The sequence below is a fragment of the Dendropsophus ebraccatus genome, chromosome 9 (assembly GCF_027789765.1).
Source record: "Dendropsophus ebraccatus isolate aDenEbr1 chromosome 9, aDenEbr1.pat, whole genome shotgun sequence".
Lineage (NCBI taxonomy): Eukaryota > Metazoa > Chordata > Amphibia > Anura > Hylidae > Dendropsophus > Dendropsophus ebraccatus.
In genome coordinates this window covers 92,315,130-92,387,218 of record NC_091462.1, presented here as the reverse complement: position 1 = coordinate 92,387,218, position 72,089 = coordinate 92,315,130, and the positions used below count along the sequence as shown (strand labels likewise).

At 42.6% G+C, this 72,089-nt stretch overlaps 1 protein-coding gene across 1 annotated transcript; it reads left to right on the top strand.

Moving 5' to 3' along the window:
• The first annotated feature begins 35,612 nt into the window (after positions 1-35,612).
• NPTX2 (neuronal pentraxin 2) lies at positions 35,613-60,349 on the top strand. The gene is made up of 5 exons (XM_069982014.1): positions 35,613-36,257; positions 42,910-43,126; positions 52,146-52,390; positions 55,445-55,624; positions 57,531-60,349. Exons 1-5 carry the CDS (start codon positions 35,823-35,825, stop codon positions 57,756-57,758), a joined length of 1,305 nt encoding a protein of 434 aa, XP_069838115.1. The 5' UTR covers positions 35,613-35,822; the 3' UTR covers positions 57,759-60,349.
• The last annotated feature ends 11,740 nt before the right edge of the window (positions 60,350-72,089 follow it).

The window sequence follows — 72,089 nt, the reverse complement described above, 5'->3', positions numbered from 1 at the left end:
TAGGACTTCATCCAACTTCCCAGGGCTGCTTCCAACTTGTTCAGACAAAGGTAGGTAAACGCAGAATGATTGGACTCAAGTATGCTTGATTTGCACCCATCTCTATCAGGCATCCCTGTTATAGATTTTGCATTGAGGTGGGAGCTTCTGGGGCTCAAAATGCAAAAACAATATCATTTTTATGAATATAACCTGCTGATAGTCCCCTATTGCGTATGGGGCACCTACCTATCATAAGAGCCCCTACTCCCATACCCAATTTGCCCAAAATGAATCCCCCCCTCCACTCCCCAAAAAATAATTAAGAATTGGATGAATTTTGGGGAAATTGGAAGCAAATTTGTACATTGAATGGCAACTGAGTACACTGTAAGCCTCGACACCCCGTGCCACCTGGTGGTAAGTGACAGGGCTTCCAACACTCACTAGTACATCGGTTGGGCTGAGCACAGTGGATGCGTATCAGCTGCCAAATTTGAATCAAATCCAATGGCCGAATTAAGTGAATGTACTGAAAACCCTCTTCCCTGAGGAAACAAGGTGGCTCGGCTACTCAGCCAATGTGACTACTGGGAAACTACAGGTCCTAAAAGTACCTTGCACTAAACCCGAGCTTCAAGCACCTCTTTCTCCTTAGTGCCATGTTTGCTAAATTTGTGAAAAATATTCGTCTGGTCACGCTTAGCATAGTTGAGGATGGTGAAACTGTGCATGGGTGGAGTGGCTACACGGGAGAAGCTAGCCATGCAGAACATGGAAACAGGGAGGATATGTGCATGCTAAAAAACTACAAGTATCAAATACATGACATGAATCATCACTTAGATAAATAGCCACTAATAGGAATACCCCTTTAATTAAAAAAAAAAAAAAATTCTCAGTGCTGGTAATTCTGTATCTAGCAAGATGATATTGAATAAAGCATTTACATAATGTGTGTGTTTACACGACTCTGACCACATTTTTTAGCGTAACATACAGGATGCTTCTTTTTTTAACCTGTTAAAAGATGACTATTTATCCTTCCATAGGATCAATGAATAATTCCAGTTATCCATGGGGAGCAAATATGATTTCCTGTATATAGGATCATGTAACACAAGAAAGTATGAAACAATGGCCGGGTAATGGGAATAAATGTGATTACTTGGGTTAAAATAGAGAATGAAATCTGCTTAAAGAGCACTTTACCTTTAAGCCAGGATGTGATCGTATGTGGTTGTCTATATTAAGATTCAATTCTGTTTGCTCATCTAGATGTGGTGTCTCAGTATAGTCATTACTGTGTATTACTGCACCAATTGTAACATGTGCGACACAAATATAGAAATGTAGATTATTTATATACAGTTAGTAACAATCTGTGCGGAGCTTAGAGGAAGGATACATTGATCATGTAAAACACTCAGGATACACTGCTTTCCCAGGAGCCTGAACAGAAAGTTTATGGAGGGCACCAGGGAGTCTCATTGCATGCTGGGATCTGTTGGGTTTCAGGCTGGGCATAGTCATCTCCATAGCTGCAAGAGCTGTACCTCCAGGTCTGCATGAGAAGGGATCCCTTAGGGTCCTATTACAGGGGCCAATGACGGCTGGATCTATATTGTAAAGGAGGACTGATCTGCTAGATTGGCACTCGTTTACTGGGCCTCTTACACGGCCCAATAATCGTTTAGCAACGGCTGACCGGACATTGTTAGTGATGTTTGTGCAGCCTTTGCCCAAACAGTTTACATTACCTGTCCACGTTCCTGGTGTTCTCCTGTGCTCTACTTCATCCCGCCCGCTGCAGCTTCAGAGCGGCCTGTCTGAGCTGACAGGCCACTCAGCCAGCGATCCATCAACAGCGATCCCGGCCAGTGATTGGCAAATCGGCCTGTCAGCTTAGACAGGCTGCTCTGAAGCTGCAGCGTGCGGGATCGGGAAGGAAGCAGAGTGCAGGAAAACACCGGGAACATGGACGGGTAATGTAAACCGTTTGCTTAATCGTTGGCCATGCATTGCTGTTACACATAGCGATGCACAGCCTAAAGAAACGATAAGCCGATGACCGTTTCATCTCTGATTGTTGTCTCTATTACACAGAGAGATAATTGGCCAGATCAGGCCAATTTGGCTGATTATTGCTCTGTGTAATAGGGCCCTTAGTCTTGAAGGGAGTAGTAACCTTTCATCATGTCACCATCATGTGCTGGGAGTAGAGGTTCCTCTGATCCCGGCCATAGTTAGGCTACTCTAAAGATTGGAGTTGTAACCTTTGACAGCTTTTACTTAGCACAGGAACACCACTGTAGACCGAGGACCTGAACTGCTTACTGGGTTACGGTTGGGATTTTGCTTAGAATTTTTGATGCCATATTGCTTGCACAATAACAACTGAAGGCAGATTGCATAGAAGTCAATGTATTCCTTTGGACTACAACTGTAGTTCAATAAATAAAATCAACCAGTATGACTACAAAAGTCAAAGATTGGCTCTAGCCCTGGCCTGACAACTATCAGCAAGCAGAAGCCCATTATTTGTACAATGACCACAGCTTTGCTGGAAGCACAGGTCGATGGAGCCAAATGTAGGAAGTTTTTTTTAATTACATCTGGGCAACCATCTGTCCTCATTAATGTTCTGAACTGTTATGTGGCTACTGAAACAACATCATTGGCAAATGTAATTAAAGACAGGGCAATCTGTCAAGCCTAAAAAGCTTGAAAAGCAGAAACCACCTTGTGCATACTCAATGCACCTAAAGGCTGGGTTCACACTATGTATATTTGAGGCTGTATTTGTGAGGCTGTATAGCAACCAAAACCAGGAGTGGATTGAAAACACAGAAAGGCTCTGTTCACATAATGTTGTAATTGAGTGGATGGCCATCATTTAATGGCAAATATTTGCTGTTATTTTAAAACAACGGCTGTGGTATTGAAATAATGGCCGTTATTTACTGTTATATGGCGGCCATCCACTCAATTTCAACATTGTGTGAACAGATCCTTTCTGTGTTTTCAATCCACTCCTGGTTTTGGTTGCTATGAGGACCTGACATGAGGACCAAATACTGCCTGAAATATACATAGTGTGAACCCAGCCAAAGGCTGGAAAAACACACTCGGAAATGTTTTTGGAAAACTGACACTGCAGTTTTTTTTGCCAAAATCAGAAGAAGATCCAACAGAAAAGAGTAATACAAGTCACCCCCGATTACCACGCACAGATCTATTCCCGAACAACAGCCTGACATAAAGCACTGGAGGCAGGCCTGTTGGTCCCGTGTGACGATGCCCCCTCCCCTCTGTAACGCTGCTCTATTAGAGTCGATTGAGCCTCGTCACAGAGGGGAGGGGACAGTCATATTTTTTTTAAGAAACATGAAGGCTGTCACCTTGACCACAAGGGTCTATTCACATTACCCATCATTCAATACTCATTACAATACAACATTATTCGTTCATTCCTTATAACTTAGACCAACAGTAAAAAAGCAATATTGGACAAACAGATTCTACAGACTTCACATAGTCTAAGACTTATGTTCACACTTATGTTCCCACACAGTGAAATAAAAGAACAATATGGTTGTAGGTTTGGAGTAAAAATGAGGTTGTGTTTACACATAGTATTTCTGTCAGTCTTTTGGTCAGTATAAATCAGGGGTGGAATTGACAGGGCAAAATTATAATGGAAAGATGTAAACCAAAAATATTCAACCAAATTTCTTGCTCTAACAAGGCCAACCCTCTGATCCCACGATTGGCAAACCCAAATTTAGAAATTTTTCATTGTGAAAAACAGTTAATATTTTTTTTATTGTGTAAATGCTTCTAAAATAAAAGCAGATTCTCATAATCTCCTTCCTATGTGTCTCCATGGTAACAGACTGCAAACAAAACCTGTGTAGTCTGATCCTTCATCATACTATATGTTTCCAACTTTTTTGTCCTCGGTTTTATGTTAACAAGAGGTAGGGGGAAGAAAGTTGGGTTCTACCTGAGATCAGAGGGATCTACGTCCTTTTACCATTTAGTGGCTTCGATGGGTGATGAAAAAGTCCTCCTTATAATATTATAAAATGGGTAAATTACTCTATACTAGACAGCTATAGCTTATAAAACTTATACCGCTATAAGTTTTTTTTTTTTTTTAATCTGCCCAGACTGTGTTATAACTAGTGATATTGGAAGATGTTTTAGCATAGTTGTGAAGCTTTCTTATTAAAACTGTGTTTTAGTGTACGGTAAGGTTGAATATGTTCTATGATTCACTACAGCAGTGAGACTCCACACTAACAATGGCAGAACATTTCATAACAAGATCTCATGAATTTATGAATGTTGAACAGGTATAGATGGACTTTTATGTTGTAAGTGGGAATGTTATTCTACCAGAGTGAGTCAGACGTCTCCCATTTTCCCCATATAAGCATTGTAATGTTTTGTACTCAGTCTATATGGGAAATCTCAGTGATGTTTTATGAGACCTGCTTTGACCTTTTATAGTAAATTTTTTTTGCTATTGTGTAAAAGAGAAAAAGTACAATATACGTAAATGGAGTCTATTCAATTTCTTAGCACTCCAGTATGAGGAGATGTCTGTTGAATGATCAATGGCGAAGTAGGTAGGGATCCTTTTAACAATTTTACACTGGAGCCCAGGATATCCGTGTTGAAGCTACAAAAAACAAATCCTCATAAGACTGCATTAATAAAAAAGAAAAATGGCTCTAATAGACAAAACAGCATAAAAGGACAAAACATTAAAAACGTGTCCTGAAGCCCAATATGCGCTGAATCTGATATGGTGAAACCGATAAAGGTATACAGATGATTTACATATACCATACACCGCATTCAACCTGCTATAAAGCTCCTTTTCTGAATTCTCATTAACAACCAGGCATATCTGTTCCTGTTTCATAATGAATTTGCGCTTTCTGTTTTATTATGCAATGAGTTTATAACCTCTACATAAATTGTGTAAAGCAAGGTTTTATATGGTTTTCTTTCTTCACAAAATTAGTAAACGCTAATCTAGTTATATGGTCTTATAAAACATAAGGAGCAGAAATATCATAGATAAGTATATGGCATATTTAAGGTTAGTATTTTGCAGAATCTTTGCGAAATTTATGTTGGCATTTTTAATGGATTTAAAAAAAAAAAAAAAAACTAAATCAGGCTATATTCCCATTACATAAAAATGATGGCCATCTTTCTGGACAGCTGTCATTTTAGCACCAAATCACGTTCGCCATGGACATTATTTGCGGCCATCATTACCGATAGATGGATGTAATTTGGTGTTAAAAAGTTATACAAATAATACAAATATATTTTTAAAGAGATAAGGCTGGCTTAAAAAAATAAAGTCCAGTGCCCCATCACTGCTCTAATGTTCTTCAGTAGTGCCCGACCCAAGATAGAGACCAACAAATGGAGAATAAAGGGGATCCAGGCATTGCTGAAATGACAACTCCTTGAGTAACCCTTGAGTGACGCCAGTCTGACCACTTATATTACTACTAACTGCACATGCCGATGAATTTTGATCAATATACTGAGCACCTAAAGTTCAGTGACCCTCCTCTGCTATTTCTGCGATCCTGGAAAGGGTTTTGGAGCAAATAACTGTTTCCTACCCCCAGAGTGGAGTAAGTCCATATTCAGCATACTATTTATCTTTATTTTGACATATAAAGTAGACCCTTGAGCGTTGGCTGGTTATTTTTATTTTTCTCTCTGCATGATTATATAATGATCTATACATTACCAGGTCCATGCTCCGGCTTGCTTCAGGGGCTCTGGATGTCCGGACAGCGAACACGGTAATGTATGCACCAGGCCGCGCAGGGTTAAGTGGGCTGGCTCTTACATACAGCCGGATGGCATTACCCGGGACATACCTAGCACCCTCCATACCAATGTATATCCATAATTGAGTGGATTAACTTTTACTATTTGGCTTCTCTCGTGGCTACTGGTGGTGTAGGTGATTGACTGCCGCCCACTATCACTGGGTGAGTAGTCTTTATTTACATCTACCCGAATTGAATAAGCGCTACCCCATCTTCTATTTGTATAAATAATTCCTTTAAAGGGGTTATCCAGCACTACAAAAACATTCTTCCAGAGACAGCATCAATCTTGTCTTCAGTTCAGGTGGGGTTTGCAATTATGCTTCATTCACAATTAAACTGAGTTGCAAAACGTGACCTGCTGTCTCTTTAAAAAAAGAGGCCATGTTTTTGGAGCGCTGGAGAACCCCTTTAAGATTGTAATAATAATAATAATATTTATTTGTATAGCACCAACAGATTCCACAGCGCTTAATTGTATAGTTAAAGCTGCAGTCATTGGACTTTTGTAACCATAATATGTCCTTCATATCTGATTTATCTCCTTGTGAGTGTGTAACTTGTCTAATCCAATTTCATATCAGTAGAAGAAATAGAATGAGGGCACTCACTAGCTGTATCGCGTGCATGTGCGCTTCATCAGACTGACCAGCCTGATGAAGCGCGCATGCATGCGATACAGCTGTGACTGCAATCACTGAACAAATGTTTGGCGTCCGTGCCCGACATGAAATTTTTTACCTGCTGTGATATAACTTTTCACCCAAGATAAAATAAAGACAGTGCACATTGAAGTGGTGAGTGCCCTCATTTTATTTCTTCTACTGATATGAAATATGTTCTACTTCGGTGAACATTTTACGAGGAGCACCTCCTCATAGCACGTATTCACACAAAGTGTCCTGCACGCGTTAAGGTTGCCATTGTATCAGGTAGTGCCGGTGAACTTTCTCTCTACAAGTTGTCTAATCCAATGATGCATACATGGATACAGCCATGGGACTATGTGTCCACTTTGAGGCAAAGGCGCTCGTCTTGCTATATAGATGGTTGCTAATTAAGGTCATGATCATTATAAGCAGCCATCTATATAACGAGATGACCCCCTCCCCCGCTATGTTCCCAAGCCATAGGCTCCATTCATGTTTTCCTAGACTCCCTACTTCCAACTTCTCCAGCCACTGGTATTTAATTGCCGAACGATCAATCAGGCTCCAGTTGCGATTACCTCTAGGAAACTTAGTAGGAAACGTAACAAAATTTTGATCTATTATCCTATGACCCAAGTTACTAATTGCCCTTGCACCCACCATTCATGCCAGCCCTCTGCTGACCCTGTAACCCTACATGACTGTTGTATGTTCCCATCCAGCATAAGCTCGGATGAAGAGCAGGCATGCCACAGAACACACTGTCCAGTGACTTGGTTAGCAGTGCAGTTTGTGTATCATATATTGTCATCTACATCCGGTATATTAATTATTCGGCTTCACAAACTCCCAAATAGCTCTTGAATTATGAAGCAAATGAAGAACAGCTGTCACATTCCTGCAACCAAAGTATTAATTGCTGCTAATTGCTAAATTTTTCACTGTCTCATTTGGCAGTTCGGCGTATTCTCATTCCCAGCATTCGGTGGCTGTGCTTCTCGGCAATAATTAAAAGAGAATTGACACCTCCAAATGTAGAGGGGTCAGATCATTTACATATTGTGCATCCGCCAAAACTCTGCTACGAAAATTATTAAAAGAAAATATATCCCTGATGTGAAATACTGTCGTCATGAGCGCAGGCATGGAGAGAAATCTATAGCTATGTACTCATGTCATATGGCGCAGAATACACCCCGAAATCTGTAAGGTACTCTTGGACCTCAGCTGAGTATTTGACTCTTTTTTGCAGTTTAGTGCTTTATACATGTATAAAACTATGCACTGCAGTAAAATACAGTGTATATATCCATTAAAAGAATTTAGTGGAAACATAACTATAGTTCAGGTACAGCCTGCAATTAGGGGTAGTCACAAGAACGGAAGCAAAAGCAATGTGTGGGTGGCACTATTTCTTGACGTTAAATAACATGTCATCAGTTTCCCTGCTGCAGGGCTTATCAATAATGGTCACTTACTCCTGCTCCCCTGTATCTCTGTAGTACACCATAAGAAGCAGCAGCAGCATGGAGGACATCGTAGATGAGTATGTGAATCAAGCTCTATAGATCTTGTGTAGTGTCTTTGCCGTCTTGTTGGCTCTCTCCAATCACTCCCCACACCCATCACGCTTCTTGCTCCTCTTTTTTCACTGTGGTGTGGTGTCCAAGCCCTAGGCCTGTGCTGCCTCTCCGCCCTCCTCTTATGTGATGCCTCCTGGGCAGATTCATCTGCACGCACTTGTGCCGAAGATGATGATCCTGCCCAGGGGGTGTAGCTTTAGAGAAGGAGGGTGGGGAGGAAGACGGTTAGGATGGATGCTCTAGGCCCCGCCTCTTTGACACAAGATAAAATATATTTTTTATGAAGACACAGGCATCAGCAGGCAAACAGGACATGGGACAGGACTGGGATTGAACGTGGCTTTCAAATGGTACCAGTGGGTTGGGATTGCCGCATCGGAGTAAAGACTCGCTTTAAATGGGTTGCAGTACTACATACAACCTGTGTACATGGGCAGCGCTTTTTGGTCAGAGGGCACTAAGTTTGTCTAATCTTGTATCACTTTTTTCATTGTTACATAACAATCTTTTTGTGGGGTGATAATAAAAGGGATTTGATATGGAGCTCCCTGCAGAGAACAATAGACAGAGAAAAGGGCAGGTGTGATGGCGGTCTCATTATTCTCACAGATGTCAGGCCAGGGAACAGGATCTGCCTATTAATTGACATTTGTATTATTAGGAAGTGCACACCTGACAGTGTTAATCCATGATGGGCTCTGGTCCCACGTAATCCCGTCGTATGTGCCGCTGAACAAACTGGAATACTAGCACATCCAGAAATATCATTTCCTTTGAAAACAGGAAATGTTGCCAATTTGTAAAAAAAGATGAAACATGTATTCTGTGGACTCAGGGAAGGCGGCTGAATAGTGAAACAGGCCTGGGGGTCAGGCACAGCCATAGCGGCATGGTGGATACCTCAAGCTGTCACAATGACTTCTCTATGGAGTTCAGCAGTTTACCACACAGGCAGTAATAGAACTACAAGCACCAGTTTTATTTGGCCAACTAATTCATCACAGTGTGCCTGTGAGCCAGGGCTTGGTGTGTTCTGCGCTCCTGTAATAATACATCTTTCTCCAACAGTTTACAAGTGATAAATGGTGTGTGTCTGCAACGCCGTAAAAACAATGGCATATTAATGCTGGGAAGCCTGTAGGGTGCTGCTAAACCTGGAATAAAACTGAGCAGGCAGAGTACATGGCATGTAGAAGAGGAAGAAAAGTTTTACAGCCTGAGGCAATGTTCTTACACAGTAAAAAAAAAAAAAGATAAATACAGCCGTAATATTGAGTGAAAATAAATGTGTGAACAGATGGAAAAAAAATTGCAAAAGTTGGTGGTAAATAATAAGGATGTTCATTATTTGGACGGTCGTTAACAATTACATTTATAATTTTTTAAAATACAGCTGTATTTTTACCTCAACATGACGGTTGTATTTTATGGTGTGTGAACATAATCTTATGGGTGGTCAGTAAGTTATTGATGAGTGTAATGCTGCATTTACACGGAACGATTATCGTTCGAATTTTCGTAATAACGATCACATTTGAGAGATAATCGTTCCGTGTAAACACAGCAAACGATCAAGCGACGAGCGAGAAAACGTTTGTTAAAAATTCGCAGATCGCTTTGTGTAAACAGTCTTTCAAAGATTCACCCTATGTGATCGCAATAACAATTACGAATTTTCTAACAATTTTTCTAACAATTTATTCGTCTAAACGCTGATCGTTATAAAAACTAAATCGTTGCTTCGAAATTGTTAAACTATCAATTGGGCGAATTATTGTTTCGTGTAAACGCAGCATGATACAGATGAATTAGATCCTTTTGATCCTTTCAGTTCAGTTTATTAGACTCATTCTTGGGTCAGGACTTTCTTCCTTAAAGGGGTTATCCAGCGCTACAAGAACATGGCCACTTTATTCCAGAGACAACATGACTCTGACAGATTTATCTGACAGATTTTTGAAGCCAAAGCCAGGAAAGGACATGAGAAAAGGAGAAATCTCAGTCTATCCTTTATGGTCTGTTCCCTGTTTATAGTCTGTTCCTGGCTTTGGCTTGCAAAATCTCACAGATAAATCTGTCTGTGTAAACCCACCATAAGTTGCAAAACCCCACCCAAACTGGAGACAAAAGTGGTGCTGTCTCTGAAAGAAAGTGGCCATGTTTTTGTAGCTCTGGATAACCCCTTTAATACTAGACTTCTTATAGACTTCTCACATCTGAACCTGGCCAGAAAGAGAACCCATCATGTTGGAAATGTAATGTGTTTTGTTGGCAGTATGTTATTGTAATGCCATCCGTAATCTGATACTGTTATCCGCCTGTACCCAGATTGCTTACCTAGAAATTGAGCTATTCCTCTTGCCTACTGTATCTTTGACTCCATCTTTGCCTAACTCCTGGGTAATGTGCTAACTCTCCAGTCCTTGATCCAGACCACCGACTATGCTCTTTTGCGACATCTCCTTGGTGCCACCTTCTGGTCTATTGGGCCAGCCATTATCTACACCCAGATCATGCTTGGAACACAGACTGATGTCCTTTAACAGCAGAGATCCAGCTTCTGCATCTTGGAGTAGGATAAAGAGTGAAAACAAGTAGGTACTAGACTCCACCCCTGAGAGCGGCCCAAAGCCAAACGGGTTTGCTAGCACAGTGGGTCCAAACTCTTCTTACAAATAGAGAGGGGAGTAGAGTGATGTATATGTATACTTTTGTGGAAAAATATTCTACATAATTTGTAATTTATTGATGTAAATCCTTGTTTATTCTGGGCTTAGGAGTCCAGTGGGTCTTCCTACTCAGTGACTGACATCCCCAGGCCCACCCACTGGACTCCTGAGGCCCAAAGGAGCAGAGTCACATAAATTAATGACAAGTCATATTGAAAATTTTTCCACAAAACTATAAACTATCAGTCTGCTCAGCTCCTTCTGCTCTATAACATGATGCCTGCAGAAAGCAATGTATTTTTTAAAGCGACAGGTGTCAAACGCACCATGCTCTAGTTATGGAGTGAAGTTTTTTCCCCTATATACTTTTTTTTGTTTTTTCCTATTTAAAAATACAGGTATAATTGTGTATTGATTTTCTCTTTCTGTTTTTTTTTTTATGGAATTGTAACATTGCAAGATTGCAAGGACTCACTTAGCCGCATGATCTATGAATCACAATATGATATAGGAAAAAAAAGAAAAACTAAAAAAATGATCACTAAAGCACGAGGTGCCAAAATCACGGAGATATTCCCTTTAAATACTTATTATCTCCATCTTCTATACTTTATACAAAGGTTTCTTATTGGTGAAGACTTTTCAGAGATGTCTTTGTCTTCTTCCCGGCTCCTGGCTGTGATGTGTAATAACAGGAAGGCTCATAGGTCGAAAAACCATTTGATGGATCTGGAGGACTCCATCCCTGTATTATTGCATGGTTGTTCCTGGAGGCTAAACTACATGGGGGCTTCTTAACCTCTTACTCATCTCTAACAAGTAACAAAACCCATGAAAATTGCATAAACTCTCGGCACTTTAGGACATTCATTTCTCAATCATTGCTCCCCAGCGAATAAATGCTCATCCTGTACATTGAGTGAAACAGATTAATGGCTCGGAGCTCACGCTATGTAACTAATGTGTGGAGTTAAAAAGACGTGATGAGTGTGGTTAAAAAACGCTGGGACAGCACAAATGATGTGAATTTGGTTATTGATGGCCGTGAATTTGATTTCCTTATGATCTGCTATTGGATTCCTGCCACTTGTGAACAGATTGATTCTGATAATCGAAGTATAATAGGCAGTTGCCATATATAAGTCTGTAATACATAATGTAATTTACTGATCTGAGCTGTAAGAGCTACAATTCTAGATTATAAAGTGTATAATAACTTATAGAACAAGGGCTTATGGGGAAAATTACCCTTACTGTCCATTACCTGTTTTTAGGCAAATTTTGTCTCTAGTAATAGACAATTTAAAATCAGGTTCGGCACTCTGTGGGTGATGCTTGTAGATTACAACAAATCCTGAAAAATATATTCATAGAATTCTCGTCACTCACCAATTCAGTTTGAATAACACAATAAACACTTCAAACTGAATTAGTGAGTGTTGAGAATTCTATGAATCTAGTAATAGGCAGACCAGGATGGAACACAGGAACTGGGACAGGACTTAGCTATTACAATATATAAATGAGGGGGGAAGAGCAAGCCTGAGCTGTTAGCTGCAGTCTGTGAGTTTTGTTTATCCTCACTGTTCCTGACTGTTCCTTCTCTCATCTCAGTAGCAGTAGTTTTATTCACTTTGGCTCATATAAAACTTCACAAAGTCACTGCATCAGTAACCCTTTATAACGCCAAGTCATCTATAGTAGTCTACCTACCCCCCAGTGTAGAACCAGCCTATACAGCACTGTTGACCAGTACTACTGTGTAAGGACATAGTATTAAGGACTAGGTGCTGTTCTGTGATTGGACAGAGGTGTAAGGGAAAGGAAGTCTATGCGTGTGTGTGTAGTACTGACAAACTGCCCAGCTCTGATTCCACCCAGCTATGCTTTATGCTCCACTATTCTAAAGCATGCTCAACTGTGTAAGCCAGTTAAGTTATGGCCCCAATAAGTCAGAACCTAAGGGAAGGCCTATGTGACTGGGGTTTTAAAGGGGAAAATCCACATAGTGGTATAATAATGCTTTTATAATAATGCTTTTATTTGTATACCGCACACAGATTCCGCAGCACTTTACATAGTTTTTTGGCCAGTTATTAGATATTAGATATAAAGCACATTAGTTTTAGGCTTAGTGATAAGAAAAGAGGGGGAAAAGTTGGAGTGTGTGCACTTAGGGGACATAGCATTGGTATTAGCAGATGACTGGCTGGCTGGGTGGGGGAGCTGGGGGCTAGTGCAGACATTTTATGTGTACCATCCTACTTGGAACTTTAAATGCCCATAAGTCCAGTAATGGATTCTGTGAAAGGGATATCCTTTGGGTTGGGTTTAAGTTGGCGTAGCTTGTCGGAGGATGTGTTTGTCACAGCAGGTGGGGATGTGAAGGGAGGAAACCAAGGTTAAGGTTCCAAACTCCCTAGCTACTAATTTATGAGACACAGGTCACGATCTTGGGTGGCTCTAAAGCTTTGTGGATCGACTGGAGGCCAAACCTGTGAGTGGATCAAATGACTGATGAGATAATTTTTGGGGCTTCAAGGACCTTCTCCATTATATTTGGCCTTACTTTAGTTGGGGATATTGGGAAGCTCATAGGGTTTAGGTCATGGTTTATAAGTGGGTATATATTTTGTAATGTTTTATAATGTTTAATAAAAGTGGCTGCTGTGGATGATTGAAACCCACACTTTAGTCATTGTTTTTATTTAAAGTAAAAGGGCGGAGAAGAAAGACTCCAGGATACCCAGTCAGCTAGGGTAAGATACAGGTTATTAAGTCCACTATGTTAGAACATGAAGGACAAGTCCTTAGCAAACATTTAGTCCTTCGGTATGCTGTCCTATTGATTCTATTTATGGCAGCCAAAGTACTTGCATTTATTCTGTGTACTGTTTGGTGATTGTGCAGAAAAGAACCACTTTTTACAAGCTTCAGCCGCTCTTTTCTTTGTACTCTGAAAGAGCCAACGTCGTCAAAGTTTCAGAAATATCTTAGAAAAGTTTCAGACTTTAAGTATGCACACGACTCTCTATTGCCACTTAGACCTTGGAAAGTTACCAACTAGAAATGGAGTTATTCATGAATACCACAATGTGTGTCTCTTCATGATGAATAATCCCCGATGAGCTGTATGTGGAAAGTAATTGTCCCTCTATGAGAATTATCTTCATAGCAGATGCAATTAATGGCTGAAATGTAAGAAATGAGTCACTGCCTGCATATGTGTCTCCGTATGTGTCCACCACCAAGAAGAAGGAGTCTGTGCTACACTGCTCGCTGCAGTAATCCCATAGCTGCTTCCCAATGAGATGCAGGTAATAGGAAGAGTTACTGAAGCGAATGGTGTAGCGACATGCTGGAGACCTTGTGGTCACTGCCATGAACATACCTGACAGTAGTGGGGATGTAAATGGTCCCTTAATCCACAGAATGAAATCATAGAAGTTTCATATAAGTTTATACTTTTAAGACTTTTAATTATATTAGAACTTACTGTTTGCGTTACAGTACAGTGCATCTCTATTTTATAATCCTCCTAGTGTTTAAAGGGGTTCGCTGGGTGAAACATACAGATGAGCTACACACAGGATTGGTCAAAAGTTACTGATTGGTGGGGTGCCGAATCCTGCCTTCTATCTGTTTGAATGGGAGGGCTCACATGCCTCCGCTCTCCATGCCTCTCCACTCCTCTCCACTCAAAGAATTGACGTGTCAATTCTTTGAGTGGAGAGGAGTGGAGACCAGAGGCACCGAGTCCCAATTAAACTGATAGAAGGCAGGATTCGGCACGTGGGGGGATTCCGCACGGAATCTTGGCACTGGATCTGTAGTGTGAACGGGGCCTAGCGTTCACAACCGCAACCGGCCTGCTAGTCAACTTGCCTCCCCTACACATCATGCAGCTGCTGCTGGACTGCACACAATGCACCAGAGCTGAGTTGGGAGGGGGGATATGGCTGGGTCCTGCTCAGTATCTGCCTGCAGTATGTACTGCTCAGCTCTCTCTGCTCTGCCCAGTATTTAATAGCCACTTGTGTCCTGAGGACCAATGAAACTGGCCATTTTACTGGTAAATCCCCAGTATTACTGAAATGCATGCACTGGTTGGCTGCCTAGTAGTGATTCTCTAGAGTATAGTGTAATACTACATGTCCTGTGCTGCTCTTTACTTGGGCCAGTTTTCCATATATTTTGGTCTCAACATACAATATTTTCAACATACAATGGTCATTCTGGAACCAATTAATATAGTATGTTGAGGGACCACTGTACTTTGGCTGGGGGGATGTGGACACTGTGGAGAATGTGTACTCGGGGTGGAGATGTGGACACTGTGGAGAATGTGTACTCTGGGAGGGGGGGGGGATGTGGACACTGTGGGGGGGATGTACTCTGGGGGGTATATAAGGAGAATGTGTATTATGATGGCACCAGGACCCACAAGCCTTTTGCTACACCCCTGAGTGTGTCAGTACATGGTTTTGGAACTAGAAAGACAAATAGTTGTGTTACAAAGACAAACCCTTTTTATGGCCCTATCTAGGTATACAGTTTCTCTGCCCTCATGAAGTGATAGTTGCACAAGAAATATAGTATTACATGTAATGTCTATGTACTGCATGGATGTCCCAGGTCGGTCAGAAAGTCTCTCTTCTTTTGCATACAGAATGATATCCATAGCAGGAGAACCTCCTTTATGAAGTCCAAGTTGGGTAATAGACAGGAAATGTCATCATAAAACAACCCCACAAGCCTTACAAGGATGCTTTCACCATGACAGACGTCCTTCTGATTCGGACATCTGTACTATGTTCTATCAGAACTGAACTATAGGTAACCATTGTGCCCAGGTTATGACCCCATTCAATGAATCATCACTCTATTTCCCAAACTTCGGCTGAAGGAAAGCAAAAGTTTTGGATTCATTTAGAATAGACTGATATTTACTGAATTCCCCAAAGCTTATAAAATGCACTTATGTGAGTCAGTGCCTTGTGTGACCTGTGCTTACGTGAAATGAGTTACATGGCCAAGGTAGTTTAGCAGGAGTCGGGAACATGTCAGGTATTCACGTGGGATTAAATACGGTAAAAGAAACGGCATAATACCGGAATGATAAACTGCAAGACAATTTCATGTCTATTATCAGCGGCCCACTCAGCCTTCATTTATAGAGCATTTACTATAGCAGGAACCTTGAATTACTTTTTCTTGCCTGGAAAGAAGAAACAGCATAAGTCAACTGAGCTAAATAGAACTGCTAGAAGTTCAGTAAATCTTCACTAGCAGCTACAGCGACTCTGACTGGTCAAAAGATTACAGAAGATTACTTTCCTGGCTCCTAATAGTCAGAGCCCTTTTTCCCATTTGGCAGAGAAGGTGGCTGCCCGGGGACCCCTGACTCATACGGGGCCCCAGTGGCAGTCGCATACCCTGCAAAAAGGGAGAGCTCCGCACACCTGAACAGAGCAAACTTCCCCACCCAACACTTATGGGTCATAGCCTTTACTGCCGCTCTGCCCCTTTAAAATGCCCCTATGATTAGCAGACGTGCCGTGCAAGCTGATGAACCGTGACGGTCACCAAGCCCCCCCCTCCCCTCCCCCCCGAACACTTACAGGCCACGGCCTTTAAAATCCCTGGCAGATAGGCCGCGCCTCTGCTTTCCTAATGTCACTTTTGGCAGCTGCATCACTTCCTGGATTCAGGAGAGAGAGCGCAGGAGACACCACAGCTGCTGGGTACCGGAGCTCCTGGAGGAGGAAGACTCTGCTGGGGAATCAAGTGTGAGGTGAGTATGTTTTTTTCCCCTTTACATGGGGCTGCACAGCACAAGGTTAGGGTCGGAGGCTTACACCTGTGGTTGGGTCAGGGAGGCTCATGTCACAGCCCTGCCCGGGGGCCCATAATTCTGTTAAGACGGCCCCGCTTATAGTGCTCCCAAGTGTGTAACAATCAGAGAGTCATAAGAACAAATACAGTGATCCTTCAACTTACAATGGCCTCAAGATACAATATTTTCAACATACAGTGGTCCTTTCTGAACCATCGTAACTTGAGACCAGACTCAACATACAATGCTACAGACAGTCAGGATCTGCGGCACATGTAAATACCCGAATGATCAACCAATAAATCAGCCATTTTACTGATAAAACCCCAGTATTAGTAAAGTGCATGCACTGGTTGGCTGCCTAGTAGTGATTCTCTGAGCATAGTGTCCTGTGCTGCTCTTTACCTGGGCCAGTTTTCCATAGAATCTTGGTCTCAACATACAATGGTTTCAACATACAATGGCCGTCCTGAAACCAATTAATATCATATGTTGAGGGACCACTGTATAGTAAAATAAGTACCGATGCAAGAAAGTATCAAACTACAAGAAAAGGAACTCACCATTAGAAGATAGGAACACAGGGATGTGGGTAACCGATGACAGCACAGACAAGAAATCAGAAACTCCTACCTTAAACAAGACCTGAGCAAAGCACTATTGCTTACCTGATCCAGAGTAAAAGATCAGCTGTGAGACAGTTGCACAACAACTACCCTAAATAACTTAATGGATGCAGACAAAATGGCAGAATGATCTCTTCTCAGCAAATCAAAAGCATGATTTTTTCCGAAGTCAGCTCCATAAGAAGTTGTCTTTGAGGGCCACTGTGCTACAGACTCAGACCAGGGAATTTTCTGGTGGGCCATTTTCTAATGTACATTTTCTCAGCGCCCTCAGGGAATCTGTTTGGTGGCCCAGTGAAGATGCTGTATGTATCACTGCTCATTATTGGACAATTACTGGGCCAGGCGCTCTAGACCAAGACCAGCTAATGTTATGTGATCATCAAGGCGTGCACTACTGCATTCTTTATTGGTCACTGTACAGGAGCAGGGGTCGCAACTTTTAGAAGGGAGTCCCTGCTCCTATATGTACAGTGCATGGCATGTTCCACCAACAGCTTTGCAAACCTCAAGTTGCTTAAGGTGGATGGCAGCTACATTTGTATATCGTAGTTCTGAGATGAATGATAGAGCTCAAGTGGCTTCATACTTTTGGCAACTGCAAAATTATGGTCCATTAGTGGCTTCAAGGATGTGACAGCATTATTGAATTGTGTCACTAGGGTCAAAACTAAATCACTGGTGGTTCAAGAAAAACATACTGTAGCTGATTTCTTCCAGAGACAGCACAACTTTTGTCCTCAGTTTGTGTGTGGTACTGCAGCTCAATTCTATTGGAGTGAATAGAACCGAGCTGTAGTACCCCACGCAACCACGAGACAGGTGTGGCACTGCTTTTGGAAGAAAAAAGACATGTTTTCCTAATTCTGGACCAACCCCCTTAACACTAACGTTAGAACTCTATAGCCATTAGGGTCATAGAGGTCACCAGACCAAGTAGCTGAGTAAGCTCCCCTGCCATATCATATTAAAGTTGGACCCAAGGGCAGATTAGGAGGGGGCAAAGGGACCAATTAACATGCAGTTATTTGTTTTACAGCCATTTGTAACACCAGAAGCACAGTAAAACATTGAAGAAGAGGCCGATTTCTCAACTTCAAAAACAGCAAAGTACCTGTAGCGATTGCCTGGTCCCATAAGTGCCAGAAATTGATCATTTCTATGAGCGATGATAATGGATTCGGTCTGGCCTGTTTTATTCCAAGGGCCAGAAGCTATTCAAAGCACGGCAATGGAATATAAAGAATAAAGTCAGACTATGGCATGAGAATGACTGTGGACCCTCATAATTGTGATTTTCAGTGAACTGTGAGTGCACTCATTTTTATAGACATGGAGGAAGATTTATCATACTGGTGTAAAGTAGAACGGGCCCAGTTGCCCCTAGCAACCAATCAGATTCCACTTTTCATTCCCACAAATACTTTGGAACGTGAAAGGTGGAATCTGATTGGTTGCTAGGGGCAACTGGGCCTGTTCTACTTTACACCATGTTTGATAAATCTCCCCCATGGTCTTCTCTGGTGATGGTGAACAAGTCATGAGCCTGGGCTGAAAAAAACAAAGCAACACTATAAACTCTGTAATATGTCACGTTGATCCCTTTTAATCTTTGGAGTTAGGAAAGTACTTTCCCATTACCTTTTAGTTGATGCAGATGTAATCCCACTTCCCAATCCCACTATCTGATGTGACATTATCCGCAAATTGTAAATAACATAAATGCAAATGCTTTATGGCTCATAGAATAAAATGTACACGGGGAGTAAGGGGAGGGTCTGATAGCAGCACAAAACAGCTGAAATAATAATATACTGTAGGAGTAATAGAAAGTATATAATTAGAATAAAGAGAAGATGCATCTATCATATAATTATAAGGGATAGGTACAGCAGGAGGTTTGTGATCATCTATGGTAATGGATGGCTGCGGCCTAGGCCTTACTACCCCCTTCTGTCATTGTACAAGAAACAATCAATACTGAAACCACTATATTATTAGATATGGAGGAACTGTTGCTCACCTGGGTAATATTATTAGACAAGGGCCAGGGAATTTTAGTAACCTGTTCGATTTCTTTTATGGTGGATTCTAAGATTGTGAAATTAAAAAAGGTGCAAAAACAACTTATAGGGGGCGTTCACACAAAGGAATTGTGCCGATTCTGCAGCTTGCCCCCACTCACGCTCGTGCACATATCCGCCCGTGCCATAGACTGCATTCTATGGTTGGGCAGATTTTGCCGTCTGTCCAAAGAATGATTCTTCGGGCACACAACGAAATCTGCCCAACCATAGAATGGAGTCTATGGCACGGACAGAGATGCGCATGGCCACAAGTGGGGGCGAGCTGCGCAATCCTTAGTGGGTGATCCGCCTGCATTGCTTAGTGTGCACATACGCATATAGTGGAGACTAAGTAAAGAGTAAGAAATGTTGTTTGTTGCAAGATACCATATAGGAGAGAACAAAGTAGGCATAGTCAATAAACACTATGCAGAGTATTCAAAAACCAAATATGGAGGACTACAGCACAGGCTGGCTTCACATTGTGTTTATGCTGTCCGCTTAAAGGGCTTGGCCACATTATAGTAAAATAGTTCAGTGTAAAGTATTAGGCCATGTTCACACAACGTATGGTTTATATAAATTGCAAATTGCAACAATGTCCGTGATTTATACAAACCATACATTTTCTATGAATGAATAGAATCCTGGCCTGAGCGTATACACATAGTATACACTCCGGAAAGAATTCCTTCCATTGAATAGCGGCCGCAGAGAACCTGTCAATTTACACAATGGAACGTGCGGCCATGCTCCATTGTTTGCAGCGGTGAATTCAGATGCATCTGAGTTCAGCAGAAGTGAAGATCATCCAGCTGGTACTGCAGAAAAATCTTCTGACACTGTCCGTTCTGTTATCCGGCTGGGTCACAGAACGGCCGGTGTTATACACCATGTGAACATGGCCTTAGTCAGTGTATTCACTGCACTTACTGACAGCGACTCCCTGTGTACTTCATAGAGTCAATGGAAAATGGATCTTGACAGGTGGCATCTTCATGTATTCTTACCATCAGTTTTTTTTTCTCTCCATAAAATGTATATGTTAAAGGGGTTGGCCACTTTATAGTAAAATATTTCAAAATACAGTATTAGTAAGTGTACCCCCTGCACTTACTGACAGCAGCTCCCTGCGTGACTGTGCTACCCTGCTCTGGCTGGCTGGCTGACTGTGCTGCCCTGCCCTGTGATCAGTCTGTCCATAGGATGGCTGACATGAAGGAGCATATGACCATTAGCACCCCCCCCCCCCTCCCCGTAGGCATATGCAGGCTCTGTGGTGGACACTGGGGGGTGGGGCATGACCACATGCTTCTCCATGTCGGCCATCTTATGGACAGACTCACCACAGAGCAGGGCAGCACAGTCAGCCAGCCAGAGCAGGGTAGCACAGTCACACAGGGAGCTGCTGTCAGTAAGTGCAGGGGGTACACCTACTAATACTGTATTTTGAAATATTTTACTATTAAGTGGCCAACCCCTTTAACATATACATTTTATGGAGAGAAAAAAAAACTGATGGTAAGAATACATGCAGATGCCACCTGTCAAGATCCATTTTCCATTGACTTACACTATAAAAAAAATGTATTGAAAGGAATATGTTTCCTCTTTTTCTTTCTTAGGTTGACAACGTTTTTCTGTATGGTTAAATTAACCATTTAAATACAGATCCGTTAAAAGGACAACAAAAACGCAATGTGAACCCAGCCTAAGGCACACTGGAAAAATGGGAAGATTTACTTGGATTAGAAAGACTACATAGAGTTATTAAAACGGAGAACAATCCACCTGGGGCATACCGCCATCTTTCATGTTTGGTTTAAAAAACTCATTTTTCAATACCTTATTAGAGAATTCTGAGTAAATAGAGGTCTCCTAATGAAGACCCTCATGTTATACACAGAACAACTACTTACTACAAAAGAACATCTTTCTTGTTCATAGAGTACATGGACAGGTCAACGATGTCAATCATAATGGTTTAATGCATCATTTTCTAGCAGCTTTGCTCTTTTCTGTGGGTTCTTTCAGTTCCTACTGTTGCAATGCAGTGTTAGATTGGCCCACCAGAAGACTGGAGGATACTCCGGTGGGCCCCAGGTTTAGAGCCTGCACAAACACTGACTGACATGTTAATTTTCACAGGTTCTTCATTGGTGGGCCCCCAGGATCATTTCCTCTGGTGGGCCCCAGATACCCCAGTATAACACTGCTGCAACGTCATGTACCCGGCTGATGGATTGCCCACCCAGCCAGTCAGTGACTGCAATGGTGTCCCGCCCCAGTCACTGATTGGATGAACAGGCAATCCATCAGACGGGTATGTGATGCTACAGCAGCAGGAGCTGCAGGATCGCGGCTGCTGTCAGGGCGGGGAGGAGGGATGGAGAGGCGGTGCAGGCGTACGGCACACACACTCTAGGCCACGCCAGTTTGACACAGGGCTGCAAGTTTAAAAGTAGTTTTTTAAGGACAATAAATGCATCACCTGCCAAACGGACCCCAGGACAGATCATGAATTAAAAGCAGCTATCTGACGGTACAAGTAGTGGATTGTGCGTGTGTGTGTGTGTGTGTGGGGGGGGGGGGGGGCAGATTCTGGGTGTAGAGTCAGTTTAAAACACAACTTTTATGCTATAGGGACTATAGAGACATATTAGGTTTGATGCTTCTTTCCCTTTACTATCCCCAGTGGTGGCGCCACTTCTTCACAGACTACAGGCAATCACTGGGAGTCCCAGCAGGGAGACACTCTGTGGTCTCTTTATTATATGAATTAGATTGGTGCGATACAATGGATGGCATAGTAGCAGAAAGAAGGGTATCTTCTCCAGGGCAAGAAGGAAGATAAATGATGCAAAGGAAAGAACTGAATGACTCCTGAAATGATACTGGGGGTTCCATGATGATGACAAGCGGCAGATTATCATACTGAAACATCGGATTTTAGTGGCATAGAACAATATTTTTGTTTGAAGAAAAGGAAAACCACAGGGTCCTGGAGCAGTATGCTAATGTGATCGGTGCTAATAGATGTATATGTGTCTTTCTTACATTTACCTGACCTATTTTATGGCTGAGAAACATTTGGAGAGGAAAAAATGACTCCAAAAATTCTCAAGTTCTCTTAATGGCAGGCTGATCTAAATGGTAGCAGAGACCGGGGCAAAAATTACATGAAGACCACATGCTCCAATGTATCGTCTGACTGTCAGTTTAATGCCTAAAACAGAATTTTCGCAGCTTAATAAGGAGATATAATAGAATTCTGTTTCATCACATGCTGCCTGCTGGAATAGGCAATGAAATGTTAAAATCAGAGACTGAGTTCAAATACTCCTCCTTCGGGAAACCATCAGGCCTGCAGTGCTTTCTCCTTGTTACCATTACAAAGTTATCTTTTCAGAAACTTGTAAATCATGGTATTGGCTACAATGCAGAATTGTGACTTTTTTGTGACTTTTTTTTTTGTTAAAGGGGTACTCTGGCGAAAATCTTTTTCTTTAAAAACAACTGGTTTAAGGAAAACTGGTTTAATTTAAAAATCTTAAATTTTCCCTACTTATCAGCTGCTGTAGGTCCTGTAGGAAGTGGTGTTTTCTTTCCAGTCTGACACAGTGCTCTCTGCTGCCACCCCTGTCCGAGACAGGAACTATACAGAGCAGGAGAACATCCCCAGAGAAAACCTCTTCCGTTCTGGACAGTTCCTGACATGGACAGAGGTGACAGCAGAGAGCACTGTGTCAGACTGAGAAGAAAACAACATTTCCTGCAGGACATACAGCAGCTGATAAGTATGGAACACGCCTGAAATACAATTCATAACATGGTACCAGTCATGGTTCATGGGATATTATTGGGCCTGTTGTGATGTTATTTTTGACCTCAGATCTGTTGCAGTATGTTGGTGGAGTTTGCTTCTGGTCTTTGATATTTATATTTGATTCTCAATCTTATACTTTTATAACAGAGCATAATTTTTAGGATTACTACATCCCTATTTATTATACAGGACCCACTGCTATGTCTATAGGTATGAAGCTTTAGGTGGAGCAGAGCTTGCAAAGGGTCAAAGGCATATAAGAAGACACCAGTATTACAAATAGTACACATGGTGATGTCACGACCCGACTCTCAGAGCTGTGCGGCTGTGGCTGCTGGAGAGGATGATGGCAGGGGGACACTGAGGGACACAGGGCACTGGAGGGACACTGAGCATCCCTCTGCCATCATCCTCTCCAGCAGCCACAGCCCGCACAGCTCTGGGAGTCGGTGCATGACATCACCATTTTATCCAGAAAGTGACATCACCATGTTATCCAGGAAGTGACATCACTATGTTATCCAGGAAGTGAAGCCTTGATGCAGTAATAAGTGCAGGGAAAATAGTACTTTATGTGCATTTCCCGTAATAAGTGTATATTGGGGATTTGTATAACTTTTGGGGGGCAATACAATACTTTAATAAAAATTTTCACCGTACTTCTTCTTTATGGTCACATTGGCATTAAAATTTGCTTCATCAGGTTTCAGTTACACTAAATTTCCCCAATACAGAACTCCAAATTATATGCAAAGATGTAGAGGTCAATCTGACAACTGATTCTGCAAGGTCCAGCATTATGCAACTCCAGCATTGTCAGTATGATGTGTGCTGCATCCCTTATACCATGGTTTTCAGTGGACTGAAGACAAGAGACATCAGGATTAAGAATAGGTAAATATCTGCTTTTGGGTTGTTAGTTTTTGGTCTGATTTGAGGCCTTATCCAGGGGTCTGATCTGGGGACCCATTCAAAAGACTGGCACAATGTCCATCACTTTCTAGATATACCCCTGCCAGCACATTATAGCTACAGAATCAAAAGCCTGAGTCGAGATAACTAGCTGTAAGCCCAAGTAATGGAGCCATATCTACTATACGGTAATTCCCTCATAATCCAGAATGTAAAATGAGTAAATAAGATAAAGCTGAAAAAGAATAAGGAAGGTAGAAGAAAGACCACCGCCATTGTCACAGGCGCCATAATGGTTTCACTGGCCCCTGGGTATTTGACTCACATGACAGAACTCATTTATTTATACAAAGATGTTACATTGTGATTGTTAAGCAACAGCTTCAAGACATCGTCACCCTCCTCCCCCGCTGACAACTCAAAAAGAAAAAATATTCTCATTAACTTGGGTTGCAATTATTTACCAACAAGACAGAAGCCATGTTCCCCTTAGCTACATTTCTTCATTTGTGTAGATTAAAATTGCCTGACTGGGTCCACTATTTAACAAGGAAAATGACAGCTCCCAATTAGTTTACTGCGGCTGAATAATGCAGAATACGGCTTACAATAATGATAGGACTGTGCGGCTTCTATAGTCATTCAGCTGGACTCCGTGCCATGCACATTAACACTGTGGACTTCATCAGACCGAGTAGCCCAAGTGTTATTGCAGCAATTTGTCAGTTATGGACATATTCCTTGTAGTTAAAATTATGTTAATGTATGCCCTGCCATATGGCTTCATATCGGGTGAGGACCGGCTGCTATTAGCAGCCAGGCCCTCACCCTCAATGATAGGCTGCTGCGATTGCGTGGCAGCCCACCATTAACCCTTTAAATGCTGCAACCACAGCGTTTAAGTGTAAGTGACAGCAGCAGCTCCCTCCGCAAACACGCATTGCATAGCCTGACTGCCGGAGGTGTCTTACCTTCCTCCGTGCAGTCAGGTCTTCAGTCTTCTGATATTCCCACAGGGTGAATGGCGTGAACAAAAAGTGGTCAAAAGCCCCAGGATTGTTGATTTTTTTAATTACATTTTGTATATAAAAATATTAATAAAAAGGATCAATACATCCGATTTACACAAATGTGGTACTAATAAAAACTAGAGATTATGGCACAAAAAATGACCCCCCCCCCCCTTGTAAGTGATAAAATAAAAGTGCTATACGAGTCACAATAGGGTCATTGTAATCATACCTATTTGCAAAAAAAAAACAAAAAAAAAACGTTTTACTGTTAATAACAATAGTAAAACATTACAAAAGCTATATAAACATGCATATCGCTGTATTCAGACTGACCTATAGAATAAAGATAAAATGTCAGTTTTACCGTAAAGCACATTACGTAAACACGGCAGCCTCCCAAAATATGCAGAATTGCATTTTTTATCTCAGTTTCACCCCATAAATGACATGGCCCTGTAGATAGAACAATAAAAGAGTTATAGCTTTTAGAAGGCGAGGAGGAAAAAACGAAAACGCAAAAGTGAAAATTGGTGCGGTCCTTAAGGCCAATTTAGGCTCTGTCTCCCTTTGCAAACCCTGTGTCAGGACAGGGAGGTACAGACACGACAAGACAGTGGGCCCTAGGTCTGGACCCACCCACTGTCCTTGCCTACTTGCCTCAGTCGGCCCTAGGCGGCCGTGCACAACCACGTTGACGTTCCCTGCGCTAAATACATGCACACGGAACAAGACGGACAAACAAACACAAAAGTATAGTCAAACAGGCCGGGTCAAAATCCAAACAGGCAGCGCAGTACAGAATCAGCAAGCAAACGGATAGTCAGATAGTCAGGTAGGGAGTCAGGTAACAAGTCGAGCAAAACAGAGGGATTTGGAGCGGGGATCGCAGGAGTAGACAGGGGAAGCTGGGACCAGGAAGTTAACCTAATAGCCAGCGCTGAAACTCTGCCTCCGCTTAGTTTTATGCTGATCAAGAGCCCAGTCCGGATCCCCATTGGACCAGCTTCCAGGATCTTCCAGGTAGCAGACAGGCAGAGGAACCCGTCAATCACACAGACAACACAGGTGCATTATCAAGTTCAGCAGCTTCTCAGCTTAACTCCTGCATTGCCGGAAGCTGAGAAGCAGTCAGGTGTGGCACACAAAAACAAACACCAGGCCCAGTTCACACCAGGTACTACACATTCCTGACACCCTGTGCAACATCCTTTTTACCACTGGGGTTGTGGGCTACAGGGGTACTTTTTAGGCTATTTTCCACTCTGGCTATCATTGCCACCATTACTGCTGTTTGTAGAACTAGACCCGTCAGTATAGTAGATATGAAAGTCCCAGCTTGAGAGTAATAACCTATCTCTTTCCTACATGGAATAAAGAGGGGATGGGACAAACACATACTTTACTCTTTTATTCTAAGATAAGGTGGTTGGGTGTGCCAAGGCCAAGGGAGCGCCATTTTGATGTTTGCTGTGGAGCCTCCTCTTCTGTAAAGCCCTCTGTAAACTTCCAAGATGGTAATAAATGTAGGTACTAAAAAGTGATAACTTGTGTAACACATTCCCTCTACATTTACTGGAGTCACTCTGCTTAACAGATCGGTGTTACTTACATCATTCTGTTTAGCTGATCTCCTAATATGCAGGAGAATATGATTATTGCCGCACCCCTCCCCCCACCCTCCAGCTGCTGACTGACAGTTGACTGCCTACATACAGCATGGATAGATAACTGCCAATCAGCAGCTGGGGGGTGGATTTTTTGCTTCTCATGAACATCCAGGACTAATGGGCTCATGCACATAATAGAGAAGACTACTTATTGTCTATGTTATTCAGTAGGATATTTCCGAATCAGCTGCACAGAACAATGTAGGTTATACATCATTCTGTTCAGCTTCTCTGTTACTAGTTTAGAGATAGGGCTGCATATACCTGCTGACAAAGTCTCTTTAAAGAACTAGCTTTAATTTCTCGATGGATAATTTTTATACATTGTATATTTTCTCTATTTTGTGGTCTGTTAAGAGTAATTGTGCAGCATAACTGCAACTGTAAATACGGAAAAACAGGAGCGAAATTGGCAAATGTGAACATGGCCTTGAAGTGTCATTGCCGACTGCAGATACTCTTGTGGATAGAAGAACAGATTGATATTAAAATGACACAAGAATAGCTCAGTGTATTGTCTGCCAGCTGTGTTATGTACTGTACATTAGCAAATCTTATGACTCGCATCAGCTAGACTATATTATTTTAAGAGGGCAATGTACTATAATTGATTTTATATTTGCACAGAGCAAACCTGCATTGATCGCCCGGCTTCTATCTTTTCCATGGCATTAGAATAAAGTAGAATAAATGCAGTAATGAATGGGATGATAAATAGAAAGTGAGGCTGAGGACGAGCACAGTGGCTATGATAATATGTATTGTCTTTGTCAATGTTCCTATTTGGGATATCATAAAAAGATATTTTTTGCCCCTGAATATACAAAGATACATAGAAGTGACTGAATCATTCCTACATGAGAGACTGTACAGACAATGACTGTGGAGGTCTGTGTGTACACGGATAGGAGAAAATAAATAGGAAAACATTACCTGCTATAGGAAAGTAATTCATTAGCACAGAGGGGAGAAAATAGGTTTTTTTGTAAAATATATACTCAGATGTTTCCACTTTTACCATTCTTTGTAATATAAGGTCACTAGTGACAGCTATGTACAGTGCTAATTTATAGAGTATCTTTGTTAAAGTTGACTGTTTACCTGTTTCTTTATATGAGGTAGGGTTATGCTTTATCATGTACCTAAAAAAGCACTTTTTTGCCGGTATTCCTGCAGTGTCATTTGTTCCATCCCGGCTCAGCTTTGATAGGAATCCAATTAGTTTTGAATCAATATTCTCATCATTATGAAATCCATTCTGGACGTTCACAAGTCTCTCTTCTTGAAACTTTCTGCTACTCACTTCTGTGTGTATCTTTTCTGTATGCAAAGAGTGCTTGAAGTGAATGTACCACTATAATGACATAATGACAATTAGCTGGATCAGCTAATGTGGTCCTTTTTGGAATCGGTTGGTGGTTTCTGGTATTCAGAAATGCAAATGAGGTCCGTTGTGCACTAGAGATAGGCCTGGTGCCCCAGTGATGCGTGCTTTGTTTTCCTACTAAGCTCCGCCTTCAGTTTCCTGCCTGGCCTGGCGCGGCTATGTGGCCTGTTCTCGAGCGAGTCCTACTGCGCAGCCTTATAACCCGCTCTATACACCGCGATCGAGAACAGGCCACAGAGCCAGGCTGGGAAGGAAATGAAGGCAGGGCTAAATAAGAAGAGAAAGCACACATCACTTGGGGGAAAAAGATATCTTTGCAATAGGGGGTGCTGGGCCGCCATCAGTGCACAGCGGACCTCATTTGCATTTCTGAATACCGGCAAAGACATCCGGCTTGCCCGCTCCATTATCAATAGAAGGAGCAGGTGCGATGGGGTGCTCCCAGCTGATGATTCAGCTACTAACTGCAGGGGAACGGTGCCAAGGAGAAAGGTGATCGAAATACTATCCTCCTCGGCACCCCGTGTGCATTAGGGGGCTATCAGTATGTTAGATTAGTCTAACCTGCTGATAGTTCCCCTTTAAGCTGTATTACTGATGCAAGCTTTAGGCCAACCGCATTTCTGACAACCTAATCTGACAGCTATTAGTTTGGGTCATGAGATAAGTGGCCAAACTGATGTCATACTGTCCCCTTGTAAAACTAGCCCTGGTCTGAAGACTATAATTTTTCTGGTAATTGTGGTGGGCTGGTAGGCGGCATCTCAGGGGTGTTTAGGGTCACTTAAGCACTTGTCACGGTTGCCTGGAGTGGTATTAGACCTGCCGCCAGACTGTTGGTACTGCCTCACAGAGAAAGAGAGAATAGCTCAAGTGTACAGAGGTGTGTAGGAGCAGGTGCTGAAAGAGTAGACCAGAACCCCGTGCCATTTGGGAAGAATAGAACACTTTACTTTGAATCAATGTAGTGCAAACCAAAAACGGTACACGTAGTAAGAGTGCAGTAGAGCAGTACAGATCTTGCAGAAGACTTAAGTACTAGTAGATGAGGTAGAACACCAGTGCTTTTAGTAGAAAGGTGCTTTTTAGTAGAGAGAGAGAGAGAGAGGAGAGGAGTTGCCAGAGGGGCCTGCCCAATGTAGCAAGCGTGCTTCGCTGGAACAGGTGAAGCAGAGAAGAGGGGATAAAGAATACTCGTACTCACCGATGACTTTCTGTCTCTGGCAACCTTATGCCCCCTAGTTGCGGGCTACCCGTCCTAGGTGGGTAGTACAAGCCCCAGTCGTCGGTTATCTGGGTGTAGTAGACTTCCAGAATTACCCTGTCGTCCTCCACTGTGCAATAGGATACATAGACCTTTCTCAAGGTAGCATTGTCCCACTGGGGTCATTTCCTATTCCTTCAGGTTACTGTCCTGAACATTTTAGAGAGGTTCCTGGCATGGGCAAGGTGTTCCCTGTTTGGCTTTTCTCCCCTTTTTAGAGCTTAGCACTGCATAGCTGTCTTAGGGTTTGGTAGGATAAATTTGTAAATGAGCTGCTTTTCACACACCCGTCCGCTTGGACCTCCAGCCACTAACATTCTGAACTTCCTTCTACCAGAAACCAACTCCTCCTTCAGGGGCGGAGTGTGTGTGAAAGATTAGATAGGACAGAGTACAACTCCCAACTGTGACTGGCCAACATTCAACACGTGACACAAAACAATTTAACCCTTGGTAACTTCAGCTGGCTCTTCACACACAACACAAGTGGTGACACTTAGTGGGGAAAACATAATACTACAGTTGCACCAACTCCCACTTGTATGAACCTGATACAGTGACTTACCAAGGTGCTATAGACAGCATCCTGTGCTAGGACACCACATAATTGCCATCTGGAATCATTGCACATGGGTCTGAAAACACAAATATGCATACAGTAGGATATGTTGCCTTACCTGGATTTCTCACATTCGTCTTTCAAACACTTTAAACTTTTAAGCAACATCATCTGCCAATTTCCAAAGTGTTAAAAATGTTAAATTGCATGCTAAAGTATCTGCAGAGACATCTGCAAGTGAATTACCTTTTTACCTGAGTGTTATTTCCTTACCGGATCCTTCTGACATATTGACAGGTTTCGTGAAGATAACTTTACATGTTGTCAGGTTGTTAAGATGAGATGGAGACATTATTGCTTCAATTTGAATAATAAGAATTTATTGGGACCTTAAGATAAAGCAGGAAACATAAGGAATAAAATAAATAGTGTTGTGTGAAGTAGACTGTCGTGTGAGACCTAATGTGATCAGCAGCCTTTGACGTGTCTGGTGACTGTTTTTTGACTAATACTTTGTAACTAGTATGTCTCTCCAATGTATGACCCAGACTACAATACTGTGTTGCCCACCCTGTCCAGTTTGCCTGTCTTTGACATTGCTACTACCTGCCCACTCCCTCAGCCTGTACCTGGACTTCTCTCTGTTTGTGTTGCACTAGTGTCTCTTGGTTCCAGGCCCGAACTGGGCAATCGGGAAACCGGGGAAACCAGTGGGCCCTTCCACTTCCTCCCTGTTGGTGGGCCCCTGCAGGGCCAGCGTTGGGCAGTGTGTGCCAGCTATCATCTGACTGGGCCCTGGGTGATCTTACCCAGCCAGATTACAGCAAGTGCCAGGGCCCCCTGCTACAGGCAAATTCCATGGGCCCCTCTCCACCCTCATTGGGCCTCAGCTGGTCTTCCTCTCCCTACCATAGAAGCTAGTGTCAGGATGTGCGGGAGGAACGGGATGCTGCACAGTTATGTCAGGAGCTCTGGCTGCTGACCTCCTCACCATCTGCCCTATTGTTAAAGCGGCCCTGATGGACAGGTGTAATACATAAGAACATTACGGTGCAGGTCACATAGACTAGATCATTACCATCATCTCACATACAATTATGACTACATCAGGCACCTACTTCCTACCACACATGTTTTTCTGCCGCTAGTAATAAGCCCTCATACTGTAGTAGCTGCTGCTCACCACTTCCCATTACTAGAAGTCCATTAATACAGCTTGCTAATTAATAATGCATCTTCCCCTTGGGCACTAAAGTCTCCTTTTTCCCGTTTTCTCAATGGTAGCTAACCAGTGAAAGGAGAATTAAAAACAACATTGTTCTACTCTTAACCCATTAAGTGTTTCCCCAAGCTGCTATGAATTGCCTGATACTGATATCATGTGAATACATACTGTATATAAGAAGGCTTGGTATGTGTGTGCGTGTGTGCGTGTGTGTGTAAAGTATATGTATGAATGCATGTGTGTCAATATAAAGTATGAATGTACAGTGTGTATGTATATAAATGTATAGTATGGGTGTAACCATTAAGAGTGTACACATTCACATACAGTACGAATGTGAGGGAATATACAATGTGTCTCTGTGTTTAAATATACGTATATATATGTACAGAGGTGGCCATCTTATCTCAAAACTAAATATAGTTTAAAAAAAAAAGGCACACAGCCTGCTGCAACCATAGCATACACACACAGTCTGCTGCAGCAATAGCATACACACACACACAGCCTGCTGCAGCAATAGCATACACACAGCCTGCTGCAGCAATAGCATACATACTGTACAAATACACACAGCCTGCTGCAGCCATAGCACACACACACACACACAGCCTGCTGCAGCCATAGCGCACACACACACACACACACAGCCTGCTGCAGCCATAGCATACACACACACAGCCAGCTGTGGCCAAAAAACACACACACAGCCTGCTGCAGCCATAGCACACACACACACAGCCTGCTGCAGCCATAACACACACACACACAGCCTGCTGCAGCCATTGCGCACATACACACACACACACACTAACACACACACAGCCTGCTGCAGCAATAGCACACACACAGCGTGCTGCAGCCATAGCACAAACACACAGCCTGCTGCAGCCATAACACACACACACAGCCTGCTGCAGCCATAGCACACACACACACACACACACACCCCCTGCTGCAGCAATAGCATGCACACACAAACACACACACACACACACACACAGCCTGCTGCATCCATAGCATAAACACACAGCTTGCTGAGGCCATTGCACGCACACACACACACACACACAGTTTAAAAAAAAAGGCATACAGCCTGCTGCAGCCATAGCATACACACACACAGCCTGCTGCAGCAATAGCATACACACACACACACACACACACACAGCCTGCTGCAGCAATAGCATACATACAGATACACACAGCCTGCTGCAGCAATAGCATACATACTGTCCAAATACACACAGCCTGCTGCAGCCATAGCGCACACACACACACACACACACACAGCCAGCTGTGGCCAAAAAACACACACACAGCCTGCTGCAGCCATAGCACACACACACACAGCCTGCTGCAGCCATTGCGCACACACACACACACACTAACACACACACAGCCTGCTGCAGCAATAGCACACACACACAGCGTGCTGCAGCCATAGCACATACACACAGCCTGCTGCAGCCATAACACACACACAGCCTGCTGCAGCCATAGCACACACACACACACACACACCCTGCTGCAGCAATAGCATGCACACACACACACACACACACACACAGCCTGCTGCATCCATAGCATAAACACACAGCTTGCTGAGGCCATTGCACACACACACACACACACACACACAGCCTGCTGCAGCCATAGCATACACACACACAGCCTGCTGCAGCCATAGCGCGCGCACACACACACACACACACACAGCCTGCTGCAGCCATAGCATGCACACACAAAGCCTGCTGCAGCCATAGCGCACACACACACACCCTGCTGCAGCAATAGCATGCACACACACACAGCTTGCTGAGGCCATTGCACGCACACACACACAGCCTGCTGCAGCCATAGCATACACACACACAGCCTGCTGCAGCCATAGCGCACACACACACAGCCTTATATATAGATACTTTATATATAGAGAGAGAGAGAAAGAGAGGAAATGCTTCACCTTTTCTAACTAAATATATGTGAGAATGTGTTTGGTTTTTATAAACAAGCTCCTTAGACTGATAGAACATAAAAAATATTGATAAGGAACATTTATAAAATTCAAAGAATTCATAGAATTCAAAAACACAATTTTTTTTTTTTTTTTTAAAGCTGGAGCCTGTGTTCATACATTTTTTCCAAACTAGCTCAGACTCCAACTCCACAGCCCTGGAGGGGTTGGGTGACAGTATCACTTTAAGTGTAAACACTGTATAAGACCCAAGGCCATCTATAACTGGGCATTTGTTTACAGCGCTTTCACAAGGCTCATTCAGTTGTGCACTCCTTCACTCCTTTCTGGCAATCATCCATCGGCCAAACATGCCCTATAACATGTCAGACGGGCCCAATCAGCTGATGAACGTGAGTTTGCTTTCTGGCCAGCTGATCACTAGCCCTATTACACAAGGCAATATTGGTCTGGTCTGACAATAATCACTGTAAGTGTAATAGGACCCTAATCTATCAGAAGCCCTAACCGCTTATCAGGGGCGTAACTAGAAATGGCTGGGCCCCATAGCAAACTTTTGATTGGGGCCCCCCCCCTCCCTCGATCGATTGACCACTACGCCATCAACACACTCAGCTCTACACAGGTTCTGTACACCAAATACATTGCAGTGCAGTTACATCAGGTGACTCACAGGGGACGTCTTCTCTGATCAGAGTTGTTTCCTTTTCATTTTCTTCTCCATCTGCCCTGGGCCATTATGAGAACTTCTCCGAGCCACAAATCCACAGAATCTGCCAGACAAACATATTAGGCTCCTTATACTGGCACCATCCTCATCTCTATACACACTGCACATCTGTATTGGCCCCTTTACACCCTCATTTAGTTGGTAGCCCTAACACTATATGACCCCCTTATAGTATATGCCCCTCTGTGTATTCCCTCTTACAGATGCCCCCGTGTTAGCCCCTTATAAATGACCTCCCTGTGCTTTCCATCCTCCTCATAGATGGTCCCCCATGTTGCCCCCCCCTTATAGATGCCCCTCATGTTGTCCCCCTATAGATGGCCCCCTTGTGTTGTGCCCCTATAGATGCCCTCTCATTTGGTCCCCCTATAAATGCCCCTTATGTTGTCTCCCTAGAGATGGCCCCCTGTATAATCCCCCATAGATGCCCCCCTGTATTATCCCCCATAGATGCCCCCCTGTATTATCCCCCATAGATGCCCCCCTGTATTATCCCCCATAGATCCCCCCTGTATATCCCCCATAGATGCCTCCTGTATATCTCCCATAGATGGCCCCCTGTATTATCCCCCATAGATGGCCCCCTGTATTATCCCCCATAGATGCCCCACTGTATTATCCCCCATAGATGCCCCCCCTGTATATCCCCCATAGATGGCCTCCTGTATATCTCCCATAGATGGCCCCCTGTATTATCCCCCATAGATGCACCCCCTGTATTATCCCCCATAGATGCCCCCCCTGTATATCCCCCATAGATGCCCCCCCCCTGTATATCCCCATAGATGCCCCCCCTGTATATCCCCATAGATGCCCCCTGTATCATCCCCCTTTGCAAAGAGAAAAAAAAAAACACACCTAACTCCCCAACTCCCTTGTCGGCTGTCTTCTCCGCTTCTCCCCAGACGCTGAGTCCGGTACCAGTGCTGCCCCCAGGTACCAGGACACCCCCGGACCCCAAACAGCTGCAGCACCCGGGAGGCCTGCTCGGCCGCCGGGTGCTACGGCTGCTACGGCGGTAGTTCCGCCCCTGCTGCTTATCTACTACAATGGTTTCACGCGCCTAGCACGCTTCTTCCAGCCTAGACCTGAAGAAGCGTGCTAGATGCATGAAACAATTGTCGGCTTTGTGAGGATGTGTCCGCTCCAGCCACCCCTCACCCTGCACTAATGAAATAGCAGCAGTGATATATTTGGAATCGGTGAGTGCTCGCTTCTTTTTTATCTTCATTATTGTTGATTTCTACTCTGCTTCTGTCGGCTGAGCACCACGATATACTGCTACACTAGAATTATACTCACGGCTCGTATCCACGCCAGACTCAGATGCCGTAGATTGCTGTAGCGGTGCCGTCCGCCTCTACCAGGGATTATTTACCATATGTATGATCATGAATATAATAGCTTTATATCTTTATATATCCTTACATTGTACAGTCATACACTGTATATTCATACACACAAACATATTATTCTCCATTCACCCACCGTACAGTCATACCCAGGCACACACACGCAACATGGTGAATCAGCTCTGTGCACACACAATATAAGGTATTAAAAGCACATGAGCAGATTGCCCCCAGCCCCACACTAGACCACCTGCTACAATGAAGTACAATGAAGTCTTCCCATCCTGACCAATAGTGGCTGATGCCTTTGCCACCCCCACCCGCAGCTCCACTCCTGCCAGGCTGCGATGACGTTTCAGCAGGAGAGATGCTGCGTCCAGGTCCCGCCTGCTGCTGCTGCTGTCCCTTTAAGACGAGGCAGTGAGCGGAGCTGGAGGAGCAGAGAGCTCAGCACTGAGCAGCCGATCCCTCTCACCAGCCTGGATGCAACTTCTCTCAACACAACTAGACTGAAGCAACTTTCCTGCTGCTGCTGCGGAGATCCGGGATTCATCGTAGGGATCTGCCCGGGACGATTCCACAATACAAAGCCGGCAGTCCCGCGCGCTGTGTGCAGCCCTGGTGGTCGGCATGGTCCTCCTGATCGCCGGGATTATTGGCTTTCTGGCTTTTGCTGCAGGCAACACGATCAAGAAGCAGGAGAGCAGCGGGGAGCGCTTTGTGTGCACTGCTCTGCCCCCCGATGCCACCCCGGGGTGCCCCATGCCAGGCTTCACCGGCTCCCCGGAAGACGAGCTCCGGGCCACCGTCCTCCAGCTCCGGGAGACCATCCTGCAGCAGAAGGAGACCATAGGCAGCCAGAAGGAGACCGTCAGGGAGCTGACTGCCAAGCTGAGCCGCTGCGAGACCCTGGCGGAGGATGGCAAGCATGGCAGCTGGAAGAAAGTGTCCGGGAAGAGCGGGGGGAAGGACACGATGGGGGATCTGCCCCGGGACCCCAGCCAGGTGATCGAGCAGCTCAGCCGCACCATGCAGACCCTCAAAGACCGGCTGGAGAACCTGGAGGTGAGGGCGGGAGAGTTACTAGTGATCACTGAGGGCATGGGGAGGGTACAGCGCCGGGTACATGAGGGTACAGCGCCGGGTACATGAGGGTGAGGGCGGGAGAGTTACTAGTGATCACTGAGGGCATGGGGAGGGTACAGCGCCGGGTACATGAGGGTGAGGGCGGGAGAGTTACTAGTGATCACTGAGGGCATGGGGAGGGTACAGCGCCGGGTACATGAGGGTGAGGGTACAGCACCGGACACATGAGGGTGAGGGCGGGAGAGTTACTAGTGATCACTGAGGGCATGGGGAGGGTACAGCGCCGGGTATATGAGGGTGAGGACGGGAGAGTTACTAGTGATCACTGAGGGCATGGGGAGGGTACAGCGCCGGGTACATGAGGGTGAGGGCGGGAGAGTTACTAGTGATCACTGAGGGCATGGGGAGGGTACAGCGCCGGGTACATGAGGGTGAGGGTACAGCACCGGACACATGAGGGTGAGGGCGGGAGAGTTACTAGTGATCACTGTGGGCATGGGGAGGGTACAGCGCCGGGTACATGAGGGTGAGGGCGGGAGAGTTACTAGTGATCACTGAGGGCATGGGGAGGGTACAGCGCCGGGTACATGAGGGTACAGCGCCGGGTACATGAGGGTGAGGGCGGGAGAGTTACTAGTGATCACTGTGGGCATGGGGAGGGTACAGCGCCGGGTACATGAGGGTACAGCGCCGGGTATATGAGGGTACAGCGCCGGGTATATGAGGGTACAGCGCCGGGTACATGAGGGTGAGGGCGGGAGAGTTACTAGTGATCACTGAGGGCATGGGGAGGGTACAGCGCCGGGTACATGAGGGTACAGCGCCGGGTATATGAGGGTACAGCGCCGGGTATATGAGGGTACAGCGCCGGGTACATGAGGGTGAGGGCGGGAGAGTTACTAGTGATCACTGAGGGCATGGGGAGGGTACAGCGCCGGGTACATGAGGGTGAGGGCACAGCACCGGACACATGAGGGTGAGAGTACAGCACCGGACACATGAGGGTGAGAGTACAGCACCGGACACATGAGGGTGAGAGTACAGCACCGGACACATGAGGGTGAGAGTACAGCACCGGACACATGAGGGTGAGAGTACAGCACCGGACACATGAGGGTGAGAGTACAGCACCGGACACATGAGGGTGAGAGTACAGCACCGGACATATGAGGTAATGCTCAGCTCCCATTCATGAGGATTAGAGGGGAGAAGGAGCAGCGCACGGGTGGAGGAGTCAGTGAATGCCGGAGCTCAGCACCAGGGACAGCGCACACAGCCGGGGCGGGCGGGGGGTGAGGGGCAGGAGAGGGGGGGGGGGGGTGAGGGGCGGGAGAGGGGGGGGGGTGAGGGGCAGGAGAGGGGGGGGGGGTGAGGGGCAGGAGAGGGGGGGGGGGGTGAGGGGCAGGAGAGGGGGGGGGGGGGTGAGGGGCAGGAGAGGGGGGGGGGGTGAGGGGCAGGAGAGGGGGGGGGGTGACATATGGAGGGAGCTGGGTTCCTGCACTGTATTAGTTAGTGAATCATTTGGTGAAGAAGCAACAATCCTATAGAACAGAGTTTATAGTATGGAAATAATAAATAAATATGTTTGTCAGCTTCAACCAGGGAAGATGATAAATCCATCAGTCTATCCATCTTCTATCTAAAATCTATCTACAAGTGGTACCTCGGTTTAAGAGCATTTTGATTTAAGAGCTCACAGTTTTTCAAAAATGTGACTTGGTGTAAGAGCATTGCTTTGGTTTAAGAGCTCCCTGTACTGGGTGGGAGGGGGAGTGGAGGAGGGACATGGTCTGTATAGCGGGGTCTACAGCTCTGTACTCTGACCCAGGAAGTCTCCCTTACCTGCCAAATCATAGCGGATCCACTTCAGGCTGGGGCTCACATCAGGGGACAGGACTGTGGAGGTAATCTCTCCATAGCTGTAACCCCTCTCTCCCCGGACAGAGAGTGCTGCATGTATGTGCCCACATCTGTCCTGCTCATTCCTTCATGCTCCCTGCATTACCTGTCCGCCCTTGTGTTTCCCATCCTCTCCATTACTGTACAGTAACTTATAATATCACATATTCTGCTGTTTCTGAATGTTTGTTTCATCTGTTTTACATGTTATTCAGAATAATAAATCATTATTTTTGGGGTGTAGAACCAATTGTCTGCATTTCTATGATTTCTTATGGGAAAATTTGCTTTGGTTTAAGAGTGGATTTGGATTACAAACACAGTCCCGGAACTAATTATGCTCGTAATCCAAGGCACCACTGTATTTAGCTCTTATCTCTCTCTCTCTCTCTATCTATCTATCTATCTATCTATCTATCTATCTATCTATCTATCTATCTCCTATCTATCTCCTATCTATCTATCTATCTATCTATCTATCTATCTATCTATTATCTATCTCCTATCTATCTATCTATCTATCTATCTATCTGTCTATCTATCTATTATCTATCTCCTATCTATCTATCTATCTATCTATCTATCTATCTGTCTATCTCCTATCTATCTATCTATCTATCTATCTATCTATCTATCTATCTCCTATCTATCTATCTATCTATCTATCTATCTATCTATCTATCTCCTATCTATCTATCTCCTATCTATCTATCTATCTATCTATCTATCTATCTATCTATCTATCTATCTCCTATCTATCTATCTATCTATCTATCTATCTATCTCCTATCTATCTATCTATCTATCTATCTATTATCTATCTCCTATCTATCTATCTATCTATCTATCTATCTATCTATCTATCTATCTATCTATCTATCTATCTCCTATCTATCTATTATCTATCTCCTATCTATCTATCTATCTATCTATCTATCTATCTATCTATCTATCTATCTCCTATCTATCTATCTATCTATCTATCTATCTATCTATCTATCTATCTATTATCTATCTCCTATCTATCTATCTATCTATCTATCTCCTATCTATCTATCTATCTATCTATCTATCTATCTATCTATCTATCTATCTATCTACATAGAGTGTATGATATTATCAGATGTAGCTACAATTACACAGCCTCCACATTAACCACTTATGTACTCTGTACTTTATAGCTTTTTTAGTAGTAGTACTTGCTATATTATTATTATTATTATTATTATTATTATTATTATTATTATTATTATTATTATTATTATTATTATTATATTACAAAGACATAAACCACTATGCAAAACTGCTTATTGTACCTATTTCTGGTGTATGAGCACAACTTAACCAATAGGTGAATCCCTCTGTATGTAGTATATGGGTGTGTGGAGCATTGTGATGGGCTGGGGCTCATTTTCCCACACATGTAATCTGCAGCTGAAATGTTGCTGTGCCTGTGTATTACCTGTGTCTGTGTATCACCTGTGCCTGTGTTTTACCTGTACCTGTGTATTACCTGTGCCTGTGTATTACCTGTGCCTGTGTATTTTCTGTGCCTGTGTATTGTCTGTGCCTGTGTATTACCTGTGTCTGTGTATCACCTGTGCCTGTGTATTACCTGTGCCTGTGTATTACCTGTGCCTGTGTATTACCTGTGCCTGTGTATTTTCTGTGCCTGTGTATTATCTGTGCCTGTGTATTACCTGTGCCGTGTATTACCTGTGCCTGTGCATTATCTGTGCCTGTGTATTATCTGTGCCTGTGTATTACCTGTGCCGTGTATTACATGTTCATGTGTATTACCTGTGCCTGTGTATTACCTGTGCCTGTGTATTACCTGTGCCTGTGTATTATCTTTGCCTGTGTATTGCCTGTGCTTGTGTATTACCTGTGCCTGTGTATTACCTGTGCCTGTGCATTATCTGTGCCTGTGTATTATCTGTGCCTGTGTATTACCTGTGCCGTGTATTACATGTTCATGTGTATTACCTGTGCCTGTGTATTACCTGTGCCTGTGTATTACCTGTGCTTGTGTATTATCTGTGCCTGTGTATTACCTGTGCCTGTGTATTACCTGTGCCTGTGTATTACCTGTGCTTGTGTATTATCTGTGCCTGTGTATTACCTGTGCGTGTGTATTACCTGTGCCTGTGTATTACCTGTACCTGTGTATTACCTGTGCCTGTGTATTACCTGTGCCTGTGTATTATCTGTGCCTGTGTATTACCTGTGCCTGTATATTATCTGTGTATATAGCTATATGGGGTGTGCACAGTGAGAGGCTGGGTTTACACACAGTAAATTTCAGTCAGTATTTGTTCAGTATTTTGCAACCTCAGGCTATGTTCACACTGCGTATGATTCCGTCTGCAGTTCGTACGCCGGCGTACATGTGCGGCTGAAACTACGGGCGTGGGAAAAATCGACATGCGACCGGATGCGTACGCACCGCGAACATACGCCCGTAGTACAGTTATGCTTCCATAGCTTGTTTCGAAGCGATCTGAGGCAGGTCATTTACTTGGAAATCTTCGCCCAGCCCAATAACTCACAGAACCTTTTGGATCCAAAAATCAGGTTCAATTTGGCTGAAATAAGTACTTTGTACGGGACCGCATGGAAATCAACGGCCGTGAGTTCGAACATTTCCGTCCTCAAACAATGGTCTTGTTCATTTTTCACGGCGCCATATACGATCCGGTCGTAAGTTCATACATAGTGTGCACTGTGTGGGCGTATATCGTATACTTTCAAGTGAACGCATCAACCTCAAAACTTTGTGCGTATATTCGCGGTTCGCACTATGCGCGGAAATATACGTAGTGTGAACCTAGCCTCAACCAGGAGTGGATTGAAAACACAGAAAGGCTCTGTCCACACAATGTTGTAATTGAGTGGATGGCCGCCATATAACGGTAAATAACGGCCATTATTTCAATATAACAGCCGTTGTTTTAAAATAACAGCAAAAATTTGCCATTAAATGGCGGCCATCCACTCAATTACAACATTATGTGAACAGAGCCTTTCTGTGTATTCAATCCACTCCTGGTTTTGGTTGCCATATGAGGACCACAATACTGCCTGAAATATACTGTGTGTGAACATGGCCTGAATCTGTAAGAACTAGCTGCAAGTCTCCATTAACCCAACATCTTATAAGAAAAGTATGAACAATTGACTTCTTATGCAGTTATATCTGCCATAGCCCAGCACCCTAGTTCTCCTTATGGATATGCACCCAGCACCCCATCTTACAGCAGCTCCATATTGACCATGACAGCAGTTTAGGAGGAAAGGGACCCCAAAGTAGTTGTTTGCATAACATCAGAATAGTATAGCTATTATCACTTTAAGCATTATGTAACTTAGGGCAAATAATAGCCAATAGTTCCCCTGTTACACATTGATTTATTCCAATGTAACTCCAGAGCGTCAGCTCTGCATCGGTTCTGCATATATCAGAGCCACACATGAAGCTGCTGACATAGGGCGGCTCAGGATACCGCCATGCTGTGCTGTGTACTCATTATTTTCATCAAGCTTCTTACTCCATTGGGTATAGTGAATTCCCAGAGAGTGACATAGCTGTTTCACAATGTCTTCTAGAATTAGCAGAACATGATAATCTATGGCACATTCACACATGGAGGAATGTGAGGCCATATTGCACGTCTCCCGCCTCTTGATGTATACATATATAGCAGAGATTGGTCACTTTACAGCTCCTTCACATAAATGATGTCATTCTCCAATGCCCTCTCAGGATCAATTCCTCATTGATGTTAAGATCTCTGCTTGTTGTCACTCAGTATGACCCTTCGTGGTTTAGCACCTGCCCTAGCTATGCATTGACCACCCAGGTGCTGCAGTACTGCTCTGTAAGAAGCCATTCACATGTGGTATGAAGATGAACATGGAGATTTGGAGGGATTCTATGCCATGACTCCTAGATCTTGAACACTGTGAGGAATTGCCTATAGCAAAATATTAAAGTGTTAGTTTCAAATCAACTGGTGTCAGAAAGTGCCAAAGATTTGTTATTTACTTCTATTAAAAAATCTCAAGTCTTCCAGTATTTATCAGCTGCTGTATGTCCTGCAGGAAATGGTGTATTCTTTCCAGTCTGGAGAGCAGGAGAGGTTTTCTATGGGGATTTGCTACTGCTCTGGACAGTTCCTCACATGGGCAGAGGTGGCAGCAGAGAGCAGTGTGTCAGACTGGAGAGAAAACACTGCTCCCTGCAGGACATACAGCGGCTGATAAGTACTGGAAGACTGGAGATTTTTTTTAAATAAAAGTACATTACAAATCTCTGGCACTTTCTGGCACCAGTTGATTTGAAAGAAAAAAAGAAGTTGGGGAACAACCCCTTTAACCACTTCAATTACTGTAAATTACTTTGCTAAAATGGTTATGCTTCTTTAAAATAATGCAGCCCGTCGCTATGAGTGATGTCAGATGCTATCCCCCCCTCCCCCCCCAGCTTAGCTCTGCTACATTTGTATCTCTAATGTCTATAATGGTGTCAACAAGCAATCCGAGCTAATAAAAGAAATAGGATCCTTATTTAGGCTTCCAATAAGAGGATACATTTATGCTTCATTGTGGCACATAAAGGGTCAAGTCTTTGCCTGCAGGGGGCTGCCAAGAACCAGATGAAGGGAGAATTGGGAATTTGGATACCCAACCTGTCCATCAGATGCCTAATTGATTTGTCTTTTTTTTGTTCTAGCATCAATTGAGATCCAACGTGTCGTATTCGGCTCTCCCTAGTGATCTGCGAGAGATGCTTCAGAGGAGGCTGGGGGACCTGGAGCATCAGCTGCTAAACAAAGTGGCAGAACTGGAAGATGAGAAGTCATTGCTGCATAATGAGAGCGCAGCACATAGGCACAGGACCGAGTCTGCTCTCTCTGCTCTTCTGGAGAGAGTCAACGAGCTGGAGAAAGGTAATACCTGCCCTCATGGAAAGAGTCTCAGTATAAATATCTGAAGAGGCTTTATCACATTATAACCGAACATACAATTTACGATGGATGGATGGATGATAGATGGTAGGATAGATAGATAGATTATAGATAGATAGATAGATAGATAGAGTATATAAGATAGATAGGAGACAGATAGATAGATAGATAGATAGATAGATAGATAGATAGATAGATAGATAGATAGATAGATAGATGTAGAAAAGTCCACAGCACTCCAGATGTATGCCAAAATCGTGAGGTGGTTTATATTCAAAAGAACATGTAGAAATTAACAGCAAACACAAGCTTGTGTTTGCTGTTAATTTCTACATGTTCTTTTGAATAAACCACCTCACGATTTTGGCATACATCTGGAGTGCTGTGGACTTTTCTACATTTATCTACATTTGGTCAGTGGTCTCTGACCTGGATCTGCTGGCACCCGCTACTACCTGCAGGCAAAGTGCTGCTGGAACTTTTTTATTTAGATAGATAGATAGATAGATAGATAGATAGATAGATAGATAGATAGGAGATAGATAGATAGGAGATAGATAGATAGATAGATAGGAGATAGATAGAAGATAGATAGATAGATAGATAGATAGATAGATAGATAGATAGATAGATAGATAGATAGATAGAGAGATAGGAGATAGATAGATAGATGATAGATAGATAGATAGGAGATAGATAGATAGATAGATAGATAGATAGATAGATAGATAGGAGATAGATAGATAGATAGATAGATAGATAGATAGATAGATAGATAGATAGGAGATAGATAGATAGATAGATAGGAGATAGATAGATAGATAGATAGATAGATAGATAGATAGATAGGAGATAGATAGATGATAGATAGATAGATAGGAGACAGATAGATAGATAGATAGATATGAGATAGATAGCCAGATAGATAGATAGATACGAGATACATAGATAGGAGATAGATAGATAGATAGATGATAGATAGATAAATAGATATAGTATAAATTTAGCAAGAGCAGCACAACTTGTTGTAGGAGGGTGCCCGCAGGTGGTCTTGACCAAGACTTCCACAATATATCAAAAGGATCGCCTACAGCACTCCAGATAAGTTGAAAATTCAAAAATATTTATTCCATGATGGTGCAGCACAGCATACAAGTCAAAGTGCGACGTTTCAACGACCTTCCGTCGTCTTTTTCAAGCGTGACTCACAGAAAACAACAGACCTCTTTATACATGTGTGGTAATTAGTGTAGGGACATGATTGGTGCACAGGTATTGGATTGATCAGAGTTTGACAAGCAAACACAATGTGAATACATTCTAAGTGTATAATACACTTTTTGTATTATACACTTAGAATGTATTCACATTGTGTTTGCTTGTCAAACTCTGATCAATCCAATACCTGTGCACCAATCATGTCCCTACACTAATTACCACACATGTATAAAGAGGTCTGTTGTTTTCTGTGAGTCACGCTTGAAAAAGACGACGGAAGGTCGTTGAAACGTCGCACTTTGACTTGTATGCTGTGCTGCACCATCATGGAATAAATATTTTTGAATTTTCAACTTATCTGGAGTGCTGTGGGCGATCCTTTTGATAGATAAATAGATAGATAGATAGATAGATAGATACGAGATACATAGATAGGAGATACATAGATAGATAGATAGATGATAGATAGATAAATAGATAGATAGAAGATAGATATGAGATAGATAGATAGATAGATAGATAATAGATAGATAGATAAATAGATAGATAGAAGATAGATATGAGATAGATAGATAGAAGATAGATATGAGATAGATAGATAGATAGATAGATAGATAGATAGATAGATAAATAGCCAGATAGATAGATAGACTATTCGAACAAATATTCAATCCCATTATAGTCTATGGGAAAAAAAGTTTGAGGCACTTGGAAAACAAAATTCGACCACTTGGAGGTCACCAAGTCCCCCATGAAACCTCCCTAAACAATGCGAACACCTCCGGAATGACACTGGGACATTAGGGGGAGCATGCCACAGTATAATGCCACTCTCTGCAGTTACGAAGGAAAAATATTTGCAAACGCTTTACGAATGTTTAGGGCAATGTTCACATATTTCCTTCGTATTTCGTGCGCCGTGTTACATACATGATTCCAATGTGCGTCTGTAGAGCGTCACGTTATTCGTGCTTATCACGCATGACGCTGTACGAACTCTAGGCCGCAGCAGAGCAGAGATTAGGCAACTGGCACTATAGGTATCACATGCCCTTAGTGGGCTAATGCAGGGACACTATAAGTCACTTGTACACACAGGGTACTGGAATGAATACACCTGCTGCTGCTGCTGTTATATCATCTACACTCACCGGCCACTTTATTAGGTACACCTGTCCAACTGCACGTTACCACTTAATTTCTAATCAGCCAATCACATGGCAGCAACTTGCATTTAGGCATGTAGACATGGTCAAGACAATCTCCTGCAGTTCAAACCGAGCATCAGTATGGGGAAGAAAGGTGATTTGAGTGCCTTTGAACGTGGCATGGTTGTTGGTGCCAGAAGGGCTGGTCTGAGTATTTCAGAAACTGCTGATCTACTGGGATTTTCACGCACAACCATCTCTAGGGTTTACAGAGAATGGTCCGAAAAAGAAAAAACATCCAGTGAGCGGCAGTTCTGTGGGCGGAAATGCCTTGTTGATGCCAGAGGTCAGAGGACAATGGGCAGACTGATTCGAGCTGATAGAAAGGCAACAGTGACTCAAATAGCCAACCGTTACAACCAAGGTAGGCAGAAGAGCATCTCTGAACGCACAGTACCTCCAACTTTGAGGCAGATGGGCTACAGCAGCAGAAGACCACACCGGGGGCCACTCCTTTCAGCTAAGAACAGGAAACTGAGGCTACAATTTGCACAAGCTCATCGAAATTGGACAGTAGAAGATTAACGTTGCCTGGTCTGATGAGTCTCGATTTCTGCTGCGACATTCGGATGGTAGGTTCAGAATTTGGCGTCAAAAACATGAAAGCATGGATCCATCCTGCCTTGTATTAACGGTTCAGGCTGGTGGTGGTGGTGTCATGGTGTGGGGAATATTTTCTTGGCACTCTTTGGGCCCCTTGGTACCAATTGAGCATCGTTGCAACGCCACAGCCTACCTGAGTATTGTTGCTGACCATGTCCATCCCTTTATGACCACAATGTACCCAACATCTGATGGCTACTTTCAGCAGGATAATGCGCCATGTCATAAAGCTAGAATCATCTCAGACTGGTTTCTTGAACATGACAATGAGTTCACTGTACTCCAATGGCCTCCACAGTCACCAGATCTCAATCCAATAGAGCATCTTTGGGATGTGGTGGAACGGGAGATTCGCATCATGGATGTGCAGCCGACAAATCTGCGGCAACTGTGTGATGCCATCATGTCAATATGGACCAAAATCTCTGAGGAATGCTTCCAGCACCTTGTTGTATCTATGCCACGAAGAATTGAGGCAGTTCTGAAGGCAAAAGGGGGTCCAACCCCTTACTAGCATGGTGTACCTAATAAAGTGGCCGGTGAGTGTATTTCTTAGCACTGAGAAGTGCTTTGGATTCAAAGATGACTTTTTCGCTGGATCTTAGCCCTGAAAAGGACTTTTGGGTTCTGTATTAAGTGTACCTAACCGAAACACTATTAAAACCTATCTCTCCATGCTCGAAGAACTCTCCCTGACTAGGTTGAAAGCTCATCTGCAGTCGAGAGGCGGAAGTCAATTATTAAATATTCGAGGTCATGTGGTTCAGCCATCCAATGAAGGTAGACGCCGTTTTCGCGCTGTGTGCGTACTCCCAGGGTCCCTCGCGGCCTCCCTGCATGGTGATTGGATTTTTAAAAAGTTCCAAGTGCGATGGGAGGGCTTTCGAATGTTTCCCATGTATTTGTCACATTATTCGATTGAATTCAAATCTTACGAATACCGCAATATTCGATCGAATACCTACTCGATTGAATCGTATTTGATAATCTCTACTCTCAACTGATATAAATAGCTCTACTACTACTACTACTACTACTTCCATACAACATACATGAGGACTATCATGGGGACATGTTATCTTCTAATATTAGAGATACTGTATACACTGAAGGTCTTATACACCTCAAACAAGGTCACTGTATTATTAGGTTATAGCACTTGTTGTAAAGTACTGGTTGTAAAAAACTGAGTTGCCATAGCAAACTGTGACGTGTGTATGAAAGTCGCAGCCCGTAGCGTTGTGAGACCCAGAGCCCCAGGTCATGAATTCAGGAATAGGTTTGCTGGACATGGAAATCCTCCAGGCCCAGAAAACCAAAGACTGCCTTAGGCACTTTAAGTTGTTGGTACTAAGTAATGAATGAGAAGGATAAGAGCTGTGTGCATCATATTCTAATACCTGTATACCTAGATATGCGCAGACAATATGCAAACGCATCTGTAAAGTTACAATGTCTGGTATACTAATAGTAATACCACTATACTATACATTTATAGTTTACTGTACTGTAACACATTATGGGACATGTATGAAAAGGCGTAAATGCCTTTTTTAGGTGCAGATGGGGCAGATCGGCGTAAAAATATTTGCAAATCGTATTCTTGCGAATATTTTTTACGCATCTGCCCCATCTGCACCACCTCTGTGTGCGCTGCATTTATAATTTTTCCGATGCTGGCATAGGTTTCAAAATTTTCGCAAGGACGGGCTTCGTGCGATCGGGATTTATGTAGAGGCTGTGCGCCTCTACATAAATCCACTGAGCTCCGGAGCTGCGGGGACATTTGTAAGCCCGGCGTAAAAAAGCCGGACTTCATTAATGTTCCCCATTGTGTTCCACACATCACATGACCAGGGTAGTAGGGAAACAGCACAATACAGAGGAATAGTTATGGGGGATGCGGGTGTTGAATAAAGCAGACATGTCAGTGGGTGGACATGTCCTCTTTAACACACAGTTTATAAGGTTGATAGAGGACAAGGAGTTCATCAAGTCCAACCTATAACCCAATTGTCTTGATCCAAAGCAAGGCAGAAAACCATTATAGAGGGGGATGCATGTTGCCCTATACCAGCGGAAAAAATCTTTCCCAACTCCAAAATATGGAAATCTGAGTAAACCTCTGGGTCAGTGTCTTTCCCAAATCTATTAACTGGCAATAACTTTTATACAATATTATATCAAGGTCCTACTGAATATGTACATTTAAGCAACTGTTACTACATTAGGCTAAGTTCACACTACGTAAGTTTCGTAATAATCATGGCCATTGTAACAACGGCCGTGATTACTACGAAACTTACGTAGTGCTTCCTTCTAAGGAATCCTGGACGGAGTGTATACAAATCCCGGGATCTGTACTGTGCTTACAGTAAAGAATCCCTGTCTGTACTGCTCTTACGGTAAAGAACCCCTGTCTGTATTGTTCTTACAGTAAAGAACTGCTGTCTGTATTGTTCTTACAGTGAAGAACTGTTGTCTGTACTGCGCTTACAGTAAAAAAACCCTGTCTGTATTGTTCTTACAGTGAAGAACTGCTGTCTGTATTGTTCTTACAGTGAAGAACTGTTGTCTGTACTGCGCTTACAGTAAAAAACCCTGTCTGTATTGTTCTTACAGTAAAGGACAGCTGTGTGTATTGTTCTTACAGTAAAGAATCCCTGCCTGTACTGCTCTTACAGTAAAGAACCCCTGTAATACATACTACTTCCAATGCCGCAAATGTAATTAATAGTACTAGCAAATGCACATTTCATATACTATACTATAATATAGCTACTACTACAACATCCATAATTTAATGTACATTTTATATACTAATCCATATACTACTGCTACTGTAGGAACAACAAGAATTGATAGTACTAAAAATGTATGACATACGTATACTACCACTGCTGCAGAAAACATACCAATAAGATGGGATATAGTGGTTCATATATATAGTGTATATCATGTCATGTAGTACGTTATAACTGTTGCAGCATACTGTATATGATGGTAATAACAATGTATCGTGTACTAATAAATACACTATCACCACTTTCAATGTATAGAACTGATAGAGCTGTCATGGTTTCATATACTAGAATATCTAGCATTATTTTTCAGGGAAATATAAATGGCCAATATCTGTCTGCTTCCATGTTCTACAGAACAATAGCACCAACAAGACACTATATTCTGCTATTGTGGTGTATAAGAATCATGTGGGTGTATAGTGTATTACTAACATTCCTGCCTGTGACTGTGAGAGTATGAATAATGCAGCAATGTAGCAGCACATGATGTAGACCTTATGGTGCTGAGTAACAATGTATCACACTAGTACTACAGTATATCAATCTGGTAGCACCGTCATGCACAGTATTGGTATTACAAAATATAATACCATATACTATGAGGACTACTACTACTTCTTAAAGGAGAAGTCCCATGAAACAACAACAAAAATATATATATATATGTATCACAGGCGGAGGGGGGGGGGTTGATGGTTGTGGGGTGGGAACATAATAAACTGAGGAAACTTACCCATCCTGTTCCCTGCCTTTCCAAACTCTGACAGCTGCTGGCATTCAGCAACTCCTGCTCTTTGTTGATGGATTGCCCACTCAGCCAATCAGTGACAAGGGTGGGACACCACTGCAGTCACTGACAGGCTGAGTGGGCGATCAATGAGCGGGGCTGTGACATTTCAGCAGTAGGAGCCAGGTATGTGACTTACCTGGATGCCTGCCGAAAACGCTATTGGGCATCTGTTGGAACCTGTTGGATATGTCAGTTTGGTGCGGCCGCTAGTCATTGAATAGCAGCCACACAAGCCTGACAGGTCACACAATGGAGAGTGCAATGTTATGGTGAATTGGGATGCGGGCTCACACGGATGTGCCCGCATCCTAATTCAGCACAAATGAAGATCATTTAGCTGGAGTACAGGCTGGGATGGTCTTCACTGACACCGGCTGCTCTGTGACCTGTTTCACGTAGTGTGAACTCGGCCTTAAGTGTATCTGTCATGACGGCCTAGATCAGCATCGAGTTCCTCTCTTCATTCAGAAATTCAGGTCTCCATGGATACTGACACTCAATGAGACCATAATGCCCATAATTGGATCAAAATGGGGGGCACGTGCATTATGGTCTTGTTGCTTGTTCATATCTATGGAGACCCAAACTTCCAGATGAGGAGATGAAGTCACCGCTAATCCAGCAGTGGGCCGCCATTATCACAGGTATACTTTAGAAAACCAGTAGAGATGAGCATACTCACAGTAAGTTCAGGTTCGTGTGAACCCAAACTTACTGTAAGTTCGCTCATCTGTAAAAAAAACAAAAAAACAAAAAAAACCTTGTTGCCCATAGCAACCTGAGCTCTGATTGGTTGCTATTGACAACTAGGCCGGCTTTTCTGTTGGTAAGTGATGCCTGTTGTATAATGATGTATGCCGAGCGCTGGTTGTTGTGATATCAGAGTATGAGGGAGATAAAAGCATTGGCGCGTTACTTAGTGTACTGTAAAGTGCCTTTGATCTGCTATAATAGAGGATTATGTTTCTGGAAGGAAGACAAATTAGATTTTCCATTTTAAGGAATATTTAAGAACATTTAATCGCTGTATAACACATGGAAGATTAGATATATGAAGCGTCAGGAAGCAGAAGGTTGATGTTTCCATCTATATGATTATAGGAAGTATAAGCAGGGTGTATGGGCGCTGGCAATTCAGAGATGTTATGTAAGGATAAGAGCAGGAAAAGTGGGCAGCTTGGGCCCTAGTCACGTTTTGGGGCTATGTTGCTTGTAAATGTTGGTATTTAGCGGAATATTAACTTGGGGGTCTAGTATACTGATTTGTAGACTTTCTTAGCTCTATTAAAGGGATACTCCTGAGAAAAATTTATTGGTGGGCTCTGCTGCCACCTCTGTCTGTGACAGGATCTGTCCAGAGCAGTAGTTAATCCCCATAGAAAACTTCTACTGCTCTGGACAGTTCCTGACATGGACAGAGGTGGCAGCAGAGAGCACTGTGTCAGACTGGAGAGAATACACAGGACATACAGCAGCTGATATGTACTGGAAGACATGAGATTTTTTAAAAAGAAGTAATTTACAAATTTATATAACTTTCTGACACTGGCTGATTTAAAAAAACATTTTTTGCAGAAGTACCCCTGTAATGTCTTAAGGTGCCCTGCGGTATAGTTTAATGTAGCTTGACGGGATGCTATCTGTAATCTGTGGTTCACTGCAAAACAGCAATATAAGTGATGAATGGCTGAGAGAAGAGTGAGGATAGAATATAATATAATCCCACCCTCTCTTACCCTTCCTTAAAGTTGTGTTGTTCCCTACATGGGTCAGTCTGCCTTGGAGCATATGGAACATAACAGATGGCAGTGGGCATAGCTATACTACTGGTTTGCAGTTATATACACAAACACCTATGATATCTCATATGTAGATGTAATATCTCATATCTAAGATGTAATACACCTACTATAGGCTTCTGTGGGACCCTACTGCTATCTGATTTTGAATTGATATGGCGGCACATTGAGTGTAATATCATAAAAAGACATCATACGGAGCCCTTTAAAGTACCATACAGTTTTTGGAATTGTCAGAATGCAGTAACTATATACTAGCAGCAATTCATTGTCCATAGGACCAAAAGGGCTTATATGTTGAAATCCAACGTGCCTGGTTCCACTTTCCCTCAATATAAGCCATAAAGAAGGAGTTATCAGGCCTCCCCATACATGTGAGTTTGTTGGCCTATCCCACCATAAATTAGCAGCACATGCACATTCAATAAGCTCTGTTGGCCTATTCTCTATTCTGCTTCCATATTCATATTCATGCATGTAGAGGTTTTTTTATATATATATATATATATATATATATATCTATATCTCGAACTGGCTGAACTTAAGTACATTTTGTCTTCCCCTTGTGTATTCTGGCAGGGAGCAGTGCATTTAAATCACCGGATGACTTCAAGGTTTCTCTCCCACTTCGTACTAATTATTTGTATGGGAAGATTAAAAAGACTCTGCCCGAGCTCTTCGCTTTTACAATCTGTATGTGGTTGAAGTCCAGCGCATCCCCTGGTATTGGGACCCCATTCTCCTATGCTGTCCAAGGCCAAGCCAATGAGATAGTGCTGATTGAGTGGGGGAATCACCCTATTGAGCTCCTGATCAATGACAAGGTAGGTATCAGGCCTCTGTGAATGATCTGCTATCATGCTATCTGCTATCATGTTTGTAATATGTTTGTCTGACCAATTCCAGTCCAAGTATAGAGGAGCATGAGTGTCACTGTTGTTTTTTTTTTCAGAAATCAATAGTCCAGGCAATTTTAAGAAACTTTGTAATTGGGTTTATAAGGCAAATATGCCATCATCTGCATTCAAAAAGACTTTCCCCAGGCCCCCCCTCCTCTCTCTCATTCAATGCTCATTATCAGGAAATCTTGACTCTTTTACATCAGTTGAGCCCTGTGTAACCTATGGAGAGGGGAGGGGGGAGATTAGTCACCAGCAGAGAGCAGAGAACAAAGGATTACACAGCTGGACCTGTGTGAAAGCCTGCATTCAGAGGTCAGAGAGGTCAGGGCTGACTTCAGAGGAGATATCCCTGTGATGTAGCTGTAAATTAACTCTTTGTTGTCCTGTTTTTGTGCCTCATCTCCCTCCACCCCTCCCCTCCTCCATAGAGAACAATAAAGGCAGGGGGGAGAGCTTCAAACTGCTTTTTCATGATAAAAATGCATTTTACGGGTAATAAACCCAATTACAAAGTTTCTTAAAATTGCCTGTACTATTGATTTCTGCTAAAAAAAAAAAATAAAGTAAACGACAGTGACTTCAAAGCGACTCCATAGGTTTTTAAACAGTCAATACCAATGGGGTATTACTAAGCCTGATCATTAGTATCTATAGGGAACCCCTATAATCCTGCAGCACTGGGAAGCACCCAGGTTGATACTTGTACATGGCTTTGCGGTGCCATCAAGTTGATTTCATGTTACCCTGGAATATAATGTCTGGATTTTCCGGCTTTCTGGATGTATGATGATCTCTGTTCTCTTAGCTCTCCACATTACATCTTCACCAACACAAACTTCAAAGATGTCAGTCCTTCCCCCCTCCAGCTTTGGATCTATAAAGAATCACACACTGGAATCATTCATGGATCCATGTTTTTATGTCACCTAACAGGTTAACTTTATATGCTGCGCGCTGTGTAAAGCAATCTCTTGTCAGATAGATTTGTTTGCATAGTCCAGATAATGAACTGTATAATTTCCTTGCTATGCAATGTTTTTTTCAATGCTTATAAAGCGGGTAAACATATAGTCCCATGGTGTGTAGTAGTAATGTTGCTAGGAGACCCGCTGTACCATTCAGACAGTCGGGATTTTCACAGCTTGTCAGAAATGCATACAGATCTCACAAGCTGCTGTAAATTCAGGCTTCTCAAATATATTCCCAGCGCTGCCAGCATTTGTAAAGCACTTGATTGCTTCAGAGGAATCCGCAGCCCAATAACTAGGTGCGAGCCTCCAATTCTGGGATGAAATGGGAAGCTGCTGGACTGTTCTATGGAGAGGAGACTCATAGGCATCAGCAGGCAATGAGGAACAAATTGGTATACACTAAATACAATATCCATCATTGAAACCATATTGCCCCAAAGCAGCTAAAGTAACTCTCTAGGTAAATCTTTAATATACCATCTAACCACATTGTGTATGCAGCTCCTATGAAGACCTATTTGTTTCCATAGTCTCAGTGCACAAACTCCATTGTCTAGTGTTTACTTCAGGACCATAGATAAAGGCTCATAGGCCCTAATGCAAAATACTGGGCTCCCCCATGGACAACTTCACCTTATGGCCATTGGCTCATAACTTGTTAGCTGCAGCACTGGCCTCTAAGGCTGTGTAGTATATTAATATACAGCGCCCTAACAATTAGCTATAAAGCAGCCAGACATACATTGCCATATAGCGCTCAAACAAATAGTTTTAAACATCATCCAGATCTAGCACAGTGAAGGGTATTGTCTGTATCCCTGGTGTGGGCCTCCATAGTAATCTAGGGGTGTAAAAGGGTTAATGCCAATATTCCAAGTAATCTACCTCAGTGTAGGGTTATTGTCAGAACTGGATCCCTGATAGTCCAGGGCAGTGAAAATTTTAATTTTGAGGTTTTTGGAGAAGGTCAGTGAAAGGGTTAATGCCTTTTTGGCTACTCACCTTTCCGATCACCAATATTGCCTTTGCTATAACTTCCTGTTTCCTTTGTGCACTGATCATAAAGATGAATGTATGGAAGGGGTAGAGAGAACTGTGCAGCTGTACCTCTATGGCCACACAGGAAAATCTACAGTCAGGCAGGGAAGAGGGATTTTTATAATCATTAAGCAGAGGCTCAGTATTATGAAGTGGACCTCTGGGCCCCCATAGATTAGGGGACTGGTTGCAACTGGGACCTCTGAGACCTCTCTAGCTACACCACTGGTTTACTCTATCTAATAGGAGGGGTGGATATAAAGCTGTATATAAATTTATACAGCAGGCAGATGGAAAGGTTGGGAAAATAGGAAGTTGGAAAATGTAAATTTTTCGTCTTTTTGTGACTGGGAAATTGAAATACATTATTCATCCCAGGAGAGCTTCTTCTGTCAGAAACAAAAGGCAGGAGAAGTCTATAGCCCTGATCGCTGAGCTTACAAGAGAGAGGATTCAGGAATAGGTTTCCTGTTATGGCTTGAGGTACACTCCCATAGAGATGAATGGAGAGAGACTACATGTAGATTTACACCAAGCCAGCATAAGACCCTATTACATGGGCCGATATCATATCCTCTAATGGCGCCAGTGATCAGCCGATAAACAAGCAAATACTGGCTGATAGCTGGTTAAAGCAAAGGGCCATATGAACAATCTAGCGATTGATCGTGCAGCTCTTCCACATGATCATGGAGCCGTCTAATAGGTTTTGGCTATATTTACTGCTTGTAGACTGGTTGATCAATTGATCATTGACGTGTTGTATGGTGGAGAGCCCTCAATATGCCATGGCACTAGCCATTATTAGTTTTAGCTATTTAATTAACTATATTTGAGTATGAGGGGATGCTTATGAGAGTCATCATCCATGGAAAGTCAATAATATTACACAGCACAAGCCTTTTCCTGTAATTATATTGGATACATTAATAAGTTGCTAAAGCCTCACTTTCTTTTCCCTCCACAGGTGGCCCAGCTCCCGTTTTCTATTGGTGATGGAAAATGGCACCATATTTGCATCACATGGACAACCAGGGATGGAATGTGGGAAGCATATCTCGATGGCGTCAAACTGGGCTCTGGGGAAAACCTGGCCCCCTGGCACCCAATTAAACCAAATGGAATTCTTATTCTGGGCCAGGAGCAGGTGAGGACCAAGCGTAATTACGCCTTACACAACAGCCATCCTGATAAAACATACCGTACCTGAAGGCAGCATCTGCACAATCGTCACACCACTTCCAATGCTTTCCCTACAGCACTCAGGGGACCTATGTCCTTCTGTTGTTCCATATAAATAACTGGCCTGAACATTGTGTTGTTTTGAAAGAATGAAACCGATAATAATTCCAGTGGAACATTTCCCTGTATGGAATAGCTGGATGGAATTTTTTCAGATTTTATTGTGAATTGACACAGATACAGAACTGGACATATCTAACTCTTACGTATTAACCTGAATATTAGATTTTTGAGAACAAGGACAGCTTTAACCCGCACATAAGTTGAGATCGGAGGTTTAAAGGGGTTATCTCCTGAAGTCAACACTTTTCTATATATCCTATTTAGAGGGGGAGGCCAAACAATATGTGGCTCTCAAACTGGTGTAACTGACCTGAGGCTAAAATTTATGGCTGAATATAACTCTCCCTGACAAGAACTTCTAATTATGAGAGACTTCTGAAGCAGATTTTTTGGCTTTCATTTTGATGCAATTTTGGAGCCTTGGGCTTCAGATATTTCTAGTACAGTATATATAAGAATAGCTTATTCATAGTTTAAAGAAAAGCACAGTAAGTTACTTTATTATGTTAGTTTGTTGCTTTAGTTATGTTAGTATGTTGCTTTAAATAGGAAAATGAAATAGATAATAGAGGGTAGCCCCCCCCCTCCCTTAATTTAGCAGAAAGTGGGTGCAAAGAGAATCCCTTTCAGTCTGGAAGATCTAGCGATGTCTATGCGTTACAAAGATAGTCCATTCACTTAATTAGGAACTTGTAATGCTTTATTTCTCCTATGTAGGCAGTGCAGGAAAATAGAACGCTCAGTGTTGAGTCTTAACATTGAGACTTCCTGTAATCAGCTTATCATAAGGATCTCCTGATTGTGCAAATCATAGTAGAAATGTGTATAAAATGCAGTAGAAATTCTGTAAAACGCAATGTAGGCAGCATAAAAAACATTTCAGAGGGTGAACACGAATCAACATGGCTGAAAACTCTTACCTGCCACATGAGGTAAAACCGGTTATCACAAAATATACACAAAAACCTTCACATTAATAACAGCCTATACTGCACTATATAGTCATTTGGAGTTATTTTGAAAAATGCTTCAGTATCTAGATATTGCTGTTACATACTTCATTCTCTCTCATATTGTCCACCTCATGTGTTCAGTGCTGGTAGTCACACATGCTCAGTAGCTTAATCACCAATATTTAAAGAGAAAATCGAGATACGGGGAATCTACTTAAAGTGATGGGTGGAAGAGATATAGACAGATGTATGTCAGCTGTGATGCATATATGTGTTTTCTCACTCACTACAGTATATGCTTTCTATGAAACCGTGAACAGGAGCAGGGTCTCCTACCAAAGGCTGGAGTTCCTGCTCCTGCAAACTGCATGACTGCTCAGTAAACATTTACTCAATACTCAGCCCATCCAATGTGTATGGCTGTCCAGAGCTAAGTGGTTAATACTCTGCACCTGATCCAGGAAATGTTTACTGAGTAGTAAGGCATATATTGTATGCTATGCCACTCAGCATACACGAGCAGGGACACCTGCCTTTGACAGGAGTCCCTGCTCCCATACATAATTTTAGTGGTTTCCTATGCTGATAGTGTAGCACACATTCGCATTAATGCGGCCAATAGAGTTGAATGGAACACAGGTGATGGACCGCAAAAGACATGTAGATATATCAAGCTGTGGCCCTTCTAGGGGTTGGTTCAGAACCAACAAATATACAATAACACTACAACGAAAGAACGTCATTTCCACAATATTTGTCAGACTAACTGGCATCTCTTTCTTTTTTTCCCCTAAGGACACTGTTGGAGGAAGATTTGATGCCACTCAAGCTTTTGTCGGAGAATTGAGCCAGTTCAATATCTGGGATCGTGTCCTAAAGACGGAAGACATCGTCAATATAGCCAACTGTACCACCAACATGCCAGGAAACATTATACCATGGGTCGACAACAACGTTGATGTATTTGGAGGTGCAACAAAATTACCCCTAGAGCCATGTGAAGAACGTTCAATAGATTTATAGCCAAGACGTCCTTCCCTTAAGTGCCCTACTCTAAGGAGACAATCTCTCATGAGGTTACTTATCCTACAATGCACTTATTTGCTCAGATGATTTTTTTTTTTTTTAAACCCTTGACAAAACAGCTAGTTGTACCCGATGTGGAATTAAGCTCAAAGATGCCACCAGCTATCAGTGCATAAATCCAGAATCTGACAGCAGCACTTCTATAGGGAGCACACATGATACTGCTTCCTTACCGTAGCCATGAATTGTATTGTTTCTATATATGTGTATTCTAAGTCAGTTAAGTGTCCTTCAATGATCTTATTGGTATAAGACCATAAATTGCATTTGGTAGAGAGGTAATAGTGATATGGACATAACTAGTTGTGATGGGGAAGAACTGTAAAATGGCCATAGGATCAATGGCTATTTTGCATACCTACCCCTATGCAATCATTTTCCACCTGTTATGTCTATATCACTAGTACGATTGCAAAGTTACCATTTGCAACATAAAGTAACAATATACTATAAGAAATAATTATAAAATATACCTGAATGTGCATTTGTTTTATCCATATAGAATTCCCCATACATTACGGAGTCATCCTGCTCAGTTTTGGCCAGTCTGCCTCTGGATATATTCACTATAGCGTTGTTTTCATCCCTGTAGAAATCGCCTTTATTGACAATAGAATTACCCAGACATTTTGATAACATATAACATTATATATATATATATATATATATTTATTCAATTTAACTTTTCTCCAAATAATGTAAATAAACTACTTGGAGATGGAGGAGAAACAAATTTCTACTAATTTATACTGAGTATTTTTTTGCCAGAGCTGCTATGAAACAATATGTATAAAATATTATTAATGCACACGTGTAGTAAAATTTTTATGTTATTATAATACAATATGGAGAAAAATCTAATCTATAAAATAATCGAATTGTGAAAGAAACCAATCAAATATTGGCTCTTATTAGTCTGGGGCACATGACATAAATAACACCAATAAGCCAATATCTGATTGGCTCTGTTCCCTGCTAATTCAGAAATATGGAAGGGTTTGTCTGAGGTTAGAAAAAGGAGGTTGCTTTTATTGTGTCGGTCGTGTTCATGGGCTGGACATGCTGCAGTATCAGACACAGCCTGTGGACAGGAGTGGCACTGTTTCCGAAATTAAGTAGATGTTTCTATTCTAATCTTATGTAAATCCTGTAATATCTGATTATTTTGTGTCAATGAGCTTGAGCAATGAGCTTTCCTATATAATCAGACATGTTGCATGGTTTATAGTAATGGAGGCAAAAAGAAGGGACTCCAGTGATGAAGAGCCCCAGAACACCTTTTTCTATCTGGGATAGGCCTAGAATATGTCCTTCTCCACACTCTTTCCCTAAGCAATCTTCTATGTTTGATAATGATAATGTTTGATAAATGAGTTCATTTAAAGGGGTTATCCAGCCTTTAAAAAACTGTGGCCATTTTTTTCCAGAACCAGCATCTCTCTTGCCCTCAGTTTGGGTTCGGTTTTTGGAGTGATTAGAGCCAAATTGTAATACCATACACAACCTATGGACATGGGTGGTGCTATTTTGGAAGAAAACTATGGTTTTCTAAGCCTGGATAACCCCTTGAAGACACGGGTGTCCACTACAGTTTCTCAGAACCTACTATTAAAAGGGTTTAGATCAACCAGGCCTATTCTCTTTTCTAAAGGCTCCATACCAGCTGTAAGGCTTACCTCTAAGGCAGGGATGGGGAACCTTCGGCCCTTTAGCTGTTTCAAAACTACTGTTCCCATTATGCCTAGACCACTAAAATCACGCTTTGGCTGTCCAGGTATGGCGGAAATAGTAGTTTGGCAACAGTTAGAGAGAGGATGGTTCCCTAACTCTGTTCCATATGATTGATGCCTTCAATGTTCTAGAAAAAAATTCAAATTCATTCACTCCAATTTCTGTAATTTTCATTGATAGTTGGGGCTTTGATCAGTAGACCTTTGAGATATCCCTAATGTTATCAATGGAGTTGTCTGGCAGCAATATTTTATTTAGGGGCAGACTGGGTGCAAAAAGTATTTCTTACTTGCCTGACGCCCCACTGCTGCTAATCCGATACTTGCCTGGTTGACTTCCACTTCCTGGTCACATTTTATTATACAGGAAATAAAAGGAAATGCCTGCCTGCCAATCGCTGGCCATAGTGGTGACCCACCCCAGCCAGTGATTGGCTGAGAGGGTACTTCCTGTGTGTTCAGAAGAAACCCGGAGATCATCATGTGGAACCCAGTGAACATCCGAATGGCAGCATATTGCATTGGGGAGAGAAGCAATGCATACTTTTCACCCAGTTTGCCTCTTTTAAATGTAGAATTACTTTGCAGGACAACCCCTCTAATATCTAGTATTTAAAAAAAACAACCCTTTAAGCCATTTAAGCCAATGTTGGCTCCTGTTAAACCTGGACTTTACCAACAGAGTTGAATTACTGATTGGTGGCTATGGTTTGCCACACTATTTTGCACTTTTGGACATGTTCTTTAGTCTGTCTCCAAGAAACAGCCATATATCTAGAGCTACGTAGTCTATAGTACAAGGATGGGGAACCTTCGGCCCTCCAGCTGTTGCAAAACTACAATTCCCATCATGCCTGGACAGCCAAAGCAAAGCTTTGGCTGTCCAGGCATGATGGGAATTGTAATTTTGCAACAGCTGGAGGGCCAAAGGTTCCCCATCCCTGCTATAGTATAACATATTCATCTGGAGGTCTACCGGCTCCTCTATACTTGCAGCAATAGCTTTAGGATTATTTCCAGTACAGAAAAATAACCTCAACAAATGTAACTTTATTCCAAGAAGTATAAATCGACATCACACAGCTACAATAGCGTAGAAGCCTTCCATCACATTCATTGCTTGCTGTCTTCTGTCTTGAAATTCATGTAGACGTTCATTCCAAGATGCCAACTTCATCATGTTGACGTGAGGATTCCCCTATCAGTCTTTCTAACCGTAAAGCATCATCCTTTTATGTTCTTTCTGGCCAAAAATGTGACTAGGACTATCATAGGGCTTAGCCATCAGTCTGCATGAGGTATCAAGTAGTCTAATCCATAGCGAATACATCATTGTTATCACGTCTGCTCCATCTTTTAGGGTGCATTTTACTTATTATGCTTGTGTACCTGTAGGCTATGGGATATTTATCATGACTGCTTTTGTTTTAAGGGGCTGGCCACTAGTAAACATGGCCTTCTTAAAGGGTATCCATCATTTTGCTGTGGTGGCAGGATACACATTCAAACATCCCAGCAACTTCGTAGCTAAAGCGAGGTATATGGAATTGCAGTGCAAGTCTATGGGACTTCAGGCAGCTGGGAATTTTGAATGCGTACCCTTCCCCCACAGCAGGATGATCACCCTTTAAATGAGATTTCTGACTTAGCATGTTGACCTTAAAGGAGTTGTCTAGTTAAGGGTATTCTGTGGGGGGTAGAACCTTCATCAATTGCCAGAGCAAAAATGGTGGCAAAGAGTGCCCTTTCTCTGTATGCATTACACAGATAGACCATTTATTTCAATGGACACCATGCAATCCTGCATTTCCCTTTCTGTGGCACTACAAGAGAACTGACACATTCTGCTTAGCCTTATGTTCCCTGAGAATAGGTTTTACATAGGGAAACCTTTTTGCTTTAAGAAGAGGTTATTGGTTGGGCAATTTTTTTTATTTCAAAATGGCAACCATCAACCATGTATGTGAATGGACAAAAGCTTAAAGGGGCAACAATCAGCCATGTATGTGAATGCACAAGAGCTTAAAGGGGTTTTTCAGTTTAAAAAATCCATTATGATATACTCCATTAGGGATTTTGGAGTCAATAGAGGGAGACTAGAGGAGAGTTACTATGAAGGGAGTCTCTTGATGTAGACAACCTGTTCTGTCCTACACGACGATATGAATGCGTGCTGTGTAATTTTTAATTTCCCCTTAGGTGGCGCTGCAAATAAATTGAACGCCTACCACCACAACTTAATTCTGGGGACTCTTTGTGATAAACAAATGTCTAAATTGTAGAACCCCTTTAGGTTCTTATACATCAGACCACCACAATATGTCTTAATATTGTTAGGAAGGAAACCTTTAAGGTCAGAAGTGATCCCATGCTGGTTATGTTTGGAGTTCTTTTCACATTCCCTATCCTTTCTTTCTCATCTGTACTGTTTTTCAGTGGTTTAAACTTTGACGTCTTTGCTGTAAAAGGCCGACAACGAGCCAGTGCCAAAGTCACATTATGCTTGTCGCATATAAATATGTACATGGTATAATTTCAGTAGTGAAAACGCATTGAATTGTTTTTCTACAGGGAATATTTTGTCAATGTGCTAGATTACCTATTATTATTATTATCTGTATAATATGTTCAAAAACCATTGCTGGCTTGGTGGAAAACATGGTGCAAGTAACAAATACAGCTGTTAAAGGACTATTTTAGCATTGTTCAACGCATGGATTTGTGAGTTTCCTATTCATTCTTGGGTCCTTGTTCTACCTGCAGTAGTGTCCTATAGGAATAGGAATGGGTGTAATAGCTTGGAATGGGAGGGCTATAACCAGGAATAGGTGGGTTATAGCTTGGCTTCCTTCTTTGAGCAGAAAGTACAAAGCCAGTCCAGATCCTTGTAGAGTCTTATTTGCATTGGTGACAGGGCTAAAGGATAATCTTTCCCATTCCATGGTCCATTGGCCAAGAGTAGTGATGAGTGGACTTGTCGAACTGTTCACGTGGCAACACTCCTCGAATCTGAATGCTCTGCATTTGATTCCCAGGGGCTGGAGAAGTTGGATTCTACCCTAGGGCTGCCAGGAAAACATGTATACAGCCTGTGGCTGTAACCATGTTTTTTAGGACTTTCCAGGACAGCATTCAACTTCTCCAGCCATCAAGAATCAAATGCCAAGTGTTTGTGTTTGGAGAACGTTGCCAAACTCGAACAGTTTGGCAAGTCTACTCAACACTAGCCAAGAGCTAATGCCAAGAATGAAAAGAAACTCAGTAAAAGATTTAGTCTTTAGTCTGTAAAAGATCCCTAAATTACTATGTTCTACCTACAGGTAAATGTATAGGTTCTTGAGCCCTATGACCACCGAATCAGAGTACTGCAGTAGATGTACCAGAACATGCAATAGGAAGGTCACAAGCTCCTGCTATCTGTGTAGCACAGGGTCCTGATTCCTATGATAGCCTCTCTAAGGATACGTGCACACTACGGAATGCTGACGGAAAACCCGTCGCAGATTCCGCAGCTTGCACCCCTTGGTGGACTCTGGCGGCCACACACATTTCCGACTGTGCCATAGACTCCATTCTGTGCACAGGTCGATTCAACCTGTTCATTATTTGGACGGACGGCGGAATTCGCCCGCTCATAGAATTGAGTCTATGGGACGGGCTGAGATGTGTGCGGCCGCCAGAGTCCGCGAGCGGGTGCGAGCTGTGGAATCGGGTTTTTCCGTCAGGATTCCGTAGTGTGCACGTACTCTCGCAGTTGTAATAAGGTACTAAATGGCTGGTTACCTTGACAGATGATTTATTTGCACCATGTTATTAAATAAGCCATTTAATTTCTATTGATGTATATTATTTATGTGCTTTCTCCTCATGGTAATCTATTGCAGTGAGTTGTTACTGCCTAAAAGGTCTCTTATGTGTCTTAAAGGAGTGGAAGGCAACTTTTGGCACAGACTACATTTGGCAATTTCTGTCACTCTTAAAGAGAGTAGTGGTGCGCATGGTTCATGCAACCAGGGGGTTTCCAATACTTGATGGGGTTCCATCAATCTAAGCTTTATCAAATCAGTAGAATCAATTGTATAGTATCTAGTCCGCAGAGGATTTCTGATTTGTGTCTGTGTGAAGGACAACCTAAGGTTCCTTAAAGGGGTTTTCTGGCACAAGAAGAATGATGATGTACAATTAGTCAAAGTGAGGTATAAACAAAATAGGGGATACTCACCAGCCTGATCTCCCACCAATGCCATCCAAACAATGCCAGGCTCCCCATTACTCATAGTATTCTGCTCAACCAATTACTGGCTAAGCTGGGTCTGTATTTTCAATATATTGAGATGTCACCAGGAAGAAGTGGGCAAGCATGGTCCTGAGCAAAATGGCAATGGTGGAGACAGGGGCAGGTGAGTATACCTTATGTATGCTTTGATACCACGACCTTTGAATACATTTTCTATCACTCCAGAAAGCCCCTGGCAGGCCTGAGTGGGAGACCCCCCCTCCCTAACATAGTGCATAGGGGTTACATACAACCCCCAAATCCTGCAATATGACAGCTTCATCTGCATTGCAGCTAGCAGATACACCTCAAGTGAATACTGAATAGAATAGAATAGAATAAAGACTTGATTTCAGATGTTTGTAAAGCCTCCTGGGAGTTGTATTCCTGCCAGCCACTGAGTGCCAAAAGTTGTCTTTCCTTGTTATATGGCTCTAAAGCTTGCGGGTATATATTATATGAGCACTTCAGAGGCGAGGAATGTGGCAGGGAACTAGAGAGATTTATACTGTTCTATAATATTTATTTTTCTTATGTGTCTGTAATGTACCTTGATCTGCCACAGAGGTAAATGCGCCTTTGTAGATATAGGTCAGATTTTATAAATGGTATGAAGCCGATCTTCAGATGTTTTAATTAAAGAGAATGGTGTTTTAATTGTGTGCTGCTAATGATCCTGAAGTGTTTGCTCCATTGTTCTTCATGATGCCTTAGCATATAAAATCTCACTGGAAAGTCATGGCCACTATTCTTCTTTATGGATTGGATTCTTCTTAAGCGCTCCACATGTTCCCACGTTACTGATACTTCTATATTCTCATGCCTGACCTGCATACACATGGTATTAAATATTTATGCTCATGCATATGGAAACCTACAGTCATCGGCGTTCTTGGAGATGTTTGCTAGATCTGTCAGAAATGGAGGGGAGCAGTTTTTTTTTTTTTTTATATAGACAGAAGGATTTTCTTTTGGAGATTTAACTTTAAATGCACAAATGCTGAATCAGCTAGCTGTGTGCAAATGCTGTCCCAGAAGTAAGATGGTCCACAAGCCTTAAAGAGGTACTTCAGCGAAAATATTTTTCTTTCAAATCAACTGGTTTCAGAAAGTTATGTAGATTTGGAATTTATTTCTATTTAAAAATCTCAAGTCTTCCCAAACTTATCAGCTGCTGTATGTCCTGCAGGAAATGGTGTTTTCTTTTCAGTCTGACCAAGCGCTCTTTGCTGATATCTCTGTCCGAGACAGGAACTGCCCAGAGCAGTAGCAAATCCTCATAGAAAACCCTTTAATGCTTTGGACGGTTCCTGTCTCGGACAGAGGTGGCAGCAGAGAGCACCGTGTCAGATTGAAAAAAATACACCATGTCCTGCAGGACATACAGCCGCTGATAAGTATGGGAAGACCTGAGATTTTGAAATAGAAGTAAATGACAAATCTATATAACTTTCTGAAACCAGTTGATATAAAAGTAAAAGATTTTTACCCCTTTAAGTCACAGTTCTCTAGAGCTGGCAAAGAGATATACTCTTTTTTGGGTCATTGCATAGATTTCCAACTCTTATCCAGATGTTGTGGATTTTTTTCTACGTGGAAAAATTTTACATGATTGGGATTTTTTTTGGTCATCTTAGGAAAAACTGTGACTGCAGATTTTCTGCTATGTATTTTTCGGAAGATTTTTTATGATTTGCAGAGGAGTAAATTCATCCCATGTGCATTTAACCTACAGAGATTGTCTCATTGGAGACAAAGCATTTTAGAATATGGCCCCCCCCTGTCAAACTGCACAATGTTGCTAGAGGAAGCTTTGTCTGCCTGGACATTACATTATGTGATTCTGAGGAAATGACGTTCACGGAATACTTGGACAGCTCAAATAAAAAAAAAAGTCACTCAACCAGAGCAGCCCCCCCCCCTCCCCCCGTTCTGGCTCATTCTCAGTAGTCATGTAGGTGTTACTGAGAGCTATCTGTGTGTATAGGTGTGCATGTAGAGTGCTGTCAATCATAGAGTTGGACCACCCACTTCATTCATTCTGGGCTAAGTAGTCACATGGGCAGTCATACTCCGTGATTGACAGCGCTCTACATGCACAAGGAGTTTCTCTGTTATAATAAAGAACCCCTCTCCCCAGAGGGAATGAATTAGGGCGCTGCCTTAGGGCCCTATTCCACCGGACGATTATCGTTTGCATAATCGTTAATGATTAACGATCTCAAACGACCGCTATTGCGAAAGACCTGAAAACGTTCATTCATTTCCATGGAACGATAATCATTACTTATGATCGTAATTGCGATCGTTTTTCCTCGCTATTTATTCGCTATTGCGTTTGTATCTATTGAAAACGACCGAACGATGTCTTATTCAATGCGAACGATTTGCGAACGTTTTGCGAACGAGCAACGATAAAAATAGGTCCAGGTCTTATAAAGCGATCAACGATTTCTCGTTCGGTTGTTAATTGTTAACTACATTTCAACCGAACGATTATCGTTTGGATTTGAACGATTTAATGATAATCTGAACGATAATCGTCCGTTGGAATAGGACCCTTAGCCTTGCAACTTAATAGCATAGGAAAGGCTGTGACTTGTTCCGAACCTCCTTGGTACCCAATAGTTGAGAGAGTGCTCGGAGTTCTAATGTGTCCTGCAGTAATGTATTGTATTTTTCTGTTCTAACTTTTGTATATTTAGTCTTCACAATCCTTTGTAGAATGAAATATACAAAAAATAGACTAAAAAAATGTAAACCAGGTACCATCTGCACAAGTCTCCTTTTGACTTCAATGGGGTTCACTACCCGAGTCCAGCACTTGAGCATTTAAAAAAAATGCTCAACTTATGTGACAAGCATTCGAGCACTTTAGTGCTCGCTCAACACTAGTGGCTATAGTCGCCATATGGTGGCTCTCAGCCTATGAGGCAATATGATTATATCATTGACTCTTGCAATAACACTCTATTATGGCCACCTTAAAGGGGTTATCCAGTGCTACAAAAACATGGCCACTTTTCCCCCTACTGTTGTCTCCAGTTCAGGTGTGGTTTGCAATTAAGCTCCATTTACTTCAATGGAACTGAGTTTGAAACCCCACCCAATCTGGAGACAAGAGAGGGGGAAAAGTGGCCATGTTTTTGTAGCGCTGGATAACCCTTTTCACATGCAATATAAAGTGTGGTTTCCCCATGCAGATGAAACCATGGCCAAAAGCAGTAGCCAGTGGCTTGTAAATTCTAGGAATATTGGCTACTGCATGCGGGCTTAGTTATGTCTGCATGGGGCAAATAAGAAATTAGAGTTTAATCTTACGACTTCTTTCTTAAAGGAGCCTGCCTGGTGACAGAGGCAGCTGTATTCACTCCATTCTTTGCATAATATGAAGGTGTTCCTCTAAGTGTGAGTTTATGTGCACATACAAGTGCAATATTTCTATCCTTTAAGGTGAGAATATTCCGATCTATTTATAATGGGATTCACCATCTCTTCAGTCTCCAGTGTGATAGCACATTTTCTGTAAAACTAAGCATCACACATAGAAAGGTGCTCTGGATAATACTAATAAACAATGTCTTGCCCATTTCTAATGAGCAGGATTTAATAAATGCAAATATATGGGTAATAGGATCGTGTACAAAGCTTCTCAAGTGAGGTTATATCTTAAAAGGGCCCTGGGGGCTAGGCTGGAATGGTCCACAGATTATATCATTAATGCTAATTAATGTCACTTGTCTTGTGAAGTCAGATAATCGGTGCAAAGTCCCATTATTATTACTATTAATTCCACCTAATTAATTTCCTGCTGCTGTTGATGTTAAGGGCAACATATAGTCTTCATCTGAACCAATACACATAGAGAACACTGGAAACAGTGGCAGTACTTGTTATTTCTCTGTGGTTAAAGGGGTACTCTAGTTATTTATTTATTTTCAAATCAACTGTTGTCAGAAAGTTATACAAATGTGTCAATGACTTCTATTTAAAAATATCCCCTACTTATCAGCTGTTGTATGTCCTGCAGGAAGTGATGTATTCTTTCTAGTCACACACATCGCTCTCTGCTGCTACCTTTGTCTGGAACTCTCAAGGGCAGTAAAGGTTTTCTATAGGGATTTGCTTTTACCCTGGACAGTTCATGTCACTGACAGAGGTGGCAGCAGAGAGCACTGTGTCAGACTAGAAAGAATACACCACTCCCTGCAGGGCATACAGCAGCTGGAAGTCTTGAGATTTTTCAATAGAAATAATTTAGAAATCTGTATAACATTCTGACACTCAATGATTTGAAATCATTTTTTCCCCCACCAGAGTACCCCTTTAATATGTATATGAGGATTAGTACAAACAGAAGGTAATCTAGTAGTTGTAGTTTAAAATGTATTTTCCAGCTTCCATTACAACATTATCCAAATGGCACAATCCTATGCATTTCAAGCAATTCAAGTGCTCTTCTTCATGGGTAAAAGAAAAATCTGAAACCCTTGAAATGTGTAGTGTGGTTTGTGCACCTTTGGATTACACTTTTAATCATGTAATTAAAGCTGAAAAATAATTGTGGACTGGATTACCTGTCTGCTCTTCCTAATGGATAGAAGGTTGGAAATGCTTGAAATGCATAGGTTTGTTTAATTACACTAAAAATCGCTCAAATGAAGCTTAACAATATTCGAGATTCAGACTACATTCCTATAGTACAGGATACTCTTCCGTCTTACCCCCAGATAGATTTGACAGTAGGTATATCCTATTAAAGTCCAGCCATCTATTTTGTATGGTGGGTCTTAAAGTCATACTGTCACTCTCCTTACTCTTGCTTCAATTAATCAGTTAACAGTGTTAACTAGGCGGAGCTTTACAGCAGTTGGGCCCCATCTCCTGGCTGGGGAGGGGGCCCAACTGCCGTGAAGCCCCGCCTAGGTGACACTGTCCACCAAAGCGATTTTAGAGCAGAAAGAAGACACAGACAAGTTTTATACAGGTATGTATCAAATGCGCAGCATCTAAGAGTGTGGATGGTGCAGAGAGTAAGGGGGTGACAGTATCACTTTAAGGCTGGGTTCACACTACGTATATTTCAGTCAGTATTGTGGTCCTCATATTGCAACCAAAACCAGGAGTGGATTAAAAACACAGAAAGGATCTGTTCACACAATGTTGAAATTGAGTGGATGGCCGCCATTTAATGGCAAATATTTGCTGTTATTTTAAAACAACGGCTGTTATATTGAAATAATGGCAGTTATTTACTGTTATATGGCGGCCATCCACTCAATTTCAACATTGTGTGAACAGAGCCTTTCTGTGTTTTTAATCCACTCCTGGTTTTGGTTGCAATATGAGGACCCCAATACTGACTGAAATATACGTAGTGTGAACCCAGCCTATGACAGAGAGATACTACTGCAGCTTCCCACTCTCCTCTATCCCATATTTGATATTTTTTACAAGAATGATGTTTTTTTTTTTTTTTTAACTGAAAAGGTTTCTGAACATTTACAGAACGCCTGAGGGCAGAGAAAGGGAAAACCACAGGCTGCTGGCAGATCAGAACCATTTCACTTTCCTCTTATAAGATATGTTACAAGGTCTGATTATTTCCATGTACTAATGAATTATGCAAAATAAATTGGAACAAAAAGTCCACTCTAAAAAAATATTTGTCACTTTGGATTTTTCAGAAAAGGTGAACAATCAAGGGGAAAATAAAATGTGGGAATGTATATTGCTGCTAAACCCTGATAGAAACCTTCATTTAACCTTCTGAAAACCAATACACTAATGTACAGTGTTATTTTGTCCTTAAAGGGAACCTGTCACCATAAAAATGCTACCTAAGCTATTGGCATCATCTGATAGAGCGAAAGAAGCTGAGTTGATTGATATATTTCTTTATGGGTAAAGATTCAGTATAACTTGTAATTTATTGATTGGAATCTCTGATGTTTCTATGCTAAAGAGTCCTGTCCATTGAGTGACACCGCCCACTGGACTCCTTATCACAGAATAAGAAGGGATTTCCATGAACAATTTACAAGTTATACTGAATCTTTTCCCATAAAGATATATATCAATCTGCTCAGCTCTTCCTGCTCTATAACATGATGGTGATAGATTAGATAGCATTGTCTTGGCGACAGCTTCCCTTTAAACATAGTTCTAATGCCCCAAACATCCCTAATTTTTTTTATTTACACATAGAGACTGATATGATTAGATATAGCAAACCGGTAAAAGAGAGAGGCATCAAGAACACAATGACTTTCTATTTCATCTCATTTATACCCATATTGCAGCCAGTGACAAACATCAGATGCTTTAGAATTCCCTGAGTGCCGGCAGTAGTCACAGGCAAAATATCCCCTTTTTATCCTTCTCACTGAGGGATGGGAATGTAACCGCAGTCAGAATGGAAATGATTCTGCTGAATTATCTATATGCAAGAACAGGAGAGGAATGAAGAAGCCAAGGACAAGAAGGAAACATTCTGGAGAAGAATTGCAAGCCCCGGACGTTTCCTCTATTTAGTAAAAGCCCAAATCAGACTACAATCATGAGAGTCATTTGGGGTCTAAATTGGGAATATGACTGAAGTTTCAAATTCAGAGTTTGTAGCCAGAAGACAAGTGCTACGTAAAACACACAAAAGTGTGGGTGTCAGGCTGGGACCCAGAGACAGGGGACAAGTGAAGCCCTAACGCTGGCACCCGCCCTGCTATCCCTTTCTCTTAGCAGGCCGGCCCCAACCTGAACACTGGCCACTATGCTGACATAAGTGAAACACAAAGACAGAGACAAGACAAAACAAACACAATAATCGCAGGTTCAACTAGCCGGGTTGGTATCTATCGGTTGTCGCAGTGCAGAATCGGAAGTTGGGGGGAATAGTCAAAAAGTCAAGCCAGAATCAGGAAACCAGGGAATACACAATCAGGATACAATGCTAACTTAGTCACACTCTAAAGAGGCTCTATTGCAGGTAAGGAGGATGATGAGGGGAGTAGTTTTTTAGAGGCTGGAATCCCAGACCCAGGCATGATGGGGGCAGAGACTCCAGGCTCCCAGCGCATTACACAGTGGACTGGCGGTGCCAGCCACCAGTCAGCACGTCACAATGGGCAGCACCTGAGACGATTGGTAGGGGGCAGTGAAGCCCTGGCAGCAACAATAACTAAGGACATTTTACCGATGTGCCTCTAGCAACTGGCCAGGATGGTCATCAGGGCCGGCACAGGTGCCCTCCCCACAACAGGCCGGACTGGTTGCCAGGGACACTGTTGGCACTTACAGGAGGCCGGCTACATGTTTCGGCAGTGTCGGATGCCGAGTGTGATGGCCAGCTCCTGACAGTGGTAGTGTGTCACTGTGAAAGACCTAAACTGTCTAGGGTCATGGGTGTGACTTACAATTCACTGACTTTATATTAAGTGTAGTGTTGAGCGGATATGTCAAAATGTTCGGGTTCAGCAATGTTTTCCAAACCCGAATGCTCAATGTTTGATTTTCCATGGCTGCAGAAGTTGGATGCTGCCCCAGGGCTGCCAGGAAGATAGAGATACAGACTATGGTCTATGGCTTCATGTTTATCAGGACTCCCTAAGGAGGCATGCAACTTCTGCAGCCACGGCGAATCAGACCTATGGTACCAAAACAAAAAACAAAGTACCTAGGAACTCTTTTATTCAGACAAGGAATAATGAAAGATAAAATGTTAAAGTGTAACTGTTATTTAAAATAACCTTGCAGATATCAGTAGTACAAGCGATTTTAAGAAACTGTTCAACTTCTTATCTGTTCATTATCAGGCAAAGTCGTCTATTTTACAGAGAAGCAAAGTGAACATGGGTTTGCTGTGTCCATTATAACCTATGGAGGGAGGAGGGGCCGAGGGGGATCAATTAGCAGGAAGAGAAGACAAAGAGCCTTGCAGTTTAAAAGCTGTTTAGCCATACAAAATGCTGGATTCACAGGTCAGACTGCTCAGTGCTGTTCTGGGAACTTGGTGAAATACGATTGTGTACTATGATGGCTCCTACAGGCTGGTAATCCCCTTTCACTGCTCACTTACCCTCCTCGACCCCTCCCTCTCCATAGAACATAATGGACACAGCAAATCTACTTCTTCTAAAGTGTGTGTGTGGGCGGGGGGGAAGACAGTTTTTTGAGTCCTTTTTTTTTGGCTAATAAAACCTATTACAGAGTTTCTTAAAATCACTTGTACTAGATTGGGGATTATTGCAGTGGGAGACTCTCTTT

Excerpts from the sequence above, each read along its gene's own strand:
- NPTX2 (XM_069982014.1), top strand. The coding sequence starts at position 35,823 with ATGGTCCTCCTGATCGCCGGGATTATTGGCTTTCTGGCTTTTGCTGCA. Across the intron at positions 43,127-52,145 it reads AGTCAACGAGCTGGAGAAAG|GGAGCAGTGCATTTAAATCA; the intron begins GTAATACCTGCC and ends GTATTCTGGCAG. Across the intron at positions 52,391-55,444 it reads AGCTCCTGATCAATGACAAG|GTGGCCCAGCTCCCGTTTTC; the intron begins GTAGGTATCAGG and ends TTCCCTCCACAG.